The 61,723-nt window shown below is 50.5% G+C and overlaps 1 protein-coding gene across 3 annotated transcripts; it reads left to right on the forward strand.

The window, feature by feature from the left end:
* The first annotated feature begins 13,290 nt into the window (after nucleotides 1–13,290).
* CAPN9 (calpain 9) lies at nucleotides 13,291–59,556 on the forward strand. Of its 3 annotated transcripts, XM_019665829.1 has the most exons (20): nucleotides 13,291–13,587; nucleotides 19,887–19,956; nucleotides 22,808–22,926; nucleotides 24,395–24,528; nucleotides 29,083–29,251; nucleotides 30,179–30,262; nucleotides 38,211–38,296; nucleotides 39,673–39,750; nucleotides 42,269–42,429; nucleotides 43,941–44,098; nucleotides 44,249–44,457; nucleotides 46,393–46,429; nucleotides 47,492–47,572; nucleotides 49,230–49,287; nucleotides 50,797–50,861; nucleotides 50,952–51,020; nucleotides 51,278–51,356; nucleotides 53,192–53,308; nucleotides 55,690–55,748; nucleotides 58,681–59,556. In XM_019665829.1, exons 1-20 carry the CDS (start codon nucleotides 13,375–13,377, stop codon nucleotides 58,705–58,707), a joined length of 2,073 nt encoding a protein of 690 aa, XP_019521374.1. In that variant the 5' UTR covers nucleotides 13,291–13,374; the 3' UTR covers nucleotides 58,708–59,556. The 3 variants fall into 3 exon arrangements, with proteins under 3 accessions (XP_019521374.1, XP_019521375.1, XP_019521376.1); XM_019665830.1 differs by lacking the exon at nucleotides 39,673–39,750; XM_019665831.1 differs by lacking the exons at nucleotides 19,887–19,956; nucleotides 22,808–22,926.
* Nucleotides 59,557–61,723: the final 2,167 nt, after the last annotated feature.

Here is a 61,723-nt window from a genome sequence, read left to right on the forward strand (position 1 = left end):
AAATGGCTCCCATGGGCTCTAGACTCCTGGTAAATAAAATAGTCCCAGCTGCTGCATGTCACCAGGAAGAGCCTGCTTCCCTGTTTAGCCCTTTTAGAGGTCACGGGGTGCCCTGGACAGAGCCCCTCGGACTGCTGCGTGCGCCTTTTCCCGTTGGAAGTGTGGCTGCCAATTTAGATGCCACAAAGCCTGGGCTGGAGGGGATGGTGATTTGAAATAACAAAGTTCTGGGATTTTGGAGCATGTGTCAGAAGTTATACCAAACTGATGGCATTTCTTGGTCACCAATTACAGTTGTATAATTAAGAAGTGGGTTGTAACACTAACGGTTACAGAACAGGCTAGGAAAATGAATACTTACTTTTCTTGATTTCTGTGTGGACATGGCCACAGAAGAAAGGTGTAAGTGGGGAGAGGGGTCAGCATCTAAGCATTTGGCATAAAGTTTATCATCACTTTTCACAAGAGCCTGGAACTGGATTCACTAACCCTATCACCTAGTGTTGAAATTAGAACTTACCTGCTCTGCCCAGATGAGACTCTGACTCTAAGCCTTAAATGAATAACAAGGTCAGTGTCAAGCCTTGCTTTGATAGTAGATTTTATTTTACCATATAATATGCTCCAGCCATAACTAGCCCTAAATTGAGGCTCTTGCTGATTGTTCAATAAGATAGAAATATGGCTACCTTCCCTTATTCATTTCCAAGAGCTTTTATGGCTCTTAATTGATGTCTGCAGGTTAGAGGTATTGAACCTCTAAGAGAACTTTATTACCCTGTTAATAGACACATTGTCGGTGAACAGGGTTTTTAATAGCAGCCGCCATCTTGAAAAACTGGATAAAAAGAAGTTATAATGTGCTTCCCAGAAGCTCTCTATAGTAGTCTAAAGTCAATCCTGGACAGTAAAGGAAACTTTATAAAATAAATAGAATGAACCTTCACTATTCCAGGGTTTGGCAAGCTACAGCCCATGGACCAAATCTGCACCACCATCTGTATAAATAAAGTTTTATTGGAACACAGCCATGCTTATTAGTTTACACAGAGTCTGGCTGCTTTCAGGCTACAGCAGCAGAGTTGCGCAGTTGTAACAGAGAACATAAGGCCTGCAAAGGCTGAAATGTTTATTATCTGACCCTTTACAGAGAAAGCTTGCTGACACCAATCTGTTCTGTTAATTCAGTTACCAATGACAGAGGTAATAGAACTATACGTGTATGTTGTCCTTTCATTTAAAAATCAGCTTTGGTTAAGAGCTCACTCAAGAGTGCAAGCTCTGAGAAACAGGATCGCCGGTTCAATTCACAGCCCGAGCTGAGCTGAACTGCCAACAGATGGCAGGATAGCTCAGCTACCAAAAAAAAACAAAAAAAAGTCAGCTTTGAGAAAATCTATTGTATTTACAGCACTTACTTAATGTGTAATTTTATTATTTTATTCCTACATGAAGAGAGAGCCATCCAGGGAATTCCAAACATAATGACACAAAAAATTAGATAACATACAGAGGTTGCCAAAAAAAGTACACATTTTAAGAAAGGAAAACTGTATTAAAGTTGTAATACTCAATATATACCAATAACAAAAGATGAATACAAGTCATGGTTGACTTCTTCAATTACAAGAGGTACTAAAAGTGGTTACCATCAGTGTCCAGACACTTCTTATTATGGTGAACTACTGCTTGAGCAACACTGACCAAAGTGTAAACTTGAAGACATTTTTTTGCCACCTTGGGTATTTTATGCAATTTGTAATGAATATGACAGGTAGAAATAGGCTACACAACCCATCCAGACAGTCACTAGAACTGCACATTACAAACTTTGTCATTGACTGAAAATTGATTTTAAAAATACTTTTAGCAAAATTTAGATCTACAAAATTTAAGCCTAGGACATTGGACTGGACCACAGTGGGGAAACAAAGAAAAAAAGAAACTTTTGATTTAGCCATAAAATAAACAAACAAACAAACAAAACATAAAAACTTCTCAATGGCAGAAGCTATAATCAGGAAAATTTGATGAGTACAAAAGCTAATTGATTAATCAGCTCTTTATTATAAGCTTGAAGTGGAAGAATTTATCCTGATGAAAGGAACTTTTTCAAAATGGAAAATATTTCATTAATTAACTTTCAGAAAAATAAAAATGATTTAACTGCACTATATAGAAATTGATCAATTGGCTTTATGGGTTTTATTCCAGAAAATACTCTTTCAGTGAAAATTCATCAGTAGTCATACACATCTGAATACAGTATTGTTATTTAAAACGGCACATTCTCAGGTGTCCTCAGTTTGTTTTGTGGGTGCTTTCTCTGTTCAGGGATGACCCTGGACAGGCCTCGGTGCCGCCCGTTTCTGTGTCAGGAGAGCGTGGTGCCATGAAATCAGATACAGAAAGTACTGTTTGCGCATCTGTTTGTCTCTAGACTTGCTTGCACTTGCTCTGCTGCAGCAATATGGCCAACTCCAAGTTTGCTTTGGCGCTCGTGGCTGGGAAAAGTCTACAGAGGACAGTTCTGCTCACCATTTAACAAGTTCAGATAAGGAGTGACTGTCCCAACGGAAAAATGTTGTCACCCTTTTTCCACTGAAGCTCTAAAGTTGTGATAATAGAGATGCTATCCTGTGGGCCTGAGGGTTATCTCTTGCGAAAACCGAGTTCCAGAAAAAATATTTATTTAACGATCAGTTCTTCTGTGAAAACATTGCAAAGAAATTTAGGGAAAAAAAATATTAGTCAGTGCCGTCCTCCTAAAAACAGGGAGGAGAGGAGAATTTGGAGTGCAGGGGATGACCAGTCACTGTAGGACTGCTGGGAAGGGCTGCCGGCCAGACAGCAGATGTGAGGAGTCCTGTTATTGCTGGAGCCCACACCCCACTGGCCTCTGTATAGAAACTCAGTGACTCGTACTGTCTGAACATTGGGTGAGAAGTACCTGCATTAGTTGCTTTGCTCGTCTTAACAATGAGAGAGTGACCAGCTGTCTTATAAATGGTTCAATGGCAAATGGTCAAACTAACTGCACCTAAGAACTTGGCCTGCGATGTCACACTACTAGCCGAGTGGGAGAGGCTCTATTTGGCCTGCACTTAATAGTTCAAAACACAAAACAAAATAAAAACATTTAGCTTGATTGACTGCTCATTATTATATCCTTAACCCATAGTAGGGAAGCTGATGTGTGAGTGTCTCTGAGCATCCTTTCCAAACAGCCCTGTTCCATAATTCAGTGAAGACTCATCTGTGTATATTCTTCAAACTGAGGAGTCCTAAAGCTCCAGACTTCCCCCAGTGTCAGTTCTCTCAATCTTTTTCCTGTCTTCGGATTTGTCACCCATACCCCGCCCCTTTCAACAGGGTCTCATTAAGGGAACCCAGCCTCCATGTCTCCCCAACCCTGTCTGCCCACCTCACACCATTCCCTTGGATCTCAAAATGTTTTCCAGGAAGACACCTGGGCTATCCAAGTAGGGAATAAGGAATATGGATAAGGAATCTGGAAGTCCTTCCTTCTCCATCTCTCCTAGATGGTCATGCCAACGGCGACCTTCTGGAATCAACGTTCCCATATCCATAATCTATACCGTGGATGATAAACACTGGCAATTAACAGCAAAGTCTCATGAAACTGTCCCCCAGTGGACACTGGAGAGCCTTAAGGTCACACCAGAGGTGCTCAGGTGTCACCCTGATGCCCGGAAAGGACTCTCTCCTAAAGATTTGAGGCAAAAGAAAAATACAACACTCCTCAGATCGCTACTCTAGATGTCAGTGACAACCTTGTGCCAAGAATGCTTCTCATTTCAGAACCCACTGGGTGGCCCCAGGCCAGGGCTGACAGACCGTCTCAACATCAAGCATCCAACTGACTCCCAGGCTCTTCCCCAGGAGGCAAATGCCCCACTGCACTTGCTGGGTTATGCCCCGATTGTGACCTTTCAACAGGTAATCACTGTGCCCACCAGGATGCGGGGCAGGATGGAGCTGGGGCGGAGCAGCCCCGCCTTTCTTGGTGAACTTAGGAGAACCCCGAATTAGCAGGAAGACGTCAGAGAGGCGCCTGAAACCATCTTGGGCACGGACAGCTCAAACAAATAATCGGTTCATTAAAAGTGAGCCCCTTTTCGTGACAATTCCCTTAGATTGAAACGAGAGCATATTACTATCCACTCCTAAACTCAACTCTTTACTAGTTGTCTCCAAACACACTTTTGTGAAAGCAAGTACCTGGGAAAAGGTCAGCAGGAGTCTCTGTGGAGGGCTGTGGTCATGAAGCTGCTTTTCTCACCAGGGATTTGTTTGCATGACCTAAACCCCGAAGGCTGACTCATTTGCTGCAATGTAATACACCCACTCAAACTAAAAGGCTTCTTGGCTTGTTGTGTGCAAATAGGAAGTATGTGAAGGACTGACTTTTCCCTGGGAGAACCTGGCAATGAAGTTCAGATGGAGTGCATCATCCAATCAAATGTTACCCACAAATGGATTTCCACAGCTGCTTCACCCAGGCTCTGCCCGGTTGTGACATCTGGTTTGATGGGGTCCCTTGGGGACTGCTGTGGAAAGGACTGGGGCCCTCTCATCTCGACCTGCTGGTCACTGAGCCACTTTCGTGCCCTTTCTTCTACCTGAGACCACGTGACAGACATGTTCTGGGAGTCGGGCACTCAGGGACCTCTGCCCCCATGTGCACGGTGAGGCAGGGCTCAGACACCAGCGTGGGTTCCTTCTGTGATGGCACAAGGAGCGGAACTCAGGCATCTTGGAGCTTCTCATTCACTCTTTTAAATGTGGCCCGTGTATTTTCTATTTCTTTTTTATGATGATCTTCTACCAAGTGGACCCTGGCACACACTGGAGTTTGTGTGTGAGTGTGAGTTATATTTGTTTTAAGTCCTTATGCTTAGTTCACTGATGGGTGAATGGATAAACAAATGTGGTCCATCCACACACACGGGAACATTAGCCTTAAAAAGGAAAGAATTCTGACACTGGCTACAACACGGATGGACCTTGAGAACATAATGCTGAGTGAAATAAACCAGTGACAAGAAGACAAATGCTATATGATTCCAATTATGAGGTCACTAGAGTCATCACATTTGTAGAGACAGAAAATAAGAGGTGGGTGCCAGGGGCTGGGGGAGGGAATGGGGTGTTAGAGCTCAATGGGGACGGTGTCAGTTTGGGAAGATGAAGAGTTCTGAGGTGGAGGGTGGCGATGGCTGCACGGCAGTGAGCGTGCTTAATGCCACTGAGCTGCACACTTAGAAATGGTTAAGATGGTAACTTTTATGTGTATTTTATCATAATTTATATCAGGGCAAACCCTTTGGGTCCCCAAGTTGGGAAATCCTAAAATACTCTGAAGTACTTCCAGTGAAGAATTTAACTGAAAACCCCTGAAATGATTGACTGTGCATATCCTCTTAACAAAGCCAAAGCCAGAGGCGCTCTGGAGGGCAGGGCAGATGATCAGATAGGTCAGCAATAACGCTTTCCTCAGTGGGCTGCTCCTGGAGGCCTGTCTGGTGTCCTCAGAGCCTCCCGCCATCCCGGGAGATGTTGTCAATGTCACCGCTGGCTTGCAGCGGAAAGACCCCCCAAAAGGCCCCCAGAGATGGGGACCCACTCACTGACTTTGGGGCCACAGTGCTGTCCCTCCTCCTTCCTCTCCTGGTGTTATGGACCAGGGTGGCATTGCTTATCTCAAACTAAATGATTTCCAAGGCGTGTTTAACATTTTTCGCGTTTTATTTTGTAATTATTATTAAAATGTATTCACAGTTTTCTTGAAAAATCTCAATACAGGAATTACATAAAGTTAGTGCTATTTTGTTCCCCTCCTCCCACCCCGTGCCCAGCCCCACTGTAGGAGGCCGGCAGCCCCTTTTAGCAGCTGGGTCCTAGGCTGGCTAATCTGTTGTCCCTTTAGATGGACTTTCCAGCCTGCTCCACCCTGCTCTGTCCCCTGTGAGGCTGATTTACATGGATGGTGTCCCAGGGCTTCCAGTTGGTCCCTGACATCAGGGAACATTAGCAGAAGATTATCATATTTGTCCCACACACCACTCTGCAGCTCCACCCTTCATAGGTTCCCTTTGGGTGACCGTCCTCTCTTCTATCCCTCCCACCATCCCCCTTTCTGTACAGGGCCCAACCCCCATCACATGTGGAAGCTGTAAAGGCGCCATGCTGCCCCAACACGGGCAGCTGCTCGGTCTCCCTGGTCTTTCCTGTCCACACCTTGGTAAATTGTTCTCCAGGGTCCCATCTAGTGTACTGGCTGTCTCTTCCCAGGACCCCGATCCTTTACTATTTAGAAGAAAAATGTCCCATCTACATTTAAGGGAGTTTGGAAAAGAGTATCAGAACTCAAAGGAAGAAGACACCTTAAATCCAGAGAGTTTGCATAGCATCCATCTCTTGGTGCCGTTGAGAAAACACAGGGTACTTAATAAAATTCCACCCCTAAAGGGCAAGGTTGTATTTTTTCCAACTTGATTAACCGCTTGTCATTTTGGTCTGGAGGAAACATAGTTTTCCTCAGTATTCTCGCAACATCTGAGGCATAAACACAGTTCTCAAACACAAATGGGAGTGAGCACAGAACAATTATGTTATTCGGGTGGTCAGGGTTTTATTAAAAGTTTTCCCCCCAGATGTTTTTCCCCTAAATGCTGTTGTCCCACCTAGTGTAATTCTTCAAGCAGCACTTTGGGGTCAAATGGCAAAGTCCAGAGACTCTGTTTCCTGATGGGCTACGGGGCTGGACCTGGACGCACCTGAAAGTCCCCCAGAGACTGGAGATCATGGTGGGCATATCTGCCTCTTTTCAGCACCTGGCCCCTGTGGCCTGTGGTTCTCGGGTCAAGTCTGGAAAGGCTGTCAGTTGGGAAGCTGTGCCCTCCTTGCGCAGAGGGGCGTGGGGGAAGGAGGTGGAATCCAAAGCACAGACGTGCAGACGCTGGGCACAGTGACTCCCATTCGTCCTGTGCCCTGCTTTTGGGTCGCCCCAAGCTCCCACGCATTCCCACCCCTGCTTCTTAGCCTTCCAGTCCATTTTCTGGGCTCCCTAAGCCTTTTTAGTAGGCACTTGTCTGCCTAATTTATGCAGATCTGACTATATAGTTTGAAGGAGAACCCCAAGGTTCTCCTTCAAGCTATATAGGGTTGTTTGCACAGGACACAATGTATAGGTAACTGCTAAGAACCATATGTGGAAGCCTTTTATTATAAAAATCTAAATCACATTCACAGCACCACAAACTACAAAACAATGGGGGTGGGGTTGAGATTAAACACATAATTCACACATCTCTTTTTATAAACAGCTTTATAAAGATATAATGCACACACCACACAATTCACCTATGTCAAGTGTACAGTTCAGTGATATTTGGTACACTCACAGATATGCATGACCATCTCCACAGTCAAGTTTAGAACATTTTCATCACCTCAGAAAAAAACCCCATCTCTCCACACTCCCCCAGCCCTAGGCAACCACTAATCTGCTTTCTCTATAGATTTTCCTATTCTGCACTTCATATGCATGGAGTCGTGTAATATCTTAGTCTGTTTGAGCTGTTACAACAAAAATACCAAAGACTGGGAGGCTTAAACAGCAAACGTTAATTTCTCACAGTTCTGGAAGCTGGAAGTCAAGGTCAAAGCCAGCTGACCTGGTGTCCGGTGAGAATGTGTTTCTTGGTTCACTCATGGCCATCTTCTCACTGTGTCCTCACATGGTGAGGGGGATAAGGGAGCTTTCTTGAGTCTCTGTTATAACAGCATGAATCCCATTCATGAGGACGCCACCCTCATGACCTCATCACCTCCCAAAACCTTGCCTCCAAATGGCATCCCACTGGAAAGTATGCTTCCACACATGAATTTTGGGGACACCAACATTCAGTCGATAGCATGTACTGTGTGGACTTCGTGCCTCGCTTCTTTCACTCAGCATAACGTTTCCAAGGTTTCTCCACACTGTAGCAGCGTCAGCGCTTTGTTCTTTTTTCTGCCTAATACTCTACTGTACGGCTGAACCACAATTTTTAATTCGTTCATCAGTTGATAGACACTTGGGTTGTTTCCACTCTTTGGCTATTACAAATAATGTTGCTATACACCTTTGTGAACACATTTTTATGTAGACAAACATTTTCATTTATTTAGGGTATGTGCTTAGGAGTGGACTTGCTGGGTCGTGTGTTAAGTCTGTTTAACCATTTGAGAAGCTGCCGGGCTGTTCCTGTCTACAACATTTCACATGCCCACACATTTTTAGTTACCTAAATTAAAACAGAAAATTATATTTATAAATCAGACATAGCCATTGAACTTGTTTTGTTTCCATGGTAGTTCATACCATGGTACTCTGTGAAAAAAGTCTTATCACTTCAAAAATAAGTGATTGGTATGTTACTTTACATCATCACAATCATGACTGACAGTGACTTCATAAATTATATTCTCATAGGACCCTAAGCTAATAAATTCCTTTTGAAAGCTGGGTCATAAAGATTGCAATGAGATTTTTCAAAAGTCATTAGTTCCAAGGAGACCAACAGTTTTTTCACTGAACCACTGACCCACGCAAACATGGTGCGTTTGTTGCATGATGCCGCCTTCCCAGAGTGGGAGAATGCGTCCTTTAAAAGAATCTGAAACTGGGGTGTCAAAAAGAGAAAACGAAGAGTGACAAAAGATGAGACGCGTGGAGAGCAGCTGAAGATAAACCTTTACCACAAAGAAGATAGGAACTAAATAAGATCTATGTCACACGCCTAAATATGAAACTGTAGATACAGAAGAGAGCTCAAATGAGATTTTTAAAATTAAATTAATAATTTTAATAAACCCAGAAGTATTGCACATGAAGAATATTTAAGTGTCTATAATAAAAGGATTTTTAAATTACATCTGCTTCTGCTTTAGAAAAAGTCCACAAACTTTGACTTCCAGTAGCAAAAGCCTCATCAGTCAATGGTAATTCACAGTTGTCTGCTCTCGCGGCTCCGCCTGTTATGTACTCAGTGACGCCATCCACATCCCCACACGGTCAAGCACCGCGTAACAACGGTGGTCCCACGAGGTTATAACACCTGAGAAATTCCTATCGCCTGGTGACGCCAGTAGTAGCCATTGTAACATCGCAGCACAATGTGTTGCTTATGTGTGGGTGGGGTCACTGGTGTAGACGACCCTACTGCACCGACACTCGTGTGAAAGTGGAGCATGTGCCATTATGTACAGTGCATGATGCTTGAGAATAAATGACCATGTCACTGGTTTTGCCATTTACTATACTTGTTAAGATTATTTTAGAGTGTACCTATGAAAAATAAAAGCTTGCTGCAGCACAGTATGCCTCGTTACACCAGCAGCAGTCTCATCTGTCTTGCGTTGCTTTGTACAGTCACGTGCTGTGCAGCCCTGCAGCTTAGGGGCAGAGGGCTATACCATCCAGGTCTGGGTAAGTCCCTCTCTGATGTTTGCACAACAAGATCACCTGACTATGTGTTTCTCAGAATGTGCCCCCCTTGTAATTGGTACTTGACTCTATGGATATTAGGGAGCTGACAGCTTTGAGGGGAGCCAGAGACCTAGGGTCAGAAGCGATACTCAACCCCATCCTGAGGCTGCTTTAGAGAACTGCCATCGTGACTGCTGCTTGCGGACACCTTGCTCCTTAGCCAACATGCTGCAGCTCACAGGGGACGTGGAGGGGTGGGCGCCAGAAGCTTATACCACAAAGACCTGAACCCTCACACCTGCACCAAGTGAAGTTCTTCTCTTCTGCTTCTGCTTGTCACTCAAACCAGTGTCTCGTGGGGGCGCCTGATGAATAGTCCTGAGTCATCCGAGTCACACCGCCCGGCAGCCAGGACCGGGAGGAAGTGCTGTGTCCGTCCCTGTGAAATGGCTCACAGATGGGAAAGCCCTGGTTGGAAGAGGTGCGCAGGCAAAGCTGGGAGACCCAACATGACAGTGTCCATTGTGGGGAAAGCCTTTCTACGAGGCACTGTCCTGAGCAGGCAGGACATGCTGGGGAGGGCTGCGGAGCCCACAGCCCAGGTGGAGGGCTCCTCACTGGGGAAAATGTTGGAGCCTGCTGAGCCCCAAGGGAATGGCAGTGCGTTGTTCCCATAAGAAACTGGACCACAAGCTACAGCAGCTGTGAGGAAAGAGGTCGGTTCCCAGACAGCGCAGAGAGCTGATGCCCTTGGTTTAGTGGGACCCCTGCTCCAGGTGCGCGATTGGAGGAGGAAGGGAGAGGAAGACCACCTGAGTGGAGAGAGGTGCACCTTAAAATGGGGCTCCAGAGCAAAAGGGGGCAAAATATATAGTTTTTAAAAAGTGAAGTTACACTCGTTCGCATCCTAAACCCACATAGAGTGAATTCCCAGACTACTGTCCCCGGGGTCAAGTGGTCCTAGTGACTGAGGTCAACCTGCAGGGGAAGACGTGCCCCATGGAGGTTCCTCTTTCTTCCACAATGTCAACGCCCTTGACATTGGCAATTTTAACAGCGTCACTGTGGCCGTAGGGGCAGTGCCCTAGAGCTCATTTGGGGAGATTAGGCCTTGGGGGAAACTGTATTTATCCCACAATTGAGCTGGTTGGAAAGGCAGCTGAGGGGGCTGTGGCCACTCAAGCAGGCCTGGGAGACCCAAGGGGACCGAGGGGACCGCCCGGTGGTTCATGAGCCTGTGTCCAAGCTGGGATCTCTCTGTGGTCAGATGGCCGAGGCCCAAGACTGGGCAGAGGCCTGGGGGAGATCTAGGCAGGGTGTCTCAGCATGACACCTCACCCCAGGGACGCGAGGCCCACACAAGTCTTGTCCCACTGAGGCAAAGCTGGGCTCCTGCTAGAGGAGGGGTAAACAGCCGGGCAATGGAATGGGGGTGTGCCAGGGAAGGTCAGGTCCCAGGCTTATCAATATGAGCCTGGAGGTGGCAGATGGTGCACTAGTCTCACCTTCTAGGAAACGGGGTTGGCACTCATGACCACAGCTCAGCCCCCTTTACAAACACACAGACTTCTGGGGCAGCGAGACAGAAGGAAAGGAAGGCAGAGCCCACCTAGAACTAAGGTACCAGTGCGTGGCTTCAGGCTTCAAGCTAGACTTTTAAGTCTATGGGGAGACTTTGGAGGGCTGGGCTTTCAAGTGTGAGCAAAGGATTTTCTCAGAACCCACAAAAGGAGAGTTTTAAAAGTCAAGATGGGGTACCTGGGGAGTAAATCATAAAGCAAATTGTCAGGGGACAATACTTTGTAACATAAGGATCATTACCACCTTAAAAGAAAGCCATCTGGGGCTAGAGAGAGGAGGGCCTGGTCCCCCATAGGCCGGGAGATGGGGGACCTCTGCTCTGGTCCTGGCATCACTGAAGGATGGCCCCTGCTCCCTAGAAGGGCATGCTGACCAGAGGCCCGTCTCCCCATGCCCACATGCCACTGGGAGACAAGGGGTGGGGACAGGGACACTGAAGTCAGGGTGTACCCAAGAAGACTCAGCTTTGGCCTGCAGAATGACTGAAACAATAATACTTAAAACCGACTGAAAAATTCCTGCATTGGACTGAACCATTGTTGCCTTACAGCCTCATCCTCGACCGCCCCCCCACAACAGCCCCTGACCTAACAAGGTCACCAGGAAGTGTCTCAGAAAACTGGGACCCGGTGGAATGATGTCGGTTACCTCCCTTACTTCACGGCCACAGCACAGCTGCACCATCCTGGGGGCTGTGTGTGTGGGAGTACGCAGGCACAGCGTGTGTTGGAGTACTATGGGGCTGGTTGATGGAAACTGGCCTTAAGGCACTTATCATACAGACTTTAGAAAAAATAAAAAAGTTTCACTCCTTTGAAGTTTCTTAATAAAAGCTTCACATTTGTCCGATTAGACGCTCAGTTCCAGAGAGAGAACTGCAGCCCCCTGGCCTTGTGTCATAAATCTATCTTTGTCTTTTTGTCACTTGTATTTTCTTTCACCCTGCGCTGTCCCCTCTCACTCATCACTGCCTGTGCTGCGCAGGACGTGGCAACCGTCCTGTACAGGGCAGGATAAGCTGTGTTCTCTGGGCAGTTTGAGGGTTCAAGGGCCACGGGGACATAGGTGCTAAAAATGGGGATCACATTTCTGCACATGTGGGACGCAGCGTGTGACTTTTGAGACTGCAGAAGCTGACGTTTTTCACTCCTGAGTGTGCAGAGTCCCTTCACACTCACTGGGTGACATTTACTGGGACACGGAGGTCAGGTATCAGGGAGGTCTTGTGGAGAGCCAGGAAGGGAGGAGGGCAGGGTACTCCAGGCTGCGGGACTTGGTACCTGAGAGGACAGCGTGTCCATCAGAAGGAGCCTGCCATTCTGGGTCCTGCCACACTGTCTCCCTGCCTACTTGATGTCGTCCTTTGACTATTTCATGGGCATCTCAAACTTAGAAAGAAATTCAACCAGGTAAGTGTAGGGTTACAAGGAAAAAAAGTATGAAAAGGCATATAGGGAAGTCTCCCCAGCACCCACCCCCTGTCTACTCAGCCCTCTCCCCACTCCACCACCGAAGAAGGACTCCCTCAACTTCCAAGAGATCCTTATGTGCCCAGGAATGCATAGTCTGTTTTCCCCATTCTGCACAAATGGGCATACTCTGCTCACCGCCCGTGCTCCACCTAAACCTTCAGATCAAACAGGGAGAGGCCCTGCACGTCAGTGTGGCTTCCTCGCTTTGTCCCCCGGCTACACGGGCTCTGTCTCCTGTTTGCTGTGCCCTAATTTTTTACCATTCCTTTCATAGTGAGCAGAGTGCTTTCCAGCCTTTTTCTAAAGGAATCGATGCTGTGATGAAATGAACAAGCTTGTATGACTTCCCCTGTCTGGCTCCTTACAGAAAAAGTTAGCTGAGACCAACTCTACATCACAATGGGACGGCCTGTGAAAGAGCGGTGTTCCTGTCCTGTGCGGTGACTACGCTGCCTTCCAGCTGCCAAACCGCAATTTCCTCATCTAAGACATGCATTCTCCCAGCGCAGAACAAACACGGCTGCCACCTCCCGGTCCACTGTGGCTTCATGTTCTTTCCCATAAAGCAACCCTCCCTCCCAGTGCCCTAAGCAAGATGCTACCTCTCTTGGAACTGGCCCAGCCTCACAGCTCCCTCTGGGTCTGCAGGAGCCCTGGGAGGGCAGAGGGCTCCGTCTACAGTTTGCTATCAGGGCGTGTTCTGTGTCAATCTACAGGGAGGTTCCCAGGCAAACAGCTAGGGGCCCAGTGGTTCCTTCTTGACCGGCACAGGCATCGCTCCTTCACTCCCATTGCTGACCTCAGCCAGCGGGCCAGGGAGCCACCATGCCTTACCTCCACCGGGCCCCAGGGCCCCAGAAGCAGCCGACTCCCAGGGACGCCCGTGGCACCCACTCCTCAGGCCAGAGCTTCGAGCAGCTGAGGCAGGAGTGCCTGCAGAAGGGCATCCTCTTCCAGGATGCCGACTTCCCGGCCAACAACACCTCTCTCTTCTACAGCGAGAGGCCCCAGGTCCCCTTCGAGTGGAAGCGGCCAGGGGTGAGTGCAGCGGGAGGGGTGTACAAGGAGAGGAGGGGCCGAGCGGGTGGGCATGTGGAGAGGCTGTGCAGTTTGAAGGCGGGATGTCCACAGGAGCACACACCAGCTGGGTGGGGGTGGGGACCAGGTGTACCCAGGGCGATAGGCTGCACCTCACCCCCAGCTCCGAGTGCCTCCAGGGCCGGACTGGAGTCAGAGAGGGTCTTGTCAGGAGGCAGCGAGTGGGTCAAAACTTCATGCGGGACGAGTCTCGGGAGACACACCCTACTGGAAGCCAAGGGCAAACCTGCAGGCATGGTGGGAGGCCGTCAGAACACCAGCCCCCGTGTGCTGACATCAAGGCGACACAGGTAAAGCACTCGGTGGCTTCTGGCAGGAGCCCTGGCTGCTTGATAGGGCTGGACGCCCACTCATCAGGTGCTCAGCACAGGTGTGCAGCAGGGTTCACTCCCCACACCACGCGTTCCCCTTCCCAGAGGGGCGCCATCAGCCACCCAGAAGTCTGGAGGTGATGGTCCCTCTAGGCACCAGCTGCAGCCTGGGACGATGAATCAATATTTGCCATGCTACATTAGTCAGGGCCTGACCTCTGACCGGGCACCCCTGGCTCTCACTCCCTCAGGGTGGGTACTGGCCAGGGAGCGGCTCCTGTGGGGACAGGTGACTATGGGCAAGGAGGGAGCAGCAAGGAGTGCTGGCCCCACTCTGTCACTAATGTAACCCATGACTATGGTCATATCACATAACTGCCTCGAGCCTCAGTCTCCTCGCCTGTAAAGTGGGTCGGTAATAATGACTATAGGACCCCATGACAGGCACATAGACAGTCTCCACAAATGACAGCTACTGTCACTGTCACTCTTATTGGCACCATCATCACCTCTTCATCATTAGCTCCAGGCCTCATCCTATATACGAGTGGCCCAGGTTCATCAACCTTTCCTACTCTTTGTCTCCCTACATTCAAATAATGTCAATGTTTTAAAAGGCAGCGTGTCTATTTGTAAAAACAAACACAGAAACTTCTGGGCTCCTCAGGGCCGAGCCCACAGCACACACACACTGTTATCCACACAGTGTGAGCTCTTCATTGCTACTTCCTGTTGCAGGCCGAGTGTGTGCATGTGCGTGTGCGTGTGCGTGTGTGTGCGTGTGCGTGTGTGTGCACCTCTCCGTGCCACCCTGCCCTGGTTCCTGTGTAAGCTGCTTCTGGCTCTCCAGTGTTATCCTGAGTCTCACAAGGTGATCACAGGGGCTAAGCCTTCCTTCTGAGAAATTCCGGTAGCTTCTTCCCTCCTAGCTGGTCTCGCTGCCTCCAGTGTTAGCCCGCCAGCAACCCCCCACCCCTCCAGGGCCCATGCCGCCTGCTCAGCTCCCTCAGTGGCTCAGTGTTGCCGCCCCCCTGCCACCCCTGTGCCCCATTCCCATGGTCGTGTTCCCTCAGCACGCTGTCCCTGGCCCCTTCCGCCGGCATGCGGCACCCCTCCGGGGGATCCTCGCGGGGACACGTGGACCCTGCTCAGTGGCCTCCCTGTGGAGCCTTCTTTGTCCTTCAAGGGCCCTCGGGGTCTTTATTTCAACACCGAGGAGGCAGTTTTAATACAACAGTCTGTGCGGCTGCCATGTCTTGCCTTAGAGCCGTGTTTTGGAGCCGGAGCTCATTTACCCCATTGCTGACTAGGTCCTCAGCTTCACACACCATCTGGCACGTCCAAACCGGTGGTGACAGCCAACAGTTACTATGGCCTGGGTGACATTGCTCTGGACCAGGGTCATCTCACTTAATCCCAAATGACCCTAAGAGTGGGGCATTGTTATAGCCCCGTGTTCCCTGGAGGTTGGTGTCACATGGGACACAGTGGTGCCAGGGCTCTCCCATGCCGGCTGCCTCTGGAGTGCTGGCCACTGCATCCCTTATGGACTGCTCCCTGAGGGAGTAGGGGCACCTGTCATTACCCCGAAAGCAAAGTGTGCTTGTTAGCAGAGCACACAGGGGGTGAGCCCACCTTGGTCAGCCCCTCCCTGTCCCCTGCCTTGTCCTGCAGGCAGAAAACAGCACCTCCACCCACCTCAAAACCATGCCTCTTACAGCTAGCTGACCTTTTCCCTGCCCCACCCCCGAAGTCAGCCTGCAGCACGTGACCACCTCTCTGGGGTGCTCTGAGGACTAACTCTATGGACACGGGAAGGGCACGATTGGACAGAAGGAGCAATGGGTTGTGTTGTGGCCTTAGGAAGGCCTCAGCTAAGCGCATGGCGCACTCTGCAGCTGGGTTGGCCTCTGAGAGTCTTCTGTGTTGGGGTGACAGGCCCACCCCTTACCAGGGCAGGAAGGCTCTCCACCCATGCATCCTACATGGCCAGCCCCTGGCTTCCAGCGTAATCCTGCAGCCCACAACTCACCTCCTCTTTGCCCAAATGAGTTTCTCCAAGATCAAAGCTCAGTGCACATGGGCCAGGGTGGAGAACAGCTTTGTCTCCACTCCCCGAGGTCTCCCTCCTGGAACGAGGGCCACCAGGACCCCCAAGGGAGTCCAGGGTTCCAACTCTCAGTTCTGGGAGGTGGTCGTCCTTCCTCTCCATCTCTTCCCAGTGAGGCCACAAATGGTGGGTAATGCCCCTGGTGCACTCATGTCCACCCTCCGCCCTCCACCGTGGGTCTACTGGGCTGCTTGCCGTCCCTGTGGACGCACTTTCAGAATCTGTTCCACCCTTTGCTTTGTCTGCAGCTGCACTTGGCCCCTCCACCCCGTTCCCAGACACATACCTCCATCTGTTTCCTACTGGGTGCTCGGGGCTTTGTATTGTATCTTACAGACTTTGGGAAACTGGGGAAAGGTGTGGGGGTGGGGACTGAGGTTCCACTTGCCACAGGGAAATGGTCAGCATTGTCAGCGCCCCTCCAAGGCCCCTGGGGCTCCGGTGCTGTCTGCATGGCTGGTCCCACGTCTGTGTGCTCGTTCTGGCAGCAAGTGCCAGCTGCCCAGTGGGACCGCAGGGTGGGGTGCCTTCCCAGCACCACCTTCTTGTCAAACACAGCTGTGCCCGAGGGCCAGGGAGAGGCTCAAGAGCAGGAGTCAAGGGGCCATCACAGGGCAAGGCACAGCCAGCCTCGCCCTCCAGAGAGCCCAGGGTGAGGAATGCACTGAGTGGGGTACCCTGGCATTGGAGTAGAGTGACAGACTCAACTTGGAGGGGTGAGATCACCCCAGTGGGTGTGGTGTGCACCAGGCCTCAAAGTCAGGCTGTGGGTCTGAGTGAGTAGGAGAAGGTCTCAGGTGGGGGGGTCCCCCAGCCTGATGGGAGTCCCTCAGCCTGGTGGGGGCACAGCCATGTCACAGTTCACCCATGGCCTGCAGCCTGACTTCTTCAGCTCACAAGAGCCTCGGCCTCCATTTTCTCCCCAAATCCCTGTCTGCCTGCACCCATCTGCTTTGTTCCATGCAATTTCCTCCCCCACTTCTCAGCCTAAACCCAGGACACCTTGTCCCTGAAGGTGCCCGGACTCCTCTAGCCCCCCGCCGGCTCCTAGCAACCTGCGTACTTCATGGCACGCAGCCATGATGTCCGTGCCCAGTGGGCTCACCACTCCCTGTGTGGCTCCACCAATCCCCCAGAGGTTGTGGGCTGCTCTGGGACACCGCTGTGTCCCCATGCGACTCCATAGCCCCAGGAACACACCAGGATCAGCACACAGCTATCGATTGATGGGCCCAGCCTCTCCGACCTTGTTAGAAATGTGGCTTTTCCCTTCTGATATGAATTTGTTAGTAGAGAATAGTCCAAGATGGGCCCAGCCCCCGATGCTGTGCACACTGAGCAGAACAGGCCCTGAAAGCCAGCACTCCAGGAGGAGAGGGTCCTCTGTCTTCCAGGAGAGCCACCTGGTGGTGCCCAGGCCCCCTCCCTTCTCGGTCCCCAGGTGCAGGCTGGATTCACTTCAGGTTTGTCGAGACCCCTCTGATCTTCCTGTCACAAGGGAGTAGTTTCACATAACCCTCGTCCTCAAGACCCCAAAAACATTTGACGTGAGCAAACATTCTTCTGGGCCCCACATGCGTGTGCAGGACCCCCCAAGCATGAACGCAGTGCACCCAGAGTACACACACAACCAGCATACACATGGGTCATGCACATGGGCATGCATGTACCACATGCCTACGCAAGTCACACACGTTTAGCACAGGGGGACCCCACATCTGTCAATGTACACTGCTGCATGGCTCAAAGGCATGTAACCCTCACCACCGCATAGCCACCCCCTCAGAACACATGTACACGGAACGCCCATGATGGGCACACTGATGGACCAACTCACAAAAATGCTGGGCAGACAGGGGCATCAGTCACACATCCGGGGATCTCGCCGGTTTCTACCTGATGGCTAATTTGTGTTCACTTAGTGACAATTATTGAGTTTTCTCCTTTTTCTCCATCGAGCCACAGTTTGATGCAATTAGATAAAACTCTCCTGGACAAAAACAACCAATTGCCAGATGGGAGCTGGGAGGTGGTGGCAGCTGCAGGCGCAGTTGGTGAGGCCAGGCCTGCAGAAGGTGGGGGGGCGGGGATAGACAGCGACAGGGGAGGAGGGGGCTGCCTTGCCCACAGCCCATGCCATTGGCACAGCCTGCTGGGCAGGGATCTGCCAGCTTTCAGAGTGCATTTCACATTCCAGATAGGGACGAGTAACCATGGCACCGGAACATTGCCTGTTAGGGACCTAGAGTGGGGCTGGGCCGTGCAGGGAGGGCTGTGGGGACTCCCTGGTGCCCTGGCTTTCAGCCGTCTTTCTCTCGTATTGGAGACTAGGGTGATCTGGTGACAAGACGCCCAGGCTCCTGACGCTGAGGGTAGGAACGCTGGGGCTACACTCAGGTTGTGGGTCACACATCTGCCAGGCCTGGGTTTGGACGCACCCAGGGCCAGCGCTCTCCAGAGATGCTCTTGGCCGAGTTTGCTGGAACACATTAAACACTAACAGCCCCACGCAGCGCTGTCTGGGCAGATGCTTCCGGGTCCACCCTCCACGGGCTGCACACCCTGGAGGCTGCAGACACAGCACCATCATCTCACACTGGCACTCCTGGCCCAGGAAGGCCCCCCTCCTTCAAAAAACCCAGCATCCTCCCCGATTCTCTGGGGCGCAGACCAGAGGGAAGCGCGGTCTGCTGAGCTTGAGGATGCAGTTCAGGGCAGAGCCGTCCCCAGGCGTCACCCAGACACGGGTGGGGAAGTGGGTGGGCAAGCCCCTCCCTCGCCCTGTGCTCAGACCCAGTTAAAATGGCCAGGTGTCTGCCGTGTGCCGGAACGCTCTCCGTCTCGTGATTTGCTGCTTCCTCTCCCTGGACCTTCGCAGGACGCCCTACTCAACTGGCCGCTCCCCCAGGCCCTCCCTGACCGCTCCGGCTAAAGCAGCTCCGCCATCCGTCACTCTGTCCTGGCACATCTCCTCCCAAACCCGTGTGTCTGTTCCCTGGTTGTGGCCTGTCACTCGGCAGGGACTGACGTGTCTCTCTCTCGTTCTGTGCTGTGGTCTGTGTCAGGAGCGGAACCTGGTGCCTCCAAAGAATGGAAAGATTACATGAATTTTGCATAATCGCTTTCAAATACTTTTTTGTTAATGTTTTACACTTATCCCTCCATATTATGTATATTAATATATACCAATGATTGTATCATATTCCCATAATATATATGATCATGCATAATATGTACAATGAAATATATATAATGCTCTTTGGTAAAATTATGTGGGACATATATGCACATGTCTCTTACTATATAGTATAGATATATAAAAAAAATTGTACCTAAATGCATATTTAAAAAAAAAAAAGAAGCTGAGTGGCCCGAGTGGGAATTTGTGCTTATCCTGGGCGCCAGGTTGTGGTGTGTCTCCTCACTTTGAGATGAGAAATTTGAGACCCCCCCCCGAAGTACACGATGTTCATGCGTGGGGAGACAGGACCAGAACCCGGGCCCCCCCCCCCCGACTTCAAGCCCAGGGCCTGGCTGACGTCCACTGTGCAGCCAGGTGTGGAGGGACTCTGGCCAGAGCACATCACCAAAGGGCTGCTCAGAGGCAGGACCTCTCCCCAGGGGACGTGGTCTACCAGAGAAGGCCCAGCTGTGGGGCACAGCCACGGCCGCCCTTCACTTCGTGTCCCTCCACGGGGACAAAATCAAACACAGGAGAGCAGCCCTGTGCTCCAAGAAAAGAGCGAGGCCCTGAGCCTATCTCATTCTGTGGCCCACTGAGCGGCGAGCCAACTGCATTTACATTCTTGTTCTTCCAGGAAATAGTGAAAAACCCTGAATTCATTCTTGAAGGGGCCACCAGAACTGATATCTGCCAGGGGGAACTTGGTAAGTGTGAGCAGACAGAGCATGGGTTGGCTGGGTTGGACAGAGCAGACCACCCCATGGGGGCCAACAGACGGGGCCCCTGGGGCTGGGGAACTTCGCTGCTACCACCCTCTGCTCCTCCCTCCATCCCTCCCACCCGCCCTCTGCTCCCAGCCCACCTGTTTGCTCTGGTGGGATGGAGCCCAGTGACTCCCAGCCCCTCACACTCTTGTTCCCTGGGGGTGGATGGGTCTGTGCTCAGGGCTCACAGCCCAGGAGTTTGCAGGGAACGGAGACGCCCAGCGGTGCTGACCTGGCCCTCCCACACCACAACACAGCTGATACCGGCTCCACTAACCCAGCCACCAGCTCGGCACCATCAGGACAACGCCACAGTCCCTCTTCCCAGCCACCCTCCCAATGTTACAGATGAGCAACCGAAGCTGAGGGTGCTGAGGGCGTTGCCCAAAGTCCCGGAGTGGTAGAGTCAGGATCCAAACTGGCTCTTCACTGCTATGCCACACTGCCTCTCAGGGGCTCATACTTTGGGGGACCCCCCAAAAAAACCCAGAACCCAATCTCTTTTGTGTAATCGGTCTGAGCGTACCCCCCAGACAGTTAAGTTGGGTCCTGCATTTCAGGATTCAGTCCAACAAGAAGCCGGTTTACCTTCATTCTATCTGTGAAAAGAGAGAGAGAGAGAGAGAGAGAGACAGAGAGAGAGAGAGAGAGAGACAGAGAGAGAGAGACAGAGAGGGAGATCCTAAAAAATACCAGTGGAACCAGCCAGAGGGAACAAACCCCTGCAAGCCTATGCAGACCCCGAGCTGCTTACAGCTGGGTCACCACCAGAGACCACGCCGGAACCTCCATGCCGAGTGGCCAAGCTGCCCTAAACACTAACCCAGAAGGCACAAACCATTGTTTGTGGCCTACAAACCTACAGTGACAACCATTGATAGATAAATAGCAGGCTGGATGACAGATACATAGATAACAGAATTATAATTCTAGAATAACTTTGACTTTTCAAAAAGACTGACATTCAGGTTGGTCTTCACTTCCTGAGGTTAAGCCTTCCGTAGGAGGTCCCCCCCCCTCTTGTTCCTCCACCCGTCTCCTTCTGCCTCCGTTCTACCCCCATCTCTATACTGCTATTTAATGGGAAACCGTTGTACCAGTCCCTTGTTTTACCGTTTTAATTTGATTAGTGTTTATACTGGTGAAACATATGTTTGGAATAATGACCTTATATTTTACCTTAGTTGGTGGTTGTTTATAAATATTATTTTGTAGCACTTACAAAATTTATTACATTCAAATACTCTAATAACATGTGTATACATTTTGAAAGATAACAATAACATGGACAGCTGTGAGCCCGCCACCCAAAATAAGAACTACAAACCATCGCCGGTCCCTCCCCAATAGTAGCCCCTGGACGTTAGTGTCCACATCCAGCTGTCCAACAAACTGACCTTCAGGAGTCCCCTCTCCTGGGCACAGTGCTGGGCTGGCCAGTCTCACCCATTGGCACCCATCAACAGCAACTTTATTTTGTTGTTGAGTTTTTCCCTTTGTTTTCAATTGTGTAAATAACACTGGCCTCTGAATCCCGCCCTCCAACAGCTCAGAGCGTTATGGCTGGATAGACATGAGGTGTTGCACTTTCAGGCCAGGAAAAGAAACACTTTCTTATATGGGGCGATGTCGTAAGTTGGAGAAGCCGGTGGAAGAGGCCAGCCCACAGCAGGGTCCCGCCCTGGCCATCCTGCAGCTGAAAGCAGGGACCGCCACCAGGAGGCATTCGGTAGGGCTCACCAAACGCATGGTCTTAAGACCTCCCGCCAGTGTCCCGTCTGATCGTGATCTCCCCAAAGCCAGCCCCGGCTGCCAAAGACCAGCTGATGCAATAGAAACCAGTGTCATGTGCCTGCTGGTGACACCCTAGGGAAAGCGGAGTGAACTCAGGGTAGCTTTCCTGCTGCTGGACCCTCATGAGTCCCTCTTGCCCATGCACAGCAACCAGAAAGGAGCCAGGTGACAGTGTCTCCAGGGCAGTGGCACACGGTACTTTTGGAGGCAGCCAAGTGAGTGTGACGGGGCCTGGAGTTCCGGCGACAGTGGTGTGGTCTGCTGACGCAGGAGGTCTGGGGTGACATGGGGGGTCCTGTCAGTTACACGAATGCTCCTGGGATCTGCTCACACCAACCTCACAGGCAGCATATGAAACACTGCCTGGCCATGTGAGGGGCTCCTCCCATCTTTGGTGTGGGCACATGGCTGTGTCCAGAGGGCTCGATGACACACACAGAACACTGATATTTGACTTTACTTTTCAGTTTTCCTCTAATGTGTGTCAACATGAAGACACACTGGGGAGATCGGTACATTAGTTGACCAATCTTGAAAATGCAAGATAATTGGACGCAAATGCCTACAGAGGCACCATGACCTACACCTAATTTGAGTCTGGGTTGAGGGCGTCAGTCCCAAAAAGGCGCCCCAGGCACTGAAGAGACTAGTTCCCAGGGGCTGAGGCCTGTGTGCCCAGCCACACTGTCACTGACGCCTGCAGCCTTGGTCCCTTAGACAGGGAATTCCCAGAACTGACACATGTGGAGCTGTGTCTGACACCCAAGTCAGGTCCCCCTGCAACACTGCCAAGGCAGGGACAGCTGTTTATGACAGACTGGGCAGAAGAGGCGTGAAGGGACAGAGCTCTGGACACAGGTATTTGTTGGGAGGCTCTCCATTAAACGAAAAAGACGTGGCCACACCTGGAACGCCCCGCATGTCCTTCTGGTATTGATGGTCCCCCTTTGCTGTGAGTAAGCATCAGAAACCGTGATTTGTGGCCCCCGTGTTGCAGGTGACTGCTGGCTGCTGGCCGCCATTGCCTCCCTTACGCTGAACGAGAAAGCGCTGGCTAGAGTCGTCCCCCAGGACCAGAGCTTTGGCCCCGGTTACACCGGGATATTCCATTTCCAGGTAAGCGGGAGCCCTGCTAGGGAACTTGCCTCCCTGGGGTCCAGCGTGACGCCAGGGGCGTCTTCAGCTGCTGGGTAACCTCTGAAGGAATGCAGCCCTACCTGCGTGAGAGCTGCGTCCCCACTGGGTCCCACACCTCGCTCGGTCGTGATGACCTCCGGCAGCTCTGGAGCAGGCATCGTACAGTGGGCCCTTAGGAAAGCACACAGTAAAACAAGTGATGACTGGGCAAACCTGGAGGTCCATTTGTTAAGGGTTTTAATATTGGGGAATTCTTGTGCTTTAAGCAAAAATGGCCTAAGATGATTTGTACCTCTCAGGAACTGGATTATGTCTCGTAAACTGAAGAAGTATAGATTTGGAGACATGAGTGAGTTTGAAACTTAAAATCTGAGAGAAGCACAGAGACATCCGATGTCGGGACCCCGTGAGGACACAGGACAGAGCCACGCGGGACGAGGCGTGTCCTGCTTGTTTCTGCTTCCCTGCCTCCCCCTTCCCTCCCTTATCCACTCTCTCCTCCACCCCGGCCCAGCACCCCCAAGGCCAGCCCTGAGCGCCCTCCAAGGTTGTTCCTGCTTCAGGAAAACCTGAGACCCAGGCCTGGTCTTTACACACTGGCCCCCAAGAAGGCCTGAGGTGACATGTGTTGGAAGGGTGAAGCCCCTCTGGGGAGCTCAGCTGGGGCAGGTGACAGCGTCCCCACATGGCATTCTCCCCTACCCCCTCCACACACACACACACACACACACACACACACACGCCACTTGGGGCTCGTCACCCAGAGCTGGGGGCTACAGTCCTCAAAACACACACAACCTCTGCCAGGGCCCAGCTGGCCCAGGCTGACCTGGGTTGAATCACTGAACAGACCCTCAGGTTGCCCCAGCAAGGCTGCCGGTAAGTGTGCCAGCCCCTCCTCTGACTGTCTTCTTACCTTAGCTCTCTTGGGCCGGCCGAATGAGCAGGAACACACACGCACACTTGTGCACACACACGCACATGCTCACACATGCACATATGCGTACATGTGCACATGCACACACACACTCCCCCTCACACCTGCACTGCCTCACTACTGTCTCTCTGTGTGAATGGATGAAAAACCAGTCTTAGAGGCTCGATGTCCTTCTGGGCGTGGAGGGGACTCAAGGTGAAGGAGCAGCCGAGACAGAGCCAGAATATAGGTGGGGGATAGGAGCCCAGTCCCAATGGCCACCTGGTCCTGTGGGAGAAGGACTGATTCGGGGCACCCGCAAGTGTCCATGTGTGGCCCTGTCCTGCTTCCGCTGGCTGTTGGGTGGACACTAAGTCTTTGAGCTAATATCCGGGGTGGGGTCAGATGCTCGGCATAGAGTCCAGGTGACCCCGTCACAGAAGCCATGTGTGATGTCCCTCCAGACCGGAAGGGACTGATGGGTCTCTCGTGTGAATCACCCCTTGTTTCTGTCTCCGCCCTGGGCAACAGTTCTGGCAACACAGTGAGTGGCTGGATGTGGTGATCGATGACCGGCTGCCCACCTTCAGGGACCGCTTGGTCTTCCTGCACTCGGCCGACCACAACGAGTTCTGGAGTGCCCTGCTGGAGAAAGCCTACGCCAAGTGAGTGTCTCACTGCGCAGGCCCCTGCCGGGGCCCGGGCTCCAGGCCCGGGGCCTTTTCATGCAGCTTCTGTGGGGCCAAGGCCAGGCTCTGGGTTCACAGGTAGGCATGGCGGGGCCTGTCGGCCTGAGAATGAGCAGCTGGAACAGCTTCCTGCTGGCCTGGGGAAGAGTGGCCGGAACAGTTTCCTGTCGTGTCCTAGTAGTGACCATGGCCCCTTGCTCTCCCTGCATCAGGAAACTGGCTTTTGGAAGAGCTGGGAGGGTAAGCGGAGGGAAATGCAGGGTGTATTGAGAACACCTGGTTCTCCAGACTTCCCTCCAAACCCTGTGACGGCTCAAACATCGGGGCTGTGACACCTGGATAGCAACATCAAATTTTTTCCCTTCAGAATACTCCTTGTTTTTTACTTTAAAAAAAATTGTGGGGCTGGCTGAGTGGCTCAGTTGATTAAGAGTTAGCTTAAGGGCATGAGCTCTGAGCAACAGGGCCACCGGTTCAATTCCCACATGGGCCAGTGATGCTGCGCTCGAGCTGAGCTGTCGCTGAGCCGCCAACAGGTGGCAGGATGGCTCAGCTGGTGAGAGCAGGTGCTCCTAACGACAAGACTGCCCTCTCGCAACTAAGACTGAACTCAGCACCTTGAGCTGAGCTGCTGCCCGGATGGCTCACTGTTCCCCTCCTGCAATTCCCCATTTTTAAAAAAAATGGTGGTAAAATTGATCATCTTAACCATTTGTAAGTGGACAGTTGAGTGGCATTAGGTGCATTCACATTGTTGTGCTACCATCCCCACCATCACCTCTAGAGCTCTTCATCTTGTGAAACTGAACTCTGACCCCATTCCCCTCCCAGCGCCTGGCACCCCCTTCTACTTTCTGTCCCCATGGGTTTGGCGAGTCTCGGAAGCTCATGCGACTAGAACCAAGGCAGGCATTTTGACCTCAGGACCCTTGGCATCTCGATTTCCTTTCCATTGGCTTGTCAGTGAAAGGCCACAGTGGCTGGAGTCCTGTGCTCTGGTGACAGCAGAGATGACCCAAGAGTCCCTCTCAGGCTCAGCCTAGATCTTCAAGCCGTGGGAATCCTTTCCCCCGAGACAGGGACCAGGAACCTCCAGGTGGGGCGTCCAAGGAGCAAAATAAAATGAAGGCCAGTTGGGGTTCAACTAACCCCGAAATCAGCAGGATGAGACTCAAGCCATCAAAGAGGACCCAAGGGTGCCCCCTTGCCCACCCAGCTCTGTGGACAACCTCAGTGCCACTGGACACGCTGGAGGTGGGCAAACGGCCACTCCTTCCAGGCACAGCAGGGAAAACCAGCCTCACTCTGCCCTGTGGGGAGTCCCCCCGACAACAGGGGTCCTCGGCAGGACCCTTTCTAGGGCCATCCCTGTGCTGGGCGGGAGGTGGCGTCATTCTCAGTGAGCCCAGCACAAGGAAACGCTCATCCACAGCTGTGGGAAAGGTTTGGGCCAGGAAATCCAGCCAGCAGGATTCAGTGGGATGTGAAGGATGAAGCCGTTCCCTCAGAGGAAAGAGGAAAGAATAGGTTTTCTAAAAAGAAAACCTTTGTTTATGTATTAGTCATTAAGAGAGACCAAAAATAGTTGGGAGGACACCTCCCCATAATTGAAGCACAGATGAAAAACGAGCGCACGAAAAAATGCTCCACATCATTTGTCACTAGGACATTGCAAATTAAAGCAATAATGAATCGTTACTACACACCTGCATTGCCAATTGTTCACAAGGACGTGGAGTAACAGGGACCCTCATTCATTGCTGGTGGGAATGCAAAATGGTGCAGCCATTACGGAAGACAACTTGACAGTTTCTTTCAAAACTAAGTATAGTCTTACTGAGTGATCTAGCAATTGCTCTCCTTGGTGAATGAGTTTGGTTAAAAACTCATGTCTACACAATAACCTGCACGCAGATGTTTATAGCAGCTTTATTCATTATTGCCCCAAACTGGAAGCAATCAAGATGTCCTTCAAGATGAATGGATACACGAACTGTGCTACATCTGGACCATGGCTTATTATTCAGTAATAAAGAGAAATGAACTACCAAGCCACAAAAAGACATGGACAAATCTTGATGCATACTGCTAAATGCATTGCTAAAAAGGAGCCAACTGGAAAGCTACACAGTGTGTGATTCCAACTGTGAGACATTCTGGAAAAGGCAAAACCACGGAGACAGTAAAAATCAGTGGTTGCAGGGGATGAGGTGAGGGGGCTGAGTGAGAAGGTGGAGCACAGGGAGTATTTTTAGGGGCATGGAAGGGCTCGTATGACCCTGTAATGGTGAACACATGACACCATGCATTTACCAAACCCACAGAACGTTACAGCACAAAGAATGAATCTTAACATATGCAAACTTAAGAAGTCATCTTGGAGGATGGGGGACCCAGCATGAAAGGCAGACTGTGAAAAAATAATCTAACTGTATCACAAACCTATGGGACCAACTCATTGAAGAGGGAGGAGAGTAAGGTGCTGACCTAGGTAACTCGGGAGGTGAACACAGTCTGTAAGAGTAAAAGCAGGAGAAATTGTCCATAAGCATTGTACCCTCGCTGGTGAAGTTGTTCCCTGCACAGGCACAGGACAATAATTCTAATACCACCGTACAGATACGCTGAATTGAACAATGAAGTAAATGGTTGGCAGCTGGTGGGAACCAGGTGTCTCACTATTGGAGTGAAAGGTAACAGAGAAGCAAGGAGAGGAGGCTAGAATGATGCCTGTGGTCATGAGTTAGAGCTGGAGACATCAGTGTGAACTCCTGTTTAGTTTAACAGAAACAGTTACATACAGATATGTGTATACATACATGGGTTAGTATACACACGTATATGCTTTGTCAGCTGGCAGGGCCCAGAAGCCATGACAACCCGTAGCCACAAGCACTCCCACCTCTCCGGAGGGTCTTGGTCTCTAAAATCATCCTCCAATAAAGGAACCATAGCCTTGGAGACAAGGCTGATTCTAGGGCAGGAACTCATAAGAGGGGCCCAGAGTATCTAGTAGTAGCAGAAAGTGAAACATGCTTTAAACACACATGCACTGAGGGGGGCATTTCAAAGGGACACAAGAGCCAACAGACCTGAAAATAGCCAAAGTTGGAACAAATTGAGCAACAAAATAAGTAAGGTAGTGCTGGTTTATAAACCAAAGTATCAGATAAATCCACGAGTCCATGCTGATATAAATAAGTGATGCATAAATGAACAGGGGAGAAGAGACAAATCTCCCATGCAGAATTCCATGTAATTTGTGTAGACTGTCTGGCTTCAGGGAAGGGTAACGTAGCCCCCTACTCCTTAAGTGAGGGCTGCACATAACGAACCCTTCCAAAGAGGAAGTATGAAGGGGAGTGGGAGGGGAACTTGACAGTGGAGAAACCTGACAGACACGACCTCATCCAGGTGACCAAGGTCAACATCACAGCGATAGCCATGACATCAGTATGTGCCTTGATATGATGTGATGAGAAGGGCACTTTACCTCTGCGGTCTTCCTCCCCAAAACCCAGGACCCCAGTCTAATCATGATAAAAATCAGCAGACAGGTCCCAGTTGAGGGGCGTCCTACAAAACCCCTGACAGCCCTCCTCAGAACTGTCCTGGTCATCACCAACAAGGCGAGCCTGAGAGGCTGTCACAGCCAAAGGGAGGCTGAGGAGAGCTGAGGACTGAATGTCATGTGATATCCAACATGGGATCCTGGGACAGAAAAGCATATTAGGTGAAAACTAAGGAAATCTGAGTGACGTATGGACTTTACCTAATGAGGGTGTATTGGTTCAGTCACTGTGACAGACGTTCCTACTAACGCAAGGTGTTCAGGAGAGGGACGCTGGGTGAGGGTCTGTGGGAACTCTGTATGCCAGTCAAGAATTTTTCTGTAAATCTAAAACTTCTAAATGGAAATATTTACTTTACAATTGAAGCAGAGTTTGTGTGTGTGTATATATATATATATATATATATATATATATATATATATATATATGTATTGGGTTGTCGGAAAAGTCATGACATATTTTTTTGTTTTTCGTTGCAAAAATGCGTCATGACTTTTCTGACAACCCAATATACATGCCAGCAAACTCACACTAATATGAGGCCATAAAGGAAGAGGAAGGCCCTCAACTCTCAGTCTCTGTACAACTAACACCTTCATGGCCAGGCCCCGTTCCACCTGAACCCTCACAGCAGCCCTAGGAGGCAGAGCACAACGGGCACGTTTTGCAAATTAGGAAACTAAAGCACAGAGTTGGCTCAAGATCCCTGCGGACTGGACCTTGAACCTGCAGCCAGTCGGGGACCAGGGTCCCCACCACAGGGTCCACTGCCTCTCTCACGGTCTGATCGCACTTCCGGGCAGTCCTCCTTCCACGCCAGCTGCCAGCCAGCCAGCCAGGGCAGCCCTGGGAGGCAATGCTCACTTGGTTGGAAAAGTTAGAAAACTGTCTGAGGGCGCCACCTGGTGGTCTTCCCCTTTCCCTGCAGCGGTCTCCCGCTCTCTTGCCACCCTTGCAGGCTGAATGGAAGCTATGAGGCCCTGAAGGGGGGCAGCACCATCGAGGCTATGGAGGACTTCACCGGGGGCGTGGCAGAGACCTTCATGACTAAGGAGGCCCCAGAGAACTTCTATGAGATCCTAGAGAAGGCCTTGAAGAGGGGCTCTCTGGTGGGCTGCTCCATCGATGTAAGTCGCTCACGTCCAGGCTCTGTGCTGGGCCAGGGGCCTGAGCCAGTGCCCTGGCCACACACAGGAGAGGCGTGACTTATGGGGGAGGGGTCAGTGTTTATTGTAACTAAAGCAAGAGTTTCTATTTAATGTTTTGAAAATTGCAAAGGTAAGACATACTTGCTGTATCAGGAGGAAAGATCCCGAGATACGGAAAGGCACGTGTCGAGCCCTCCCTCAGCGCCCCTGTGACGCCTACTGCGTGCCCTTTACACTCTCTCCGCGCTCCTACAGCAGGCATCCGCATAGGTGCACAAGCACGGGGCGGGTTGGTCTCATTTCACTAAATGGAACTTTACCATGTACTTTTCTGAAACTTGTTTATTTCGCTTCATATATCATGAAAAAATGTATCAGTAGATAGAAACCTAACAGCACTTAAAATTTTTCCTTTATGTATACAAGCACACACACAGAATTCTACCTAGTCTATTTTTGAAACCGATTCAAATTTTCAATCTCCTCTTAGATTAACCTTAGGACTTCATTGTTTGCTTGTAAATAATCCACTTCCTCTGAGTTTTCCAGTTTGGACATAGAGTTGTATGTGACACTGTTACACACGTCTTCCGTGTGTGCGATTGTGCTTTCCTCTCATGCTACATGAGAGGACCGTCAAGTTGTCCTTTTTGGGGGCAAAAAAGTGAAGTCATCACTGGAGTCTGAGCTGGGAACAAGGGCCTCCTCACCAGAAGAGACTGGGAATTGCTGAATGTCACTGCAACCCTCTGAAGGGTGTCCTGTGTACCCATTTGCTATGCCCCAGACACGTGGCCCTCACCTGGAGGAGCAGAAAGTACCCGGCCAGCCACAGAGCTCAGTCTGGCTGGGCAGCAGAGGCCTGACTCACACAGTGGGCCCAACGCTGCTCTTTCCGTGTTTCAGATCAGAAATGCTGCAGAATCCGAAGCCCGGACTCCGTTTGGTCTTATTAAGGGTCATGCCTACACTGTGACAGCGATTGACCAGGTGGGTGACATGACTCCCTGCTGATGGGGTACAAGGATTGGTCTTGTTAAGGGTCATGCCTAGACTGTGACAGAGGTTGGCCAGGTGGGTGACATAACCCCCAGCTGACAGGGCACAAGGACAGACTCAGCAACACTAGTTCCTTATGCTTGTTCAGCGCACCACAGTTCATACCACACTTTCAGACATTTCAAAGAATGTCTCATCTAAAGAGGCAGGCTGGAATTCAAAACAGCCAAACAGGAAAGAGAGAAATGAGGCTCCAGCACGGTACCAAACTTGTTTAGCAGGTATGAGAACCGGGTTCCCCTAAATCCAGTCCTGTAATAGTCAGGGTTATCCAGAGAACAGAAGCCATGGGAGGTAGAGAGAGAGAGAGAGAGAGAGAGAGAGAGAGAGAGAGAGAGAGAGAGAGAGAGTGATAGAGTGAGGGAGGAAGCACGGGAGGGAAGTAGGAGAGAGAGAGAGGGAGTGAGAGATAGCGCGACTGCGGGACTGAGTCAGACTGAGGTTCATTATAAGGAATTGGCTCATGTGATGATGNTAAGTGGACAGTTGAGTGGCATTAGGTGCATTCACATTGTTGTGCTACCATCCCCACCATCACCTCTAGAGCTCTTCATCTTGTGAAACTGAACTCTGACCCCATTCCCCTCCCAGCGCCTGGCACCCCCTTCTACTTTCTGTCCCCATGGGTTTGGCGAGTCTCGGAAGCTCATGCGACTAGAACCAAGGCAGGCATTTTGACCTCAGGACCCTTGGCATCTCGATTTCCTTTCCATTGGCTTGTCAGTGAAAGGCCACAGTGGCTGGAGTCCTGTGCTCTGGTGACAGCAGAGATGACCCAAGAGTCCCTCTCAGGCTCAGCCTAGATCTTCAAGCCGTGGGAATCCTTTCCCCCGAGACAGGGACCAGGAACCTCCAGGTGGGGCGTCCAAGGAGCAAAATAAAATGAAGGCCAGTTGGGGTTCAACTAACCCCGAAATCAGCAGGATGAGACTCAAGCCATCAAAGAGGACCCAAGGGTGCCCCCTTGCCCACCCAGCTCTGTGGACAACCTCAGTGCCACTGGACACGCTGGAGGTGGGCAAACGGCCACTCCTTCCAGGCACAGCAGGGAAAACCAGCCTCACTCTGCCCTGTGGGGAGTCCCCCCGACAACAGGGGTCCTCGGCAGGACCCTTTCTAGGGCCATCCCTGTGCTGGGCGGGAGGTGGCGTCATTCTCAGTGAGCCCAGCACAAGGAAACGCTCATCCACAGCTGTGGGAAAGGTTTGGGCCAGGAAATCCAGCCAGCAGGATTCAGTGGGATGTGAAGGATGAAGCCGTTCCCTCAGAGGAAAGAGGAAAGAATAGGTTTTCTAAAAAGAAAACCTTTGTTTATGTATTAGTCATTAAGAGAGACCAAAAATAGTTGGGAGGACACCTCCCCATAATTGAAGCACAGATGAAAAACGAGCGCACGAAAAAATGCTCCACATCATTTGTCACTAGGACATTGCAAATTAAAGCAATAATGAATCGTTACTACACACCTGCATTGCCAATTGTTCACAAGGACGTGGAGTAACAGGGACCCTCATTCATTGCTGGTGGGAATGCAAAATGGTGCAGCCATTACGGAAGACAACTTGACAGTTTCTTTCAAAACTAAGTATAGTCTTACTGAGTGATCTAGCAATTGCTCTCCTTGGTGAATGAGTTTGGTTAAAAACTCATGTCTACACAATAACCTGCACGCAGATGTTTATAGCAGCTTTATTCATTATTGCCCCAAACTGGAAGCAATCAAGATGTCCTTCAAGATGAATGGATACACGAACTGTGCTACATCTGGACCATGGCTTATTATTCAGTAATAAAGAGAAATGAACTACCAAGCCACAAAAAGACATGGACAAATCTTGATGCATACTGCTAAATGCATTGCTAAAAAGGAGCCAACTGGAAAGCTACACAGTGTGTGATTCCAACTGTGAGACATTCTGGAAAAGGCAAAACCACGGAGACAGTAAAAATCAGTGGTTGCAGGGGATGAGGTGAGGGGGCTGAGTGAGAAGGTGGAGCACAGGGAGTATTTTTAGGGGCATGGAAGGGCTCGTATGACCCTGTAATGGTGAACACATGACACCATGCATTTACCAAACCCACAGAACGTTACAGCACAAAGAATGAATCTTAACATATGCAAACTTAAGAAGTCATCTTGGAGGATGGGGGACCCAGCATGAAAGGCAGACTGTGAAAAAATAATCTAACTGTATCACAAACCTATGGGACCAACTCATTGAAGAGGGAGGAGAGTAAGGTGCTGACCTAGGTAACTCGGGAGGTGAACACAGTCTGTAAGAGTAAAAGCAGGAGAAATTGTCCATAAGCATTGTACCCTCGCTGGTGAAGTTGTTCCCTGCACAGGCACAGGACAATAATTCTAATACCACCGTACAGATACGCTGAATTGAACAATGAAGTAAATGGTTGGCAGCTGGTGGGAACCAGGTGTCTCACTATTGGAGTGAAAGGTAACAGAGAAGCAAGGAGAGGAGGCTAGAATGATGCCTGTGGTCATGAGTTAGAGCTGGAGACATCAGTGTGAACTCCTGTTTAGTTTAACAGAAACAGTTACATACAGATATGTGTATACATACATGGGTTAGTATACACACGTATATGCTTTGTCAGCTGGCAGGGCCCAGAAGCCATGACAACCCGTAGCCACAAGCACTCCCACCTCTCCGGAGGGTCTTGGTCTCTAAAATCATCCTCCAATAAAGGAACCATAGCCTTGGAGACAAGGCTGATTCTAGGGCAGGAACTCATAAGAGGGGCCCAGAGTATCTAGTAGTAGCAGAAAGTGAAACATGCTTTAAACACACATGCACTGAGGGGGGCATTTCAAAGGGACACAAGAGCCAACAGACCTGAAAATAGCCAAAGTTGGAACAAATTGAGCAACAAAATAAGTAAGGTAGTGCTGGTTTATAAACCAAAGTATCAGATAAATCCACGAGTCCATGCTGATATAAATAAGTGATGCATAAATGAACAGGGGAGAAGAGACAAATCTCCCATGCAGAATTCCATGTAATTTGTGTAGACTGTCTGGCTTCAGGGAAGGGTAACGTAGCCCCCTACTCCTTAAGTGAGGGCTGCACATAACGAACCCTTCCAAAGAGGAAGTATGAAGGGGAGTGGGAGGGGAACTTGACAGTGGAGAAACCTGACAGACACGACCTCATCCAGGTGACCAAGGTCAACATCACAGCGATAGCCATGACATCAGTATGTGCCTTGATATGATGTGATGAGAAGGGCACTTTACCTCTGCGGTCTTCCTCCCCAAAACCCAGGACCCCAGTCTAATCATGATAAAAATCAGCAGACAGGTCCCAGTTGAGGGGCGTCCTACAAAACCCCTGACAGCCCTCCTCAGAACTGTCCTGGTCATCACCAACAAGGCGAGCCTGAGAGGCTGTCACAGCCAAAGGGAGGCTGAGGAGAGCTGAGGACTGAATGTCATGTGATATCCAACATGGGATCCTGGGACAGAAAAGCATATTAGGTGAAAACTAAGGAAATCTGAGTGACGTATGGACTTTACCTAATGAGGGTGTATTGGTTCAGTCACTGTGACAGACGTTCCTACTAACGCAAGGTGTTCAGGAGAGGGACGCTGGGTGAGGGTCTGTGGGAACTCTGTATGCCAGTCAAGAATTTTTCTGTAAATCTAAAACTTCTAAATGGAAATATTTACTTTACAATTGAAGCAGAGTTTGTGTGTGTGTATATATATATATATATATATATATATATATATATATATATATATGTATTGGGTTGTCGGAAAAGTCATGACATATTTTTTTGTTTTTCGTTGCAAAAATGCGTCATGACTTTTCTGACAACCCAATATACATGCCAGCAAACTCACACTAATATGAGGCCATAAAGGAAGAGGAAGGCCCTCAACTCTCAGTCTCTGTACAACTAACACCTTCATGGCCAGGCCCCGTTCCACCTGAACCCTCACAGCAGCCCTAGGAGGCAGAGCACAACGGGCACGTTTTGCAAATTAGGAAACTAAAGCACAGAGTTGGCTCAAGATCCCTGCGGACTGGACCTTGAACCTGCAGCCAGTCGGGGACCAGGGTCCCCACCACAGGGTCCACTGCCTCTCTCACGGTCTGATCGCACTTCCGGGCAGTCCTCCTTCCACGCCAGCTGCCAGCCAGCCAGCCAGGGCAGCCCTGGGAGGCAATGCTCACTTGGTTGGAAAAGTTAGAAAACTGTCTGAGGGCGCCACCTGGTGGTCTTCCCCTTTCCCTGCAGCGGTCTCCCGCTCTCTTGCCACCCTTGCAGGCTGAATGGAAGCTATGAGGCCCTGAAGGGGGGCAGCACCATCGAGGCTATGGAGGACTTCACCGGGGGCGTGGCAGAGACCTTCATGACTAAGGAGGCCCCAGAGAACTTCTATGAGATCCTAGAGAAGGCCTTGAAGAGGGGCTCTCTGGTGGGCTGCTCCATCGATGTAAGTCGCTCACGTCCAGGCTCTGTGCTGGGCCAGGGGCCTGAGCCAGTGCCCTGGCCACACACAGGAGAGGCGTGACTTATGGGGGAGGGGTCAGTGTTTATTGTAACTAAAGCAAGAGTTTCTATTTAATGTTTTGAAAATTGCAAAGGTAAGACATACTTGCTGTATCAGGAGGAAAGATCCCGAGATACGGAAAGGCACGTGTCGAGCCCTCCCTCAGCGCCCCTGTGACGCCTACTGCGTGCCCTTTACACTCTCTCCGCGCTCCTACAGCAGGCATCCGCATAGGTGCACAAGCACGGGGCGGGTTGGTCTCATTTCACTAAATGGAACTTTACCATGTACTTTTCTGAAACTTGTTTATTTCGCTTCATATATCATGAAAAAATGTATCAGTAGATAGAAACCTAACAGCACTTAAAATTTTTCCTTTATGTATACAAGCACACACACAGAATTCTACCTAGTCTATTTTTGAAACCGATTCAAATTTTCAATCTCCTCTTAGATTAACCTTAGGACTTCATTGTTTGCTTGTAAATAATCCACTTCCTCTGAGTTTTCCAGTTTGGACATAGAGTTGTATGTGACACTGTTACACACGTCTTCCGTGTGTGCGATTGTGCTTTCCTCTCATGCTACATGAGAGGACCGTCAAGTTGTCCTTTTTGGGGGCAAAAAAGTGAAGTCATCACTGGAGTCTGAGCTGGGAACAAGGGCCTCCTCACCAGAAGAGACTGGGAATTGCTGAATGTCACTGCAACCCTCTGAAGGGTGTCCTGTGTACCCATTTGCTATGCCCCAGACACGTGGCCCTCACCTGGAGGAGCAGAAAGTACCCGGCCAGCCACAGAGCTCAGTCTGGCTGGGCAGCAGAGGCCTGACTCACACAGTGGGCCCAACGCTGCTCTTTCCGTGTTTCAGATCAGAAATGCTGCAGAATCCGAAGCCCGGACTCCGTTTGGTCTTATTAAGGGTCATGCCTACACTGTGACAGCGATTGACCAGGTGGGTGACATGACTCCCTGCTGATGGGGTACAAGGATTGGTCTTGTTAAGGGTCATGCCTAGACTGTGACAGAGGTTGGCCAGGTGGGTGACATAACCCCCAGCTGACAGGGCACAAGGACAGACTCAGCAACACTAGTTCCTTATGCTTGTTCAGCGCACCACAGTTCATACCACACTTTCAGACATTTCAAAGAATGTCTCATCTAAAGAGGCAGGCTGGAATTCAAAACAGCCAAACAGGAAAGAGAGAAATGAGGCTCCAGCACGGTACCAAACTTGTTTAGCAGGTATGAGAACCGGGTTCCCCTAAATCCAGTCCTGTAATAGTCAGGGTTATCCAGAGAACAGAAGCCATGAGAGAGAGAGAGAGAGAGAGAGAGAGAGAGAGAGAGAGAGAGAGAGAGAGACAGAGGAAGTGATAGAGGGAGGGAGGAAGGGAGGGAGGGAAGGAGGAGAGAGAGAGAGAGAGTGAGAGAGAGCGAGAGAGCGGGACAGAGAGAGACTGAGGTTCATTATAAGGAATTGGCTCATGTGATGATGGAGGCTGAGAAGTCCTGTGATTGCATCTGTAAGCTGGAGGCCCAGGACAGCTGGTGGTATAGCTCTAGTCCAAGTGTAAAAGCCAGAGAGCCGGGAGAACCAATGATACAAGTCCTAGGCCTAGAACAGAAGGAGCCCAAAATCCCAGCTCACAGTCAGGGAGAGAGTGAATTGTTCCTTCCTCAGCCTTTTCGTTCTGTTTAGACCTTCAATTGATTAGATGGAGCCCACTGACAGTGGGGAGGGCCATCTGCATTACTCAGTCCACTGATTCAAATGCTAATCTCATCCAGAAACACCCTCTGCAGACATGCCCAGAGTAATGTGTAACCAAATATCTGGACCCCCGTGGCTCAGTCAAGTGGACACATATAATCAGCCATCACAAGACCTCTTGTCAGCAGCTGTGGTCCAGGGCGGAACTGATCTCTGGGGCCCACCTAGACCCACGCAGCACCATTCTGACTTCCAGTGACGGCCTGGCTTGGATAGGGGCTCCTCAAGGGGTGCATGGGGCAGGGAAGGGAAGAAGATGATGAAAGAAGAAGCCAAGAAGCCCAGGGCTACACCCTCCTAGGTTCAACTCCAATGAACTCCAAAAACCTGTCTTGGTTCTCTTGTCTGTGTCTCTTAGATGGGCCTCAAACCTGGTTTGTAGAGGACACAGGCACCCCTGGTGTCCTCCTGTTGCTGCCTGTGCTTTGGGGAACACTCTCTGTGGGAGTGAAGAGTGTGAAAGCAAGCGCCTGCTCCCCTCGCTCACCAGGGGCCGTGAGCAGAGCAGTCAAGAGGGGAGAGGCACGTGGATTCTTTAGAATTGTAGCTACTTGCGTAGGCTCCTTTCCCCCTTCCTCACATGCCCTGCCAATCACTCACCTGAGTAGGCATGTGGTTTTTAATTTTAGATCTAAATATTATTCCAAGTAACAACAGAAGCCTTCCATCTCATATGACAGCCTGTTCAGTTGCTTTTGCCTTCTCTCTTCCAGCCAGGGCTTTACCTTCCCTGCATGGTTCAGTCAATGAACCTCTTCAACGGTGAGGTGCAAGCCGCATCTTGAATTCTGGAGAGGTTATACTAACTTAAATTGTTTTTACACATCAAAATACAATCTGTGCCGAGTGAGCCGAGTGAGTGGGGATAAAGAATTCTGAGAGCTAAGATTCCTGGTTCGCTGATGGATAGAAGTCTTTTACTCCTGCTCTATTTCCTCCAACATTTTTCTAAAATGCACTGGAGGAGAGTATTGGATTTAGAATACTTAGAAGTGTTTTTTGCTTACTGTTGTTTAAATTCCCAGCATGTGCTTACATTCATATCATTCATCGGTGAGTAAGATGCTAAAGATGAATAAAACGCAGTACAGCCACGCACCCCTTAACGACACGGAAGCATCTGAGAAGTGTGTCGTTAGGCGAGTCGTTGTGTGAACATCATAGGATGCACGGAAATGTCGGTATGGGCACATGACTCAGCAGCTCCACGGGCACGCTGAGAACTCGACCATTCGCTGTGCTGGGTGCACACAGATGGGTAATACTTGACCCGCCTCTGGGATAATCCGGCCTAGAGAGAGAACTCAGTCATGTGATGATTCATGTGGACTAATTTCTCGCTTATCACAATTCTACTTTATTTCCCAGATTCAGCGTAACCATTCTGGGGCGGTCAATAGCCCATCACTGGCAATGTTGGCCATTATGTTCAACGGGAATTAGGAAGTTCCAAGGGCGGGGAAAGCTGATAAGTGTCGACATGTCTTTAGTGTGTTGTAGTCAAGAGGTTTTTTCGGTAAAGCCAGCTCATGGTTGGAGCTCATGGATGCATTTATCATTTCACATTTCCCCAATGCTTTTCTCTTCTAGGTAAGCTTCCGGAGCCAGAAAATCAAGCTCATCAGAGTTCGGAACCCTTGGGGCCAGGTTGAGTGGAATGGGTCCTGGAGTGATAGGTCAGTCCCCACCCATCTCTCTGGCTCACCCCGCTTCTTACTGTTCTGGGGCGCAAGGGGCCAGGCTGGTTCGTGCAGATGTGGGAAGGAGGGACGGTTGGTCTCTATTGTCCACTGGCTCTTATGCAGGGTCCTGTCCTGCTCTAGGCGCCTCTCTTCAGCCCTCGGGCCCACCTTGCAGTCAAACTTGATTCTCAAAAGAGAGTCTTAAAGCTGCTCTTCAACTTTCATATAATTATATTTATGTCAGTGAATATATTAGCACATCCGCATGGCATTGTGAAAGGCTTCGTCTCCAGTCATGAGTAGCTCTAGTGAGCAGTGTGTGTGTGTGTGTGTGTGTGTACATGTATGTGTGTGTTTGTCTGTGTCTCTGTGTGTGTGTGTATGTATGTGTGTGTATATGTGGTGTGTGTGTGCATGGTGTGCCTTTGTGTGTGTTGTGTGTCTGTGTGTCTGTGTGTTTCTTTGTGTGTGTCTGTGTTTGTTTGTGTGTGTGTGTGTGTATGCGCGTGCACTTTGCGTGGTGGTGGGGTGGCAACGAATAATTTTGGTGCGAGAATCTCTGAAATATTGCCAAGCAGGTCATTAGAGGGTCCTCTCTAATGGTCACTGATCATTGGCCAGAGGCCCAGTGGCCCAGTAGAGAGAAAGAGGAAATGGACACACTACAGAGCAGCTAACCAGGGTTATTTATTTGGCCCCCAATTATCAAGGAAGGTCTGCCTTTCTGGTATGTGTTCCTTCCTCTCCCTTGGGAAGTGGCTCAGATGACTGGGATCAGGTGTGTTTTGGTGTGCTCAGGCAGGGCCCACCCTGAGCTGTCTCTCCCCCACTCCCTCCTCCTTCTGCCGAGTCTTCTGCTGTCCCCCCTTCCACCCACCCGCAGCTCATGGGGCTCTGGGGAGTCCTGCAGGAAGTCTAGAACTAGACTAACACTGAGCAGGTGATTGTCCTCAGCTCTGACAAAGGCCCCAGGTCACCAACCGCCAGTGTGTCAGTGGCTTTATTAACCAGGCTCCAGCCTGAGGGCACAGCACACACCTCCAGGACTGCCATGGTCCCCGCCGCTGCTCTCGTCCCTGCCCCCTGAACTCTCAGTAGCTTCCACCTTCTCCACATTGGCAGAGACCGATTCAGACCAGACCAGACCAACATCAAAGGAGGGAAGGGCTGCACCTCCCTCTCCTGGCAGAGATGAAAAGAACAGAAATATTGACACCAGAGTTCATGAGACACCTCCCATCATGAGTAGACTTGTAGAGCCTGGCACTGCACACCCCACTTCCTGGGACAGATTTCCTCCACCCAGGGCCACTGTGGTTTCAGCTGTTGCTCATGACCCTCAACCTAACCCTGACTTTGTTTCCTCCTAGTTCTTCCGAGTGGCGTTCTGTTGGCCCAGCTGAGCAACAGCGCCTGTGTCACACAGCTCTGGATGATGGGGAGTTCTGGTACCGTGTTTGTCTGTTTTCTCTTCTGTATTAAGCACAGTTATGAGTGTGCCCTGCAGCCCTGGGTGCAATGAACATCACCTTTCTTCTTCCTTCCTTCCTTCCTTCCTTCCTTCTTTCCTTCCTTCCTTCCTTTCCTTGTAAATCAAATACTTCTGCCTGAAATCCCTTCTATACACCCAGGTTGGCAGAGAAATTAATCTGTTATGTTTTGGGGACTTGCTCCATCTCCAGGTTTGTTTTGAGTCTCAGGGGAGTTAGATGGTCCAGAGAACACGGGGCAGAGCCTCTGGTCTCCGCCCAGCACCCTTCCTCTAGCTCTCTGTCGTCCAGGTCACATGGTGAATTTGAGGACAGGCAGCCTGCTGCTCACGGGCCCGTCTGAATGGCAGGGACCCTTGAAGCCGTTTCCTTGCGAACATCTAAAGATATAGACCTAAGTGGGAGGGAACGTGCCTTCTGGGCTTTCCACAGGGCTGGACCTCTGTATTTAACTGAAAGCTTTAATGCGCCTTCATCTTTAGGAGCGTTTGTCAGTCGTATTTCTTCCTGTGGGCTGCAGACACAGTTGGCTCTTCCAACCCTGAAAGACCACAGCTTTTAGATGTCTGACTCTGCTCCCTTTTGTGTGTTTGAACCAGTCAACTCTGGCCTGAGCTCCTCTCTCCTAATACCATATTAAATACAACAAGCAAAACCCAGAAACTACCCCAGCTTTCCTCATTCTTTTCCCCTAGAGTGCAGCCTCAACAGGTATTTATTTGTTCTGCCTTCCATATTTTTGCAGACAATAGTTTTAGCAAATATTTTGCCATTCATAGCATGGATATTTATTTTCCAACTCCAGTATTTCCTTGCAACGTGCTGCCCAACTGTTACACTGATAGCACATATTTTAGAATTCTGTTATGGTGGCTCCTAATTCAAGAACCAATGGCTTAGGGTAACACCAGCTGCTATGACTAATAGACTTAACATGTATAAAGGACTCAAACACGATAACGTTTACTTCTCACTCATGGTAACAGTCCACGAGGACATCTCTATTCTGTGAGTGGTTCTGTCTACGCAATGATTCAGGAACCCAAGCTCCTTCATTATGTGGCTCCAACATCCCCTGGGGTCCACACGGTCATCTGCAGAATGCCCACAGAAGAGGGAAGAAAAGGAAAGATTCAAGAAGACATCCCCACTTCCTAAAATGTCACGTCCAGCGTGGCAAGGGCATACAGGTTTCTCTTAAGGGGCGACGCAGATTGAATAAGAGCAAGAGACAAAAGTAAGATTAAGAGCGAGACCAAGGGACTCAGCCAGAGAAGACTGAGTGAGCCCAGAATCGGGTCAGCGCATAGCTTTTATTGAGAAATTTGAAAAGAAGTGAAACTGTTTTACTGCTGTCAATCAATTTGTAACCCGTGACTTGTGTGTGCCTTAAGACCTTTTCCATTAGCATTCCCTTTGTGTTCCAACACATCCTGTGCCTTCACACTTCCTCCACATAGCCCCAAGACACTGTTACTGTGTCCTCCCAGGGGAGATAACTATTATCATTCCAATAGGTCCCAGTCACCTGAGACACTCCCCAAGAGAGCTTTACAGATATCATTCCATCCGGCCTCAGTTTTCCAAGACACTCTCTCGACTAATGGGTCAGAGGCTAGTGCAGGGGGGTGGTAACGGAATTGGCTATAATGCAACACTAAAAGCCTTAGCTCAGAAGTAACACATCTACTGCTTACAGCCCACCTTAGTTGGAAAGGTAGTGTGCAGTCCCTGGTGGGTGGGCTTGGGTGACCTGCTAGCCAGCTCTACCTCAGGAAACATGAAGCTGAAAGTAGAAGAAATTTGTGGAAAACATACAGGGTGCTTGAGTGATTGACAAGCTGTGGAATTGGAAATTAAAGACACACGTACCTTGAATTTTGAGTACAAAAGCTCTGGGTTAATAATGAGTTCTGTGAAAAGAACAAAACATGTAGAAAAAAAAACTGAGATCCGGGATTAGTATCCTCACACAAACTGCCAAGTGGGAGCAGGCGGTAGAAAGCAGTTTGAGAGGCTGTCTGTAGCTGGGGTCCAGCTAGGGAAGGGGGAGAAATGAGGCAGAGGAAGTGAGAAAATCCACAGTGGGAGGCCCAGCAAAGAAGAGTGTCCTTCGGGTCTCCACACGAACACTGAGGCCTTCCCTCAGCTCCCTGCTGGAAACAGCACCCCACCCGACACCCTCTTCCTTCACCCGGCCTTATTTTCTTTGTAGTACTTACATATACTCAAACTATATTTTTACCTTTGATTTCTTACCTTCTTAATCCTTTTCGTAACTTTTCTTGACCTTTTTTGTCTTTTCTTTCTTCCCACACCTGAAGTCTCCCCACTCCTTGAGGACAGGGGCAGGCACTCGATCACCATTTGTTAGATGAGTGAATGAATGAATGAATGAATGAATGAACGAATCAAAAAAGGAACGGGACACGTCATCACCACCATCTACACACTGTGTCCCTCCACTTTGTTGCAGGATGGCGTTTAGCGACTTCAAGGCCCATTTTGACAAAGTAGAGGTCTGCAACCTCACCCCTGATGCCCTGGAGGAGGATGTTGTCCACAGATGGGAGGTGACGGTCCACCAAGGAAGCTGGGTGCGGGGCTCCACGGCTGGGGGCTGCCGCAACTTCCTGGGTTGGTAGTCTGCCTGCCGCTCTCTGTATCATTCCCAAGTGTCCAGTCCCGCCCCGGGATGTGAATGGGTCAGGCCCAGGACCCTAGGGATATCCCGAACCGTGGGGTTAGACACTAGGATTTCAGGGGTGATGGGGAAAGAGGACTGAAGGGGCTTACCAGGAAGCTGGGTGAAAATTGCTCCGGGAAACTCCCTTGCTTTACCACTTAGGTTATTTTCCATTACAAGTGACAGAAAACACAGCCCACACTAGTTCAGCAATAGAAAGGGTTTGTTGTGGTCCGTAACTGAAAGATTCAGAGAAGGAGGGTGGGCTTTCAGCACTGGTCCATCGCCTGTTTGTTTGTAATCCTCTGTTCTGCCCTCTATCCTCAGTAGCTGACATCCTCAGCCCAGCTTTCTTTGTAGTCACAGGAGGGCTGCCCACAGCACCCCAGGTTTCCTCATTCACATGCACAGTGGAAGCACCTACCTGTCTCAGACAAAAGTCCTCAGCTTCCCTCTAATTGGGAATTCCTTGAACCAGCCACTATGGCTGGGGAAAGCTGTGGGCTGAATGGCTTTGTTCCAATTCTCCATGGCGAGAGGGACTCTCATAGATTAGTCGGGGTTCATCCTCGGAGCTGGGAGGGAGGTTGATTCTGCTCAAATGGCACCACCGTTAATTAACCAGATACTGAGCACAGCCGCAAGTGCCCTGCTCTCTTCTTTGAGATGCCGAAAGGAAAAAATAAGATGGAACAAACTGTAGGTGACCAGACCCAGAAGAATGTATTTTAAAAACTGTGTGGGAGAGCCAGCCAAGTGGCTCAGTTGGTTAAGAATTAGCTTAAGAGCAGGAGCTCTGAGCAACAGGGCCGCCAGTTCGATTCCCACATGGGCCAGTGATGCTGCACCCGAGCTGAGCTGCCGCTGAGCTGCCAACAGGTGGCAGGGTGGCTCAGCTGTGAGAACACCTGCTCCCAACAACAACACTGTCTGTTCGATGGTGGGTTATGCCCGCCCGCAACTAAGACTGAACTCGGCACCTTGCTGAGCTGCATGGCTCAGTGGCTAGAGTGCGCGCTCTTAACAACAAGGCTGTTGGGATGTTGGCTACGCCCACCCACAACTAAGACTGTAACACAGCACCTTGAGCTTAGAGGCCACAAGCTGCCAACGGGCAGCCAGATGGCGACTGGAGCCCTCCACAAGAACAGCAACTTGGCTGGTCCCCCTCCCCAATTCCCCAATACTGTTCCCCTCCCTGAATTCTCCAACTTAAAAAAAAAGTGTGTAGGAAATGGTTCCAAAGGAAGTGGAAACAAATGGGGCAACACTACATTCTCACAGGGAAGTCTAGAATGTGGGGTAAGAGGGCAGTTGGAACAGGGAAGACGTTTTCTCAGGTTTCAAAGAACGGTGGGTGGATGGGTGTGTGTGTGTGTGTGTGTGTGTGTGTGTGTTCCCTTCATGTTTTTGTTTTTGTTTTTAAAAGAAGGGGAAATAATCAACCTCTTTCAAATGGCAGACACCTTTTGGACCAATCCACAAATAAAGTTGTCCCTGACTGAGACGGATGAGGGGCAGAAAGACTGCACTTTCCTCGTGGCCCTGATGCAGAAAGATCGGAGGAAACTCAAGAGGTTCGGTGCCAATGTGCTGACTATTGGCTATGCCATTTATGAGGTGCGTGGGGGCCGGCCGTTCCTCAGAGCCCGCCCTGAAGTCCTTTGTTCTCGGTTCCTCTTGGGCCCCATGCCAGTCCCTAAACTGTGTCCAAATAGCCCAAACCAGCAGCCGTCCCTGAGAACCCAGCCCCTTCCTTTCCCATCGCAGTGCCCGGACAGAGAGGAGCACCTGGACAAAGACTTCTTCAGGTACCACGCCTCCCAGGCCAGGAGCAAAACGTTCATCAACCTCCGAGAGGTCTCCGACCGGTTCAGGCTTCCCCCGGGTGAATACATCCTGATCCCCAGCACTTTTGAGCCCCATCAGGAAGCCAATTTCTGCCTGAGGATCTTTTCGGAGAAGAAAGCCATCACCCGGTGAGTAGCAGGTTTAAGAACCCTGTTTATTCAGTGGCTCGTTCACAAAGGAGTCACTGGGAGAGTGTTGGAGCCGGGACCCCACTGTCCCGATTTCCTGAGAAACCAAGCAGCAGGGTTTCCTAACCCACTTGCAAGGTGGATGCATCTCCATTTGAGTCCTGCCCCTCCCCTCCCTCAAACAAACCATTAAAAAGTTCCTACTGCAATTGTTCCCAGAATCGTTCTCACAAGGTCCTCTTGGGTGGGGTCCTTCATCTTCCAGACCTGTCACCAAGAAACTTCTGGAGTGAGAACCACATTTAGGGACGCTAGCGCCCTCTGCATGATGTAGGGGGTGCTGTGGCACGTTTCAAGAAGGACATGTCCTTTCAGCTCATTGAAACAAACGCTGGCAAGTCTGCCTCCCTTTGGACATATCTGATATTCTCCACCTCTTCTTTGCAGTGTCTTAGCAAACTTATTTTGTATCAGTTATTTCTGTGGGAAAATTTCCCATTACCACCATTGGTTGCTCTGTGGCAGAGGGGAAAAAAATGTTTCAGGATACAAGAATCCAGTTCTTTTTCCAGTGGAAACATTGTAGGGATCACCGAGAATGGCAACACTGACTAATTCTTTGTTTAAGCCACACCAATCCCCACCAGAGGACCCCTAAGATAACAGGTAGAGACAGCTGTGCTGAGTGGCCCACTCTGGTTTCATCTTGTGTTTGGTGGCACAGAACTGACTGGTGGTGTGCACGCAAAACGGGCCAAACTACCAAGTCTGCTCGGCCTGCCCAAGTGGATTAGAAAAGGTGTGGTCCTTTATCCTCAGCTAAATGGAAGCAATTAAGTCTTTAATTTTAAAAAACTCTGCTGGAAAGCTGTCCGCCAGTCTTCTCCCAGATACTAGTACAAGCTAAGGGGATTTCCCAGGTTCTGTTCACACAAAAACACAAAAGAGACCCCTGCAGATTGGCCACTCCTATGGGTGTCAAGAACATGAGAGAGTGAGCGCCAGGCTGTGCCAGCCCTACACTCAGTGTCCTCGTCCCTTTGGTGGGTGTGGTCAGTCCTCAGCATTTAAAGGTAGGTGACTCCATCCTCAGGCTTGCCCTGAACAAGACGCTTTCATCTGCAGTGACAGTGAGCATGAGAGTCACTGCGGCTCTGGGACGGATGAGCCACACAGCTCTTTTCCACTGGTGTCGTTCTCGTGAGAGGGCCCTAAATAACAGTAGAAGCACCCTGAACGCATTCTGTTGTGTGAGCCCGAGGGATAAGCAGAAGTGGGGGACTACCCTGGCTCCATCCTCACATTTGCTTCTTTGTATTTTCTTCACGTTTTTAGCAGGTTTAAAAGTGTTTCCAGTATTTTCCCTCTTGTCCTCAAACACAGACACATAAACACAGTCCCACCCGCAGTCAGGGACTTGTGTCCCCGGGGAGGGGCAGTTTCAGGTGCACGCAGATCCGACCCAAGTTGCTCCATAATCTTTAAAATTCCCCCACGAGATTACCCCTCTGTAGCTGAATGAATGCCTCCAGTGACCATAATCTCCTTTGGAAAGAGGCAGCTTATGGGGGGTGTGAGGGAACTTCTCAGCTCTGCTGTCCTATATGACACTTCAATGCCCCTTGGTGACATGCATCCAGAAAGCAGGATGACCGCTGTTCATCTCCTTTTAATTCTAGAAGTCCAGGTTGTGCGAGTTCTCCGTGGGCGGAGGCCACGCTGCCCACTCTTATTTTCATGCTGGGCAGGGTCTGAGTGATGAGGGACAGGGAGGTCAGTGCGTGGGTCTTCAGACCCCGTGAAACGCAATTGTCATTGCAAAAGAAGGGCTTGAATGGGACACAACCGTCCAGTAGTACCTCTTGGCCCTTTAGCACCGCAGAGCCTAATGGGGAAGTCAATCCACAACTGTCAGCATGTTTCCTGCCCCCACAGGGACCTGGATGGAGATGTAGGCGTTGACCTTCCTGAGGTGAGCCTTCTCATGTTACTGTGGCAGGCAGGACTCGGTGACTGCCCTGGAACCTCTCCTTCTAACCATAGTGTCACATAAATCTCGGAAGTTCAGGGAGTGGTTACCTGCAATCAGGTAAGCACCTTGATCTCCTGGAGAACAAAACTATGCCTTTAACCCCTCAGGGCCCAACAAGACCCAGCAGGGAACCAGGTGGGTGCTTGGTAGAAAACTCTGGAGTGATCTTTCTGCTACTGATTGGCTCTGTCCTGAGAGGCAGCTGCTGCTTCTGGAGGGGTGGGATATCTTTAAAATGTGTTCGATTTAAGAGCAATTGATGAAAGAAAATGAGAGAGGCTGGTAGATTCCTGTGGACTCAGGGGACACATCACTTCTCCCCTGTGCTGTGTGTTGTGGAAAGTGGGAGCAAAATTTATACTTGTGGGAGTCTGTGAGACTTTCCAGCTGGGCAGCCTGACACGTCCCAAGTCAACGGTGATCTGAACTTCGGAGGGCACTTTCGGCTTGTGGCTGCCCTGTCTGGCTGGCAGCTTATTAACAAGGCCAAGACCAAACCAAAGCAAAACAGGACAAACACCTGAGACATTTTCTGAGCTCTCTCCACGCACCAGGCCCGGTGCTCCAAGCTAGAAACAGACTCCCGCCCTCAAAGACGGTATCACCTAGGGACACAGATGACTGAGCAACTAATTACAGTCAAGGGTGGTGAGTGGTAGGAGAGGATGGGGACAACCTTGGCCGGCCGGACTCAGTCAGGAGCCCGGCTTCCTTGAGTGCTCGCGTCTGTAATGCGAGGAGGGCTCAGCAAGTCCCCTAACAAGGCCTTCCAGACACTCCTTCCAAGGAGCCTTAACCAGGAGCGGAGACCGCGCTCCTAATGCCACAGGCAGGGCCACTTTCGAGCTCAGGGGAACCACACATGCCACCTGGCTGAGGGATCCCGGCTGCTTCCTCGGTGGCACCCTCTGCGGCCGGGCCTCTTTCCTGCGGTTTCTTTGGGAAAGCAAATGACAGTGTCTTTTCTGTGAGTCCAACGCGAGCTCCTTGGTCCATCCTCAGCCTCCGAAGCCAAGTCCGCCGGGCCGGGAGACGGAGGACGAGCAGCAGTTCCGGGCCCTGTTCGCACGCGTCGCTGGGGAGGTGAGGTGCCGCTGTGGCCGCCTGGCCCGAGCCCCTGTGCTGAGGGCTGCTGCCACCCAGGGCTGCAGTGACAGGGAGGTGTCAGTGACCCTTCCTAGAGGCCGGGTGCCCCAGGCGCAGTGGAGCTGGCCATAGGGTGAGAGCAGCCCTGGTCACTGAGAGGCCCTGCAGACAGTCCCCCAGGGCACCTCACGCGCCAGCCTGCCCGGGGATGGCACATGGGCACCAACGCCCTGTGGAGGCGGCTCCTTTGAACTCTGCCCAGAAATCACTGCCTCATCATGCTCTCTTCCCTGGCCAGCCATGCTGCTGTCAGGGGGTCCACCATGAACACCGGGGCCATGGGGGCTGACACCAGGGAAGGACAGAGTCTGTCCTTGTGTCCCCCTGTCCATTCCCACCTCTCTGGCTCAGTTTGCTTGGTGGAGCCCCTGACCCCTCCTGGGTTTTCCCTGCCCCTGCTCAGGCCTTGTCTTCCTAGAAACTGCCCCGTCCTGTTCCCTAGAAGCCTCTCAATTGGCTGCCGTAACTAAAATTAGCCCGATAAACCAATTCATGGCAAGATGCTGGTGACTATATTAGCTTCCTACCCCTGACCAAGTTCCTGAACAATAAAAGAGGAAGACACTTAAACCTGGAAATGCAGCCCTAATGGTGGGGTTCCAGGCACTGGCAGGTCAGGGACACTCGGGGACCACGGCCTGGGGTGGAGGAAAGTGTGGACCTGTGGGGCTTTGTCTAAACCAGCAGACAGAGTGGCCGACTGCAGCCCTGGGCAGGGGAGCAGGTGAGGGTCGAAAGGAACAGTTCCCAGCCTCGGGAGCCATCTGGGGGACTGGCCTGGGTCAGGAGGGACTTGGGAGGGGGGAAGTTGCCGGAAATGGAGACCTGGCTTTGGAAGGTGAGGGGGGCCTGTTGCAGGAGAGTCATTGAAGAGCAGTTCCTGTGCAGTCCCGCCCTTCTTTCGGCCAGCTGGGCGGCTTGCACACTTGGCCCCGTCTCTCTTGCCTCCTCCGTTCAATGGGGACCTGGACTGGATCAGCGATTCTTCACTGGGGCTGAATATCCCAAACCCCCAACCCAAGGGTGGGACCTGGGCAGACATGTGAAAATAACTCCACAGGTTATTTGCTGGTTTGCTTGTTCAAGCATCCAGGAAAATGCAGGTTTCCTCTTCAGGAGGCCTAGGGTGGGGCCTGAGACTCTACATGCCTAACAGGCACCTAAGTGCTGTGGATGGTGGGAGTTAGTGGGATTTAGTGGAAATTCTTAGGTTAATGGTTCTGAAATTCACCCCTAGAGGTTTTGAAAATAAGAGATACTCCCAGTCTTCTGACTGAAATGGTGCCTGCGGAAAGCTCCCTGTGGGCATTTTTAAAGCTCTCCAGGGACTGCTGCTGTGCAGCGGTTGGGGGACTCAGACCGTCAAGTCCCAGAATCATCGGGGTACTTTGGCTCAGGGGCTGGGAGGCGTATGCCTGGCTGCCCCGTTCTCTGGGCCCTTTCTGGGTTAGGTATGCAAGTCTGAGAAGTGAGAGGGCTGCAGCAGGCTCCTGAGGGCCCGTCTGTCACTTGAGTCAAATCAAGCTCAGGACTGAGAGAAACTCACGAAGATGGTGCTGGGGGCCATGAAAAGCAATTGTCTCCACTTCCACAGGACATGGAGGTGACTGCAGAGGAACTTGAATATGTTTTAAACGCAGTGCTACGAAAGAGTAAGTGCTCACACCACCCAGCCCCCATCGGGGACCCCAGGGCTGACAGTGGCGGCCCCCTGCCGGGTCTCCTCCAGCCCCCTACCTCGCCCTCACACACACACACTCCTCAGAGCCACAGACCTGCTTCCCAGAACTGACGTTAGATGGACTTTAAAAATTACTTTCATTGCTTATTTCCCAATAACAAAAATGATGCAGGTCTACGGTAGAAAATACTAGAAAATGCAGAAAAGCCTAGTGACAAAGAGGAAAATGACCAATAATCTCACCACCCATGAGTGACCACTGCTAACATATGTGTGTGTCTTCACATATGTGTGTAGTATGTGTCATCTGTGTGTGTGTTTATAGGTACCCACACATACTTGGTATTAAATTATAGATACAATTTTATATTTAAATACAACAGCTTTGAGATGTAATTCACATACTATACAATTCACTCATTTAAAATATAGAATTCAGTGGTTTCTCGTGTGTTCACAGAGGTGTGCAACCATCACCACAATCAACTGCAGAACATTTTATTGCTCCAGAAAGAAACCCTGTACCCAGCAGCAGTCACTCCCCGTTTCCCCCAGCCCCTGGCAAACACTCATCTGCTTTCTGTCTGTAGAGATTTGCCCAGTCTCAGCTTTTTACACAAAAGGGATCACAGAAGATGCGGTCCCCGTGTGAGTGGCTTCCTCCACTTAGTGGGATGTGCTCAAGGTTCACTAATGGTGCAACCGGCCAGGGCTTCTTCACTTCTCTTTATGGCCAGAGGATAGTCCATTGTATGAACACACCATGCTTTGCTCGTCCACTCCTCCACTGCTGGGCAGTGATGGGGCCCTTTGTGGCAATTGTGAATAATGCTGCCATGAGCATTCAAGTAGAGTTATCTGTGTGGATGTGTTTTCATTTCTCTTGGGTACATAGCTAAGAGAACTGCTGGGTTGCATGGTAACTCTACATTTAACATTTTAAAGAACTATCAAACTACTTCCCCAAGTAACTTTTGCATTTCCACTAGCAGTGTCTTGGTGTTCAAATTCTGCAATGATTTTAAATCCTCCCTTTTAAACTCAGTTTTTATAAACGTTTTCCCGTTTCATTACATATGCTTCAAAAACATGATCCTTAAGGATTATGAAATGATCCATCATGTGGACATCACCTAACTTAGTGTCCATAACCCTCCACTGGTCATTTATATCATTTCTAAATTTTTGCCATTATAAATAATCTGATGATAAAAATCATCATTGGTAATTCTTCGTTTAGGATTCTTAAAACTAGGATAAATGAATAGAAAGGTATTCTCATTTTTAAGGCTCTTTTCATATTTTGCAAATTTTCCTCCCCAAAGGCCACGTCAATTTCTACTCACTCTAGCCTCCTAAGAGGGTGACCATGTCACCAGCCTCACCAGCCTGGATCTAACCACACTGTTGAGCTTTCAGCAGATGGGAATAGGCTTATCTTATTGGGGTCAACTGAATTCTGTTTCATGTGTGATTTCAGAAAAGGACATCAAATTCGAGAAGCTGAGCCTGATTTCCTGTAAAAACATCATTTCTCTAATGGACGTATCCTTCCAAATACCTGGGCAGAAATAGATGCTAAGTGTTTGTAGTGTAATGCGATCATGTCTTCCTTCCTTAATGCACTTGGCTCAGACCAGTGGCAACGGGAAGCTAGAGTTTGATGAATTCAAAGTGTTCTGGGACAAACTGAAGATGTGGACAGTATGTACCTGGCCAGAGCATGGCCTCTAGTGGCTCAGACAAGCCCAGGACAGAGGGGGCTTTAACAGGCCAAGGTGCTGCCAGCTGGAGGGTCTGTTGGGAAAGGGCAGAGGAGGGAGGTCACGGCGGTGTCGGAGGGCCTGCCCCACGCACTGCCTCCCGGCCCTCGAGGGGAGTCTCTGCCCCGTGCTGGTGGTCCCCCGGTTGCGGCTGCCAGTGTGCTCCTGGTCCCCACTCCCTCGGCTATCTTCCCCCAGGGCCTTTTCCGGCAGTTTGATGTAGACAAATCTGGCACCATGTCCTCCTACGAGCTGCGGACCGCGCTGAAAGCTGCAGGTAAAAAGAACCTGGAATGTCAGGCGCAGGCTGACTGCATGCCAGGTGCTGTTGGGGTGGCCCCTCGCTTCTCACGCCCTAGGAGATGGCGGGTCTTTGACTTGAGTTGAGGCTTCTTCAGGGCCCAGAGCCTTTAGTGACAGAGCCAGGCCACAGACTCAGGACTCTCTCATGCATGCCAGGCCCCTGCTTTGAACCATGGTGCAATATTGGCAGGAATCCTTAAAACGCATCCACCAAGGACGAACCTAGCCTGGCCCCGAGGCCTCCCAGCCTCTGGCCAAGCAGAGTTACCTGAGACCCTTTGGTGGCAAGCTGCCGTGCTTCCAAACCTGCAGCTTCTGCCTTCAGATGATGATGGTCCCCGACGCGGCAGGGCAGCCCCTCCTGTGTTCTGGGTCAGGGAGGTGCTCACAGAGCTCATGACCCCTCTGCCACCTGTGGCTTTGTCACCAGCAGGCTGAATCCAAACCGGACGATTCAGTCACACTTTATACCTGTCTCCCTGCACGAAGGGTGAGTTCCAGGTGGCATTCCTAGCCCCCCAGCAGTCACTGCAGTGGCAACCCGAGCCTCTGGGGCTCAGCTGCCCTCTGCATGTAGCCGCGGATTGCACGGCCACTGCAGCTTCATAGACGTGCCCCAGGCCCTGCCAAGGCTTGTAATCCGGTTCCCTCCCAGGGAAGGCAAGTATCTGGAGACACTGTCAGCTTCATGGTTTCATACAGGAACAGAGTACACAAAATCAGAACCATCTGGGGTCCTACATTAGGGAGGAGAAAACCAGATGAGCTATAAATAAGCTGGGTGCCACAGATGAGATTTTGTTAGGAGCTGGAGACCTCGTTTCCAGGGCAGGAGGACAGAGCAGAGGACAAAGGGAGCCCTTCAGAAGGAAGGTGTGACCAAGTCTTTTCTATTCTGACTTGGGGAAGCGAGAGAGGATTGCCATGGAGAGCAGGTGCCAGGGTCCTGGGCATCGCCAGCATCCAGCCCCCCACCATTCCGTGCAACCTCCAGAAACTGCTCTGCCTCTGGTTGGCCTCCTCCTGTCTGGAGTCAGCTGAGGAGGTGGGAAGACCTCGGTGGACTTGTCAGCAATACTTCCAACATTTCCTGGACAGTGAGAGTGTAGGCTGAACGAAAGGGGGCAAAGTCATCCTGAGGACAATGGTTATAAAGCAAAGCATTAAATATTGGATCAGAAAGGAACTTTAGCTCATCTCAACCTACATTCAACCAATGGGGAAACCAAAGCCTGGAAAAGTGAAAAAACCGCCTGTGGCCTGAGCAACCCCGGGCTCAAACCCAGCTCCTCCCCTGGCCTGGTGTTCTCGGTCCCCATCACCCTCTGTGGGCAGCAGCACCCCTGCTGAGAAATACAACTTCTAGATCCCCCAACAGCTTTGGGTTAAAACACCCTTGAGAAACATCCACTTACTGTGGTTGTCATGGCTGGAAACTTCCTAGGCAGGCAGCCGGAAGTGGGCTCAGACATGGAACTAGAGGGGAGGCTGGTGAGGAACAGAGTGGCACTCGGACAATGCTCAGTATTAAGCTCCCCGAAGTGAGGTTTCCTGAAAAGTTCGTGAGACACAATGGGTGGTGTTGGCCCAAAACCCAGACCATGAACTCATGAAACTCAGAAGGCATAGTTGAGAATTCACCTGCACACCCCCAACATAGACACACACTGTCACACTGCATTCAAACTGAGGACAGGGCACCCACTGGGTCTGGAGTTCCTTTTCATTGCTTTGCCCCTCTGCTGACTGGCGCTCTCCAAGGGGGCCCCTTGGGACTCAGCCATGCTGTCTCCTCTCGCCTCCTCACAGGCTTTCAGCTGAACAGCCACCTGCTGCAGTTGATCGTCCTCAGGTACGCGGACGAGGAGCTCCAACTGGGCTTTGATGACTTCCTCAACTGCCTGGTCCGGCTGGAGAACGCAAGCCGTGAGTGCCCGGTGGGGCTGCGGTGGGGCTGCGTATCCTCAGCCCCAGGGGAGAGTCACCTCCCTCAGCCACCTTCCAGGAGTGTGTAAGAAACAACCTGGCAACGTTATGGCCAAGACAGCCTGCAGAGAGCCTGTCGGATCTGTGTGACCAGGGTGGGTAGCGGGAGGGTGGGAATGTGTGCGTTTTCTTGGCACCACCTTAGTTATAACAGTCGTTCTCTATACAGACACCCAGTGCCTTGGCAGGAGGGTGACGGGTCCCTGGCTCATATCTGAGAAAGGACAGATTTCAGGTCAATCCCCTCATAGCAACAGAGCCAGGGGCTTCTCTCCCTGCCCGCTCTGCACCACCTGTGTGTCCTGTAAGTCCTACGCACTGACCCGGTTACCTCGCACAAGATTTGTTACCCCGACAGAGGAGAGAAGAGTGTGTGTAGGTGGTCCTTAGAGCCTGCAGTCTGTTGTCATATTGTCCCAAAGCTGAAGCTGAATCAAGTGTGTCCGGGGGTCTGTAACTCAGCACGAGAGCAGCCGCCGTGGGGGTGCGATCTGTACACCGGACAGGGCCCCGTGCCCCTGAGGGGGCAGTGCTTGCTGTAACGCTCTGGTGTCACCACCTGGAATCTTCATAACTTTTGAACACGGGGCCTGTATTCTATTTTGCACTGGACCACCCCAAATTATGGAGCCAGTCCTGTGGGCATTTCCTCAGGTATGTCTGCTGGGTGACCTCGGGGCACTTGCTAAGCCCAGGCAGGGTCTGTGCTCCTGGGTTCCGCCGTGCTAGCACCCCCGTGGAACATGTCGTCACTTGCTGGGAACAGGGCTTCATGGGCTGTAAGCGCCGGGAGCGCCGTCCTTAGTGGACAGCAGGGCACGCGTGTCCACTGAAAATACTGAGCTGAAAGCTTCCAGCCAGGAGGCTGGGCTTTCTCCAGGCGGCTACCAGCACTTAAACATGCGTTTTACAAAGACCCTCCAGAAAGTTATTAGACCTACAGTGGTCAGAGCTGACCTAGAAATTAGGAGATCTGACAGCTTCTCTCTCCCAACTACCCTTTTCCTTTCAAAATCCCCTCAGGCCCATGCCTTCCATGGGGCGGTCAGCTTGTTCTCATAACCCAGGAATATTGGGGAGAAGGCGCTGCAGGCTTCATGTCACCTAGCTGGGACCCTCATGTTAGATTCACCACCTAGAGAACTCTTAAAAATACCAAGGCTAGGGCTTTGCTCCAGGATTATTTTAACTTTTTCTTCCAGAAATTTTTAATTACATTTATACGCATGAAGAATATTAGCCAGTCCCCACGCACCCTCTGCCAGTGCGTCTCAAACATTTTACAATCCCTGGGGAAGCTTCAAAATGTGATGACTGGGCGCTCAGTAGGCCAACTAAATTAGAATGTAGTGTGTGTGGGGGGGGACGGGAGGCACACAGCGTCGGTATTGATAAAAATTCCCAGGTGGTTCCAATCTCCACGATTATCATCTTGTAATCTTTTTCATATGTTCCCCTGACAGATGCATTTCCCCCTGAATAATTCAATAACAAACCTCAGAAATTCAGTCCTCTTGTCTCTTGTCTGTAAATGTCTCTAACAGATAGACTTTTTTTCGCATAATTATCAACCCTTTGCGTAGCTCCCAGAATTCTCAGTAAGTCCTCCACTTCGGCTAAGACCTGGCCCAAGCTGAAATCCCCCAGGTCCTCTTCCTCATTTGCCGTCTGTGTCTGAATCCACTCTGCGTTTGGCTTCTGGGTTCCGGCTCCTTTGTTCTGTGAGAGCTCCTCCCCCTTTTTGTTGTACTTCTAAAGCTCACACAGTGGCTTTCAGATGAATCTACGGTTGACTGGCTTGACCACTTCGACTGAGATTGGAGAGAAAGATCACTTTCTCAGGTTATTTGAAACGTAGACGCAGCATCCGTCTCAGACGGGCCCCCTCCTACATGTGGGAGCACCTGCAGTGCTCACCTCCTCATAAGGGTCCTGTATGCTTTGAAGACTCACGCAGAAGGCTACGTACCCGTGCTTTTCCTCTGGGGAGCAGGGCCATGGGTTGCATGGGATCTGTAGCCCAAGAGTTAAGGTGGGGAGGTGTTTTGGATCCAGGAGCTGGCTGGATATTGTTGATGACAACACGTGCCACCCAGTGCTCAAACCACTGGCTTCCGCCATCACAGGAATTCGAGAGGTTTCCACCCATTGGGGGAAATCCCTCCCTGAGTCTGGCAGGTGCCCCAGAAGGTCCCTCTGACCACCAGGTGGAGCAGCTTCTTCACCGGCCGCACAGAAGGCCCCTGGGTTGCGGGGGAACTAGCTGAGCCTGTGGAGGAACTGTCCCTGCAGTGACACCTTTGTCCTGTGTCTCCTCTCAGGGGTGTTCCAGGCTCTCAGTACGAAGAACAAGGAGTTCATTCATCTCAAAATAAACGAGGTATGACCAAGCCAGACCCTGCACGCAGGGACCCAGCCAGGGATAGGCCAGTTCCACCACATAAACATTTGCTGAACGCATGGCTGCATGCGAGGGTGACATTTAGCCGTGGGGGTGACAACAGCAAAACTGCTAATATTTTTGGTGTATTATGCATTAGCAGCCAATATAATCCTTACAATCATCTTATGAGCTGGGGACTAACCATATCCCCATTTTGCAGAGGTGGAAACTGAGGCACAGAGCGATTAACCACCTGGAATTAAGTGAGCGAGCAAACTCTGCCTTCTCCTTTTCTTCCTTCTGCCACATGGGCGCCTCAGCCAGCCTACCTGCTAGGTTCCACTTTATTCACTCTCTCTCGCTGACGCTGTCCTGTAGACCTCATGATTCTTGATATGTGTGTGTGTGTGTGCGTGTGTGTGTGTGTGTGCATGCAAGCGCGAGAGCATGCATGCACACACCTCAAAAACCCTGAGATATACACTTTTAATAGTCACAGGGCTAATCACAGCAAAAGCAATGGAGGGGAGAGTATGATCCAAGTTTCAAAGGCTTAAAAGAGGCAGCCTAGGTGTGGACAGCCCTCTCCCCTGCCCAGGTGTGAATAGCCTGCTCCCCTGCCCAGAGTGGCACACGGGCACCACTTACGGGAGCTCGTTAGAAATGCAGTGCTCTGTAGTGATTATAGGCAACAATACTGTGATAAACTTCAAAGTTGCCAAGAGGCTAGATCTTAACTGTTCTCACTACAGAAAAGAAATGATACTCATGTGACATGATGGAGGTGTAAGCTAGTGCCACAGTGGTAATCATGTTGCAGGATGTAAATGTATCAGATCAACACTCCTTACACCTTCAACTTCAGCAGTTACATGTCAATTATCTCTCAATAAACAGGAACAAAGAAGTGCAGAGTACTAGGCCCACTCCAGACCTGCTGGGTCCTGTCTCACTTAGGCAGGCTCCCCAGTGATTCCTAAACAACTAAAGGTTGAGAACTCTGGTGAGACAGTGTCCTGCCCAAAGGCAGGGGGACACTCGGGACGCTTTCCTTCCACGGTTCCCATGGTTCCTATTTCCCATGTTTTCCTTTCTGCCCATACGTCTTTCTGTCCAGCTCTGCTCTCCGTGGACCCAGCTGTAGAGCCAGGTGGCCTGTGTCTCCTTCTCCAGCTCTGAGTTCTTCATCCCCCCACCCATTTCCACGCTCACATGTCACACATGTCGGCTCATTTCCCAAGTCACTATTAACTTAGGATTTGGGTACCATTTACTAACTATTCTGAGATAAAGGGGATGGTGACAGCATGTCCTAGACAGCGAATGGGCCTGCCCCCACCACCACCCCCGTGCTCTGATTTGGTCAATCTACCTGCTCTGTGCCTCAGTTTCACCATTTGCAGAAAGAGATCTAGGCCTTAATCTTACACCAAAAGTTTGGTTTATAGTAATATTACGTAATTTGGCAAATTATTATGTTGAGTAGTCACTGATGCTCCCATGTGCATATCCCAGATCCCTGGGTACATTATAATTACACTGAGAACAGGCACTAGACTGTTCCTTTCCTAGTGTTCTCTTTCACCTTGAGCGTGGATCACACACTCAATAAATATAACTTCTCTGATCGATAACTGTATAAAACACCCCAGGATTCCAAAGAAAGTTGTGCCTACTCAAACTAGTCTCTTACGGAAACAAGAGGGACCCCCGGGGCCCACCTTTGTTTCTCATTTACTTCACGGCTGTGCCATTAATAAGCATGAAGAAAGTGTGACAGTGCCACCTGTCCACAGTGCAGGGGGGGAGGGGGCGGGCTTGGTATTCAACAGATTATTCGCCAAAGGCCCAAAGCACCAGAAGCTGGAGAAAGCCTTCCATTGCTTCAGGTTCAAGGTGTTACTTCCAACCCAAATGTGCACAGGTGCAGGGCTGGAATGAGCTTCTCCCCCCACCCCCCAGCCCCTGCCTCAACAGATCCAAGTCATTCAGTGTAAGCTTTCCTACCTCCCCCGCACCCCGGCCCATTGCTACCAACCCCCAAGACAACAGGACAAATGAGCCCTCCCCCTCTCCCCTTTAACCTGCTGCCATCTGAATTCCAGCTGCATGTTAGCATCTCCTGGGAAGATTTTAAACCTCAGTGGCCTGGCCATGCCCCAGACCAATTAAATACAAATTTTGGGGGAACAGAGGAGCCAAGCACTGATATTCTGAAAATTCCCCTGGTTAGTCCAGTGTGCGGCCAAGTTGAAGAGCCACTGTTTTGAACACCACCACCACTTAGGAAACACTCGAGTCCGTGTGTCTTCCTTCACCCAGCTGCGCACCATAGTCCTGGCCTTGCCTCATGCTGTGCCCAGGAGGGAAGAGAGGAGAGGAAAAGCCATCTCCCGTCACCATGGTCCCCCAAGTCACCACGTTGTGATAAGAAGGCCGGGGAGGAGGGCGCAGGACGGGCAAGAGATGAGCTCTGTGTTGCTTCTCCATGTTTCCGTCTCCGGCAGCCCCTGCATGATGGAGGGCCACCTCTGTCCTCACAGACAGGGGTCCCACCATCAAGAGGAAAAGGCACTTAATGCCACCTGCCCATGGTGACTCGGGGAAGCTGTCTGCTTCGACAGGGAGAAAGCACATTTCCTCTCTCTCTCTCCCCATCCACACTTGACTTGTGCTTCCTCAGAAAGGGTTCAGGAACTCTGGAAAACTTAAAGTGCTGAGAATTAATTTTTTTTTAAATGTTTCATGTTGAGGCAGAAGTCCATGTTTGCATGCAAAATGATCAGATGGCAGAGGCCCTGTGACATAAACCAGGGCCGTTCTTCGTTCGGTAGGGAAGTAGAAGGGTAACCAGTCTCTCTCTCTCTCTCTCTCCCTCTCTCTCTCTCTCTCTCTCTCTCTCTCTCTCTCTCTCTCTCTCTCTTCCCAGTTCATCAGCCTGACAATGAACATTTGAGGCTTCCCGGTGGAACACAGTCTGTGCAGCTGAGAGCTGACTTCTGACCATGAACTTCAGAGCATCCCTGGGTGTGCAGCCGGCATGCCCAGGGCTCTCGCCCCTTCTGCTGCCCTCTCCTCCCTCCCAGCCCCCCACATCATACCGATCTTGGAAGAATGAATTGAACTGAGCTGTGCTCTCTGATTTTATGTTACTTTTTGTAAAATCACTGCCCTAAGATGGCTAATGCCACCACCTGTGCCTTACGTCCAGATCCAGGCATTTCAAGCAAGCCCTTCTTCTATTATATTTCCCCCACCTCCTCCTATTATGAATTATTCCAAGTTCTAGTGCACAGAGCCGTGGCTTCAGGGTAGCTTCAACAATTGTACTCGAACACCCTGTACAGAACAGTGGTTTTATCAATGTGGCCGTGGCCTGGGATGAGAAGAGAAAGGCACGAGATCATAATTAAAGCGTTTTCTTCATCACAGGGGTGTTGCCTTACTGGGGCAAACGTCAGGGAATTCCGGATGCTTACCGGTGAGAGTGAGGCAACGTGAAGCTCTCCGTCCCCTCCTCTGAGAGCTGGCAACTCAGACAGCCTCTGTCCAGTCCAGACAGCCTTTGTGCCCAGAGCTGTGGGGACAGGAAAGCCAAAGCAAGGTTATTTCTCCCCAGGGAGTCCAGATCCCGGCCAGACGTATGTCATTCATCTTCACCACGAGAGGGAGGAAGGGCGTGGAGAGGCCATGTGCTTGCCCCCCTCACACTGAACAGGAAATCCCACCCAATTGGAATGATGGGAAATATCATGATAAGATGACGGCTCCATGACTGCTTGGCCCCATTTTCTTATCAATACACTGTGGCCGATGAGTGGCGGGGAGGGGCGTGCGGAAAGCAAAGGGGGCACAGTGGTAAGAGCGAAGGTCATGCTAGAAGGGGAGCGCCACCAGCATCCGGTCCCCTGACTCATGGCTAAAGGGGCACTGCAGCATGGTCTCCTCCCTCACTTCCCAGCCCTTCTCTGAGCTCATCCAGCAACGGGTGCAGGATGGGAGCTCTGTGTGGTGACCATGTTTTCTAGTTTCCCTATTTCTGTATTGATATCTTGGGGCCTTGCTGACCCTGGAGGGACTGCCCCTCTCAGGCTTCTCAATTCCTAGAGATAGGAAGCACCTTGCTTGCAAGTGCACATTTCACACCCCACCACCTCTGCGTAGTCCTCACGCTCTGGGCCACTCCCCCCTCCCCAGTCCCCCAGGGCAGGTGCCAGACAACCAGGGGCAGCCCTGGGCCCCAGAGCCCTGAACCAGCTGGTCCTCACCATGGGAGCCATACTGAAGGCTTGGGCCAAGTTCTCCCCTGGTTCCCCCCCCCGGCACCCCGGGGCCCTGTGTGGCGTGAAGTGCCCCCTCCTCTTGGGGAATGGAGAAACAAAATTCCTCCCAGTGGACTTTATATAAACATTGTAAAATAAACTGCTGATATATGCTTATTCTATTTTCCATTTACATAGAATTCCTAGAAAAGGGAAATCCACAGAGACGAAAGACAGATCAGCAGCTGCCTGAGCCTGGAGTCAGGAGTGGGGATTAACTGCCAACAGCATGAGGGGACTTTTCCAGGGCGATAGAAAGTTCTAAAAATAGATTGTGGTAATGATTGCACAACTCTATAAATTTACTAAGAGGCATGAAAAAGCATTTGTACACTTACAATGGGTGTGCTTGGAGTCTTTAAATTATACCTCAATAAAGCCATTAGTAAAAAGTACATGATCTATGAGATAAGAAGCAGAGGTAGAGATATGAGAGAAAAAATAAGTAGATAAATAATAGTGAATTAATCAATGTCTGCCTTAGCAATTGGTTTTTCTTAAATCAGTCAAATGATAACCCATGTTTGTGTTTTTTTCTTAGTTTCAAATTTAATTGCTGTATTCCCTCCTCTCTCACGGGACAAGAGTTCTTATTCAGGGGAGCAGCCATCAATTCAACAAAACACAATTTGAACTGAACTTGAGCACATCTAATTAGGTTAATCTGTCTATCAACTTTCAAATTTTTTAGCAATAGAAACATCAGCTCAGTTGCATGGAATACGTACATACTAGACAGGCCACACCTCCTCCCCTACTGCAGGGGTGATAGTCAAACATTTAACAACCACGTGGACATTTGGTCCAGTCACTGTGTTTCGTGGATTCAGCCTCACTTGCCCACCTGGACCTTTGACTGGACATTTAAATTACTGTACTGGGAGTGTGTCCTTGACCTTCAGAGTCTGTACACCTGTCTGTCACCTAGAGAAGGCCAGCAGAGGCCGGTGGCCACCCCACTTTTCATCCAGGGCCAGTGAAGAACTTCTCCCATGAATTACAGTGGAAGATAAGGTCGCTTCCTGATTTTATCCTACTTGTTCTAAATGTAAGTTACACTTTATAAATAGCTTGTTTAATATTCAGACAATCTTTCAAGTTCCCATAGAACAGATTTTAAAACAACCCAAACCGAATGATTTGAACACAGTGCGGCTGCTTCCTGTTGGAACAAAAGCTGGACAGAGACAGGATGTGGCATCCTTCCTGATTTGAGATTCGATGATGTTGCAAAATGACCTGAAAACTATTCTTACATAGTGTAGGTGACTAATAACACTTTAAAAATCTCTCGGGGGTGGCCGAGTGGCTCGTTGGTTAAGAGTTGGCTTGGGAGCATGAGCTCTGAGCAGCAGGGCTGCCGGTTCAGATCCCACATGGGCCAGTGATGCTGCGCCCTCTACAGCTAAGATGGTGAACAACAGCTTGACCTGGAGCTGGGCTGCTGTGAGTTGCTGGTGACGGTGTAGGCTGCAGTGGGGCTGCAGTGGGCTGCCTTGAGCTACGTGAGTGGCCGGCAGCCAGCGTGAGCAGCCGGCAGCTGGTGAGAGCTGCCGTGAGTGGCCGTGAGTGGCCATATAATGGCCGGTGACCGATCTGCCTCAGCAGGGAAGAGTGCAATGATAACACCAACATGGGCCAGTGAAGTGA

The sequence above is a fragment of the Hipposideros armiger genome, unplaced genomic scaffold, assembly GCF_001890085.2.
Source record: "Hipposideros armiger isolate ML-2016 unplaced genomic scaffold, ASM189008v1 scaffold_454, whole genome shotgun sequence".
Lineage (NCBI taxonomy): Eukaryota > Metazoa > Chordata > Mammalia > Chiroptera > Hipposideridae > Hipposideros > Hipposideros armiger.

Coding starts and splice junctions, on each gene's coding strand:
- CAPN9 (XM_019665829.1), top strand. CDS start 13,375: ATGCCTTACCTCCACCGGGCCCCAGGGCCCCAGAAGCAGCCGACTCCC. Junction 44,099..44,248: donor TTGGCTATGCCATTTATGAG/GTGCGTGGGGGC, acceptor TTCCCATCGCAG/TGCCCGGACAGAGAGGAGCA. Junction 50,862..50,951: donor ACATCATTTCTCTAATGGAC/GTATCCTTCCAA, acceptor CACTTGGCTCAG/ACCAGTGGCAACGGGAAGCT.